Source organism: Nicotiana sylvestris, chromosome 6 (genome assembly GCF_000393655.2).
Source record: "Nicotiana sylvestris chromosome 6, ASM39365v2, whole genome shotgun sequence".
In the NCBI taxonomy this organism is placed as follows: Eukaryota; Viridiplantae; Streptophyta; class Magnoliopsida; order Solanales; family Solanaceae; genus Nicotiana; species Nicotiana sylvestris.
This window is the reverse complement of record NC_091062.1, coordinates 177,165,242-177,237,330: the sequence shown is the minus strand read 5'-3', so window position 1 is coordinate 177,237,330 and position 72,089 is coordinate 177,165,242. Positions and strand designations below refer to the sequence as shown.

General features: G+C 37.5%; 1 protein-coding gene across 3 annotated transcripts; it reads left to right on the top strand.

Moving 5' to 3' along the window:
• Nucleotides 1–47,999: 47,999 nt before the first annotated feature.
• LOC104245862 (uncharacterized) lies at nucleotides 48,000–71,343 on the top strand. Of its 3 annotated transcripts, none has more exons than XM_009801556.2 (9): nucleotides 48,000–48,369; nucleotides 51,252–51,382; nucleotides 53,204–53,411; nucleotides 65,664–66,210; nucleotides 66,284–66,535; nucleotides 66,645–66,836; nucleotides 66,928–67,002; nucleotides 67,695–70,160; nucleotides 70,773–71,343. In XM_009801556.2, the coding sequence occupies exons 1-9, from the start codon at nucleotides 48,209–48,211 to the stop codon at nucleotides 71,067–71,069; spliced, it is 4,329 nt and encodes a 1,442-aa protein (XP_009799858.1). In that variant the 5' UTR covers nucleotides 48,000–48,208; the 3' UTR covers nucleotides 71,070–71,343. The 3 variants fall into 3 exon arrangements, with proteins under 3 accessions (XP_009799858.1, XP_009799860.1, XP_009799859.1); XM_009801557.2 differs by having other exon boundaries at nucleotides 48,001–48,369; nucleotides 51,252–51,373; XM_009801558.2 differs by lacking the exon at nucleotides 51,252–51,382.
• Nucleotides 71,344–72,089: the final 746 nt, after the last annotated feature.

Below are 72,089 nucleotides of genomic sequence, written 5' to 3'. Positions count from 1 at the left end.
ACGAACAAAACAACCTCACCGGACTGAAGCAACGGCTGAGCTACTCAGCAACGCAGCGACGCAGCAACAGCTGCTATATTTTTCGACGCAGCAACTGTTGCGTGAAGCTGCAACAAAGGGGTCATTGGACAGTTGACGACGAGGGGTGGTTGGACGACGCAGTAGCGATGGCTGCTGCTTGACGAGTCGTCGATGGATGCTGCTGGGGTTCGGACGGTGGTAAGGCGATGAGGAGTTGGGCTGCGGCGATGGGTTGTCGCTGTTGGTCAGGGTGCTGGGGTGACAGTGACGACGAGGGAGAAGACTGGTGGTTGACGGACACTCGGTCGTCGACTGGTGAGGCTAGTCGGAGGTGGGTTTTGGTAGGTGTTTGGACGTGGTTTTGCTGGTTTTCGTTGTGAGGGTGACGGAGGGAATGGTAACGGGCAGTAGGGTTTTGGGTGTTTGTTGACGGGGTCGAACGGTGGTGATGCTTGGTCGACGGGGGGAGCTCGCAACGGGTTGACGACGATGGTTATGGACTGGTTTGGGTAACCATGGTGGTTTGTCGAGAGTGATGGAGGAGGAGGGTGGTCGACGGACTGGGTGTGGGTAGGTTTGGTCATGGGTTTTTCAGACCTGCTTCTTCTTCTCTTTTAAGAAGGAAGAAGAACAGTCATCCCCTCCATTTTTTCCAAAAGTCCCTCTTTAAAATTCCCCCCGTCCCTTTTTAAAATTCCCCCCGTCCCTTTTTAAAAAATTCCCCCGTCCCTTTTTGTTCGTTCCGTGTTTTGTAATGCTTTGCCCATGAAAATGAGCCCCACGCGTGGTGGGGTTCGAGGCATATGTCCCCCACGTGTGGTGGGGTTCCCCACGTGTCCTGGACACAGTTTATTATGGGCTCGGTCCGAAAATTAGGCCTAAAACCGGGTAGTTTAAACCCGAATATTATTCTTTTGCCCGGACCCGAGAAATAGGAACACGTTGCTTAACTAGTCCTATGTAAGCAAAATAACTACCAAAAATAAGACTAGTATTTAAACAAAACTATATCTTTTTAAATATTTTTTCAAGATTTAAAATAGCTACAAAATATTAATAAAACTATTTTTTGTAATTTTCGTTTTTAAATATTAAGATAAAATATGAGGTAATATTTTTTGTATTTTTTCCAAATTAAAATGACTACAAAACCTTCATAGAATTATATATTTTTTTGTAATTTTCGAAATTATATAAAGTGCAAAAATAAAGTGCAATTTTTTTTGTATTTTTCAACTTTATGTGAGATACATAAACTAAAATTTATATATATATTTTTTGAAATTTTTCTTTTTGCAACGAAATAAAAGTAAAAATAGTTAAAATGGCTATACTAGTCCTAAATTAGATATTTAAGCTTAAGAACGTAAAAATTCCCGGGGAGGGTCAAAAATCACGTGCTTACAGCTGCCCCTCTTTGACTGGAAACACGAAGAGTTTTCCGACAAAGAACGACTAGACGTGTTTTTGACCCGACCATTACTTGGACGGACTACACTTAAGGAAAGGGAGGGAATGTGACCGAGCCCTGGTATCTGAGCTGCCTACATATCCTTGGTTATACAGGAATCAGGCCACGTGTAGTTCGGGAATGAGAGAGATAGTGAAGTGTACCGAGGTGGAGAGCCGATCGAGGTGCCGTTCCGTCGAGGTTCCGGTCCGCGGTCCTGTCATTACAACAAAAATGAAAACTGAAAAAGACTAACTAAGCCTATCAGCTACTAGTTACAAGGATTCCTATCTCTTAAGTCTTCTGAAACTTGGTCTTGAATCTTGAATGGTGCTTCATGCAGACTTTGGATCTGAACCTTGATACTTGCTAGTTGTAAGTGCTAGTTCTTGAGAAGACCACATTTGTTCTCCGCTTCCGTAATCTGGTTTTTTTTCTTTTTCTTTTTCTTTTTCTTTTTTTCTTCTTGTTTTTGTTTTTTTTGGTGACCAGCTTCTGTTGATCATCCCAGACTGTGGACTTGCATTCTTGGGGCGAGCTTCTTGTTGCTTTTGTCTTGGATTGAGTGCTGGGGATTTTTGTTGTAACCTTCTGCTTTCCAGTGGGTCACTGCTTGATCTTGAAAAATGTTTCCCCGTTCTACAAGCGGACTTCTGACTTCTTCTATCTTCGACACGCAACAACCTCCATTCTACAGGCGGGTCCCTGACAATCAAAACAAACAAAACAAACAAAATTTCCTAACCCAGTTTGTACTGGGAAGGTTTGTGAGTCGTTAGCAAAATCGTAACTTACTTACACTACTGATGCAATGATGAGAGTAAACTAAAGACTAGGCTAGGATGTGCATCTCCTATGAGTAAAACCAAAACTCTTGCTAGCAAATGTGTCTGCTAAAATAAAAACCTCAACGACTCAAACTAGAAAGTGTGTCTTCTATGGTTGAATCGGAATGAGCTAAACTAGGAAGTGCGTCTCCTAAGGGTGAAAACTTCAGTGACTAGAAACTAGGAAGTGCGTCTCCTATGAATAAAATCTCGATTAGGAAGTGCGTCTCCTACGGGTAAAACTAAACTTTGAGGAAGTGCGTCTCCTGGGGTACAATAAACTTAGGAAGTGTGTCTCCTATGGGTACAATAAACTTAGGAAGTGCGTCTCCTATTGGGAAAAACTGTTCTTAGGAAGTGCGTCTCCTACTGGGTGAAACTATTCTTAGGAAGTGCGTCTCCTATTGGTACAATGGATCTAGGAAGTGCATCTCCTATTGGTAAAACTTAGCTTAGGAAGTGTGTCTCCTATTGGTGAAATCAACTTAGGAAGTGCGTCTCCTATTGGTGAACCTATTCTTAGGAAGTGCGTCTCCTAATGGTAAAACTGAACTTAGGAAGTGCGTCTCCTATGGTGAAACTGAACTTTAGGAAGTGCGTCTCCTATGGTGAAACTGAACTTTAGGAAGTGCGTCTCCTATAGTGAAACATATCTTAGGAAGTGCGTCTCCTATTGGTGAAATTGAAACTTAGGAAGTGCGTCTCCTACTGGTGAAACTTATCTTAGGAAGTGCGTCTCCTACTGATAAAACTTGCTTAGGAAGTGCGTCTCCTACTGGTGAAACTTGCTTAGGAAGTGCGTCTCCTATTTGGTGCAATAAACTTAGGAAGTGCGTCTCCTACTGGTGAAACTTGCTTAGGAAGTGCGTCTCCTACTGGTGAAATATTTTTAGGAAGTGCGTCTCCTATTGGTGAAACTGAACTTAGGAAGTGCGTCTCCTATGGTAAAACTGAACTTAGGAAGTGCGTCTCCTATGGTGAAACTGAACTTTAGGAAGTGCGTCTCCTATGGTGAAACTGATCTTTAGGAAGTGCGTCTCCTATGGTGAAACATATCTTAGGAAGTGCGTCTCCTATTGGTGAAACTTGCTTTAGGAAGTGCGTCTCCTATGGTGGAAACTGACTTAGGAAGTGCGTCTCCTATTGATGAAACTTGCTTAGGAAGTGCGTCTCCTATTGGTGAAACTTGCTTTAGGAAGTGCGTCTCCTATGGTGAAACTGACTTAGGAAGTGCGTCTCCTATTGATGAAACTTGCTTAGGAAGTGCGTCTCCTATTGGGTGAAATAAACTTAGGAAGTGCGTCTCCTACTGGTGAAACTTTTTAGGAAGTGCGTCTCCTACTGGTACAATGGATTTAGGAAGTGCGTCTCCTACTGGTGAAAAACTAAAACAAACTTAGGAGGAAATGCATCTCCTATGGGCAAAGACGTGGAATGTATGCCTCTGTTATCTGGGCGGGCTCCCAATTTCAACACTTGAAAAGTAAAGACTGAATTTATGCCTCTGTTATCTGGGCGGGCTCCCAACTTCAACACTTGATAAGTAAAGACTGAATGTATGCCTCTATTATCTGGGCGGGCTCCCAATTTCAACACTTGAAAAGTAAAGACTGAATTTATGCCTCTGTTATCTGGGCGGGCTCCCAACTTCAACACTTGAAAAATAAAGACTGAATTTATGCCTCTGTTATCTGGGCGGGCTCCCAATTTCAACACTTGAAAAGTAAAGACTGAATTTATGCCTCTGTTATCTGGGCGGGCTCCCAACTTCAACACTTGAAAAATAAAGACTGAATTTATGCCTCCGTTATCTGGGCGGGCTCCCAAATTCAACACTTGAAAATAAAAACTGAATGTATGCCTCTATTATCTGGGCGGGCTCCCAATTTCAATACTTAAAAGTAAAGACTGAATGTATGCCTCTATTATCTGGGCGGGCTCCCAACTTCAACACTTGAAAAGTAAAGACTGAATGTATGCCTCTATTATCTGGGCGGGCTCCCAATTTCAACACTTGAAAAGTAAAGACTGAATTTATGCCTCTGTTATCTGGGCGGGCTCCCAATTTCAACACTTGAAAAGTAAAGACTGAATTTATGCCTCTGTTATCTGGGCGGGCTCCCAACTTCGACACTTAAAAAAAAAAAGACTGAATTTATGCCTCTGTTATCTGGGCGGGCTCCCAATTTCAACACTTGAAAGTAAAAAAATACTGAAATGTATTCCTCTCGTTATACAGGTGGGCGCTTGGTTTCAACAAAATGTATTCCTCTCGTTATACAGGTGGGCGCCTGGTTGTAAAGATATGAAAAATGATATGCCCGTATTATACTGGTGGGTGACGTAGAACAGAAATGAAAAGACAGAAATGTATTCCCGCATTATACTGGTGGGTGACCCAGAACTTAAATGTATTCCCGCATTATACTGGTGGGCGACCTAGAACTTAAATGTATTCCCGCATTATACTGGTGGGCGACCTAGAACTTAAATGTAAAAGACAGAAATGTATTCCTCTCATTATTCAGGTGGGCGCCTGTCTTTAAAACTTGAACTAAAAAGACTGAAACCAACATATCCTATTTGAGGGCGGATGAACCCAACATATCCTATTTGAGGGCGGATGATCCCAACAGATCCTATTTGAGGGCGGATGAACCCAACATATCCTATTTGAGGGCGGATGAACCCAACATATCCTATTTGAGGGCGGATGAACCCGACAGATCCTATTTGAGGGCGGATGAACCCAACATATCCTATTTGAGGGCGGATGAACCCGACATATCCTATTTGAGGGCGGATGAACCCGACAGATCCTATTTGAGGGCGGATGAACCCGACATATCCTATTTGAGGGCGGATGAACCCAACATATCCTATTTGAGGGCGGATGAACCCGACATATCCTATTTGAGGGCGGATGAACCCAACATATCCTATTTGAGGGCGGATGAACCCGACATATCCTATTTGAGGGCGGATGAATTTTCATTTTCTACCTTCCCCATTTTTTATTATTATTATTATTTTTATTTTTTATTTTTTTAATTCCCTTTTTTTTTTTTTTTTTGCATAGCTTCTTCCTTCAAAGACTACCTCCCTTGATTTACTTACCTGTTGGGTGGTAAAATGTTATCAGCTGAGGGTACCTGACTTCCAGAAAATTTTCTAAATGGAAGGAAAATTTTCTGCCCCAGTTTGATAATATCCCTTGTGGCATGCGCTTCTGCATCAATGCCATTTCCTTTACCTGTTTCAAATCAAACAAAATTTGTTAGTTTAAAACATGGTGGTTGGCTGTGATACTCCTGTTGGGATGGTGTTCCCTTTCTCCCTCCTTGCTCTGTGTTCCACAACTTGTTGGGGATGATATTATGTGCTGGGGATAATCCCTTCCTGCTGGGGATATCCATCTTCTTTTGTGGCATGGCTCGGAAACTGGCATTTTCCCGACCTTTTAGTCTAGTATGGATTTCGCCAAATCATGCTCACAACTCTCCTTGCTCTGTTCACGGGCCTTGTCTTTGAGGTTTATAACCTTGGTTTTGGCAAGGATATCTCTCTTGACGCTCGTCAATCCTTTTGTCAATTCCCTTTGCTGGGGATATCTTTTTGACACTGGCCTCGCGCTTGTTCCTCGCTGACTATACCATTTGGATATACTAGTCAGATCTCATCTTGGAAAGCTGATGGCATATTTTGAAGTCATTTCATACTTGTTCTGACCGGACAGACTCTATTGGGGAAATTTTTTATGAAAGGAGAAAGATAACAGAAACAAAATAAAAGACAAAGGAAACGATGACTCTTTTACAAAAGAAACTATAAATAAAAACCTATCAAACGCAGATACCGACTCTAATGGCCATGACATGCATATGGGGCCTATCCTTTACCGTCAATCATCTTTCAAGATCCTCAATTGGTGATTCCCCATCTGATTCTTAATCTTATTCGACTTGCAGTGCCCGAAGGGTTTTCACTATCAAGTCTCTCTCATTTTTGGCTTTTCTCTCAGCTTTCATCGCCTTATGGTGCCTGTGAAGGTTTTCACCGATAAGACTCTCTCATTTGTATCACTTTCCAGCTGGGGATTTGGAGTGTCGCCGGTATGACTCTTTCTGCTGGAGATTAGAGTCCTTTCTGCTGTGGAACAGAATGTTATGTTCGCCGGTAAGACTCTTCATTTGTCTGACTTGGCATCTTTTGAAGACTGGTCAGAAGGTCTTTCTTTGGACCGTAATGTGGGTTTTGGATAGGGCTAGAAAGAAAGGGTATAAAAGGCTCAAAAATGCATTAATTTTGGGTTATTAATTACAACCTTCGGAATTAGATTTATTTACAACAAACGTAACTTTTGCCCCAGTTTCTTGCTTGGGGATATTTTAATTGATTTGTTTTCATTTTTTTTCAAAACTATGACCGAGCCGTGAAGCGCCTACGTATCCTCTTTGAGGAATCAGGTCAAACGTAGTTCCCAATTCCTCTTTTTCATTTGACTTTCCCTTTTTGCTTTTCGTTATCATTTTTCTTTTCTCTTTTTCTTTTGTCGTTTTTTTTCTCTCTTTTTCTTTCATTCTTCTTTTCCCATTTTGTTGTTTTCTTTTCTTTCTTTTCTCTTACCCGCCATGCTTGCGTATTTTATTCGTTGCTACTAATTCCGAACGAGGGGTACGAAAGAAAAATAAATAAGGCTCAAAAGGGGTAACAAAGGATAAAGTGTTTAGGTAGCAGAACAAAATGCCTTCGTCATTCCAGTCTTCAAAACATGCCAAGTGCAAACAACACAATTTAAACTTGTAGTCCCTTCTGATGGTGCTGGACTTGACAATTATGTTAAACGTCTGTTTGTTCATTTGTCACTTCTAAAGCACCGTTGGGCGACACTCTCATTCTCATTATTATGAACGACCCTCATGTCAATTTAGGCGAATCTTTCTTTAACGGTTTTCTTTGTGTTTAACTTGCCCCAGTTCCATATGACTCGAGCTCTGAATAATCTCAACCGTCCTTATTTCCTTTAAATGGTCTGATCGCTTTTCCAGGGTTCTATGATTAACTTTAAAGACAAGGCCCAAACTGGGTGCGCATGTCATGTCCCTAGAATCGGCATTGAATAAAATGATAAAAGGACTAAACAAAAGACGACTGGAACTAACAAAAGACCGGATTTTTCCTTGGACTACCGGCGAAATGGTTTGAATAATAAAATAGACAAAACAACCAGAATAAAATCCTAACACCAACTGGAAAAAATTTAAACAAACTGCTATGACAAAAATGGAAAGATATGAAAGTTTGACACAGGACAAAATCCGAATTACAATCCTAATAATCCGAACAAAAGAAATGACAACAAAATAAGCCACCAAATGCCTCTTTCTTGTTAACCAAGGAACGGAGCGTCCTCCCACTTTATCAAACTTGGCATCTTAGCCACTAAGCTTTGCATTAGTATTGTCAAGACCATTGCCAACTTCAATATCATTACCCTTAGTCAACAAGTTTCCAATAGGACTGGAATGTTTCTATCATCAGGCCTGATCCCCGCAGAGTGTGCATCAGGAGGTGCAAGTAAAGGATTCTGGGTGTCATTGTCCGGCTTACCACAAACCAACCACCTTAACTTATTTGCAAAACAAACAGGTTAGAATGGACTCAGTCGGTCCTCATTATTGACAACATTTTTTTCTTTTTCTTTTCGATGTTTTTCTTTTTTTTTTCTTTTTTTCTTTTTGCTTTTTCTTTTTCATTCTTTTTTTTTCATTCTTTTTTCATTTTCTTTTTCTTTCGATTTTTCATTTTTTTTTCTCTTTTTTTCTCAATTTTTTTTTGTGTGGTCGAATCTTATGGAGATTGCCTACGTATCATGACCCCGCATGAATCAGACCTTGCGTAGTTCGGCCTCAATAAAAGATAAACAATAATGAACACTTTTTCTTTTCACTTTTCATATTAAAACAAACTGGGTTTCAAAGGTTTAAAGATGACCTACCAACTTGAAAATCAAACAACCTGCCTATTTTAATCAAAAGATTGGTAGACTTAAAAACAAAATTCCAGCTCCCTTTCTCTGTTCGACAAATGCAACCAAATGGTTATTTTTTGCAAATGTGGCCCCTTCCAATTTTCACATGAATTTTGAGGCCGGGGAGGATTATTTTGACACTTTAAAACTTGTCCATTCTTTTACGAAAATAACCTTTCGACAACTGAAAGATACTCTAAGGCTATTTCGGCAAGAACGGTTTAAGACGCGGCCGAAGCTGGCTCGGCTTATTATGACAAAAGACGGCATTCACATGACCGCTGACTCTTTGATTTTTTTCTTTCCAGATTACAGTAAAAGACTTGGCGTTGTAAACACGGCCCTTCATCGTCTCGGGGACGAAGCTTTCTTAAGGCTGTGTGGGTCCATATCTCAAAATGACCCAAAGGTGGCTGTTTATGCCAAGTCAGCCTTCCGGCGTCCCTTTCGGGAACATTCGGCTATTTATGACAAAACAGCATCACCTGACTTATTTATAACTCTTTTTATCATTTTTTCAAATTAGAAAACTCAATATTGCAAGCACGGCCTCTCAACGTCTCGGGGACGAAGATTTTTAAGGCTGTGTGGGCCAATTGGACCAAATCCAAAACATGACCCAAAAGGTGGCTGTTTATGCAAAGTCAGCCTTCCGGCGTCCCTTTCGGGAACATTCGGCTATGTCTTGATAAAACAGCGTCACCCGACTTCTTTATGATAAAATTAAAATTTGAAATGTATATTTTTTTTATTATTATTATTATTTGTTTTTTGGCTTTTTTAGCAAAAGGTGGGGTTGGACCCGATGAGGGTTGCCTACGTATCTCACATCCGGTGAGAATCAAACTCGCGTAGTTCGGGCGAATAAACTATTTTTGAGAGGACCCTTTTCCATTTTCTATATATTTTTTTTGTTTTATTATTTTTCCCACAACAATCAAATAGACTATTATTCTTCATTCATAACAAACAAACAAATTAACGAAAAACGTAAAACATTCCTTCTTTTTGAGAAGGTGGGGTTGGACCCGATGAGGGTTGCCTACGTATCTCACATCCGGTGAGAATCAAACCCGCGTAGTTCGGTCGAATAAACTATTTTTGAAAGGACCCTTTTCCATTTTCTATATATTTTTTTGTTTTATTATTTTTCCCACAACAATCAAATAGACTATTATTCTTCATTCATAACAAACAAACAAATTAACGAAAAACGTAAAACATTCCTTCTTTTTTGAGAAGGTGGGTTGGACCCGATGAGAGTTGCCTACGTATCTCACATCCGGTGAGAATCAAACCCGCGTAGTTCGGTCAAATAAGGATAAGTAGATGAACTAACCTTTTTTGAATTTGAAAGAACTACTTTAAAAGAAGAAAGGAAGTATTTATTTTTGATTGATTTTCTTTTTAAAAGAAACACTTCTAAGATATATTTTTGAATTTCATTTGCTTTTTTTTTATTCTAAAGAAGAAGAAGAAAATATTTTTTGGAATTTTACCTTTAATAAAAGAAATGCTTCTAAAATGTTTTTTTTTTCTGAATTTTCTAAAGAAGAATCAAAATATTTTCGGATTTTTATTTATCTATTTTATCTTTTTGAATTTTGAACTTTCTTTTGAATTTTTTTTTTTTGATTATATATATACTTATTTTTGGAACAAATAAAAACTCTTTTTATTTTTATTTCTGGCATTTTCATAGACAAACAAAATAAAATAAAATAAAACATTTTTTTTAAAAAAAACAAACTCTTTTTCATTTTCATTTAATGGCAAAACAAACTATTTTCTTTAATATTTTTTAAAAACAGACAGAACAATGGTGATTTTTTATTTATTTTTCCTTTGCTTTTAATATAACAAACTAACAAGACATTTTTTCATTTTTAAAATTTCGGCAGAGTTTCGACTCTACTCGGACTTCTATGCTGTTATTTTCTCCTTTTTTTCACGATTTATTTTTAATCTGTGGAAAATAATGAAAACATACAAAATCTTTTTGAATTTTCATGCTTTGTTTTATTTGTAATTGTTTTTTTTATTATTTATTATTTCTTTCAAAAATGTGGCATGGGAGACATAACGATTTCCAAGACTTCTTGGATTCCGCAAATGCTCCCCATGCGCTTTTCCCAACATATGAAGCGTGGGGGACATATGGGAATTCCAAGACTTCTTGGATTCCACAAATGTTCCCCATGTGTTTTCCCAAAAAGCAAGCGTGGGGGACATAGGGAATTCCAAGGCTTCTTGGATTCCACAAATGTTCCCCATGCTTTGATTAAAATAACATCATGCTGGAAATGACCCAATGACCCATACGCCCTTGACTAAATACAACATGTAGCACATAGGATGCCGAAAGATTGTCTATTATTTTCAGGTTGCTTGTCCTAGACGGACCCAACCCCTGTGTTGAGTCCCCTAAGTCAAATGCACATGATGCAAATAAACGTTCCTACTAGGGATCCGGCATGTGGCTTTGTTATACTAGGTTCAGACCTGGGTGTTTGTTCTAGACCTGGCTTACCCGAGCGGACAGCTCGAGCCGAGGGGGGGCAGCGTACCGGGAATACAGAAGCTTCGCCGGCTTAGCAACTTGTCCGAACCTCGTTCTAAATTGGGATTTGACACTATACAGAAAAGAAGTCGTACGAAGTACACCCTTCTTCATGATTTAGAAGACTCAGAAAGGATATGGGTTTCGGCACAGTTTATATACAGTTCACATAATATCAAAGCGGTAAAAGCAACATTTAGCACATTAGGCTCAAAACATGTAAAAAATCAGATAAAGCCAAATATAACAATTTATCTAAGCTCGAATTTCTAACCCTGAACCAGTGGTTCTGGACTAATCCCCAGCAGAGTCGCCAGAGCTGTCGCACCTCCTTTTTCCGCGCCCGCGGCGCAGGGGGAGTTTTTCCAATTAAAGGACAATCGAAACGGGATTGGTTTAATTATTTCAGAGTCGCCACTTGGGAGATTTAGGGTGTCCCAAGTCACCAATTTTAATCCCGAATCGAGGAAAATAATGACTCTATATTACAGTCTGCGTACCAGAAATCCGGATAAGGAATTCTGTTAACCCGGGAGAAGGTGTTAGGCATTCCCGAGTTCCGTGGTTCTAGCACGGTCGCTCAATTGTTATATTCGGCTTGATTATCTGATTTTATACAAGTATGAACTTATGTGCAAATTTTAACTTTTAACCGCTTTATTATTATTGTTTTTACAAGAATGTGAACATCGCTTAAAACACGTCTTTGGACTGCGTCACATGAAATGCACCCACAATCCGGAACGCATTTTATTTGATGTTTTGAGATTCGGATTTGGGTCGCATGAAATGCACACCCGATCTTAGGAAAATTAAATTATTAAAGGCGCGCCTAAAGCAACTAGCGCATTATTATTTTGCGGAGGCCGTGAAATTCGCTAAACGATCCTCCTGAATTCTAAGCAATTTTACACAAGTATTTACTGAGGGCCCCACGATTTGTGTTATTATTCGGCGAGGCTCATCTCATGCTTATCTTTAAAGGGAATTTGCAACGTCATGGAAATGCATATCGTACCGCGTCACAGTCAATGTACCCGTGATTAGAGACACATTTCGATTCCGTTGAGATTTGGATTTGGGTCACATAAATGTGCACCCGAGTTTAGGGAGATAACATTATTAACGGCGCGCCTAAAGCAACTAGCGCATTGTTATTTTTTGGTAGGGCCGTGAAATTTGCTAAACGCCCCGTCCCGGAATCTAAGTATTTAATACATATATTTTGTGAGGGCCCCGCAATCTGTACATTTTTTTCGACGAGGCTCGTCTCATTTTATTTATTTTTATTATTATTTTTTATTCATTTTTTTTGTAATTATTTATTTATTTTTAAAGGATGCCATTTCTACGCCTTTAACAATACTAAAACTTACGGCCTCCGTACAACTAAAATCTCATAACTTGTCAAGATTTAATAAAAGAAGTTAGGCGAATGAGTGTTTCGGGCGTAGTAACAACAGGTACTAATATTAATTTTGTCCAAATAAACTAAGACAATGAAGGGACGAGCGAATCAATGTCAAGCTGTGTCTTAGGACTGCTAATACAACTAAATCAAACGACATCAAGTAAACAATAATAACATAACCCAGAAATGAACTAAAATGCATACGGTGAAACATAGGCAGAAAATTATCATATCAATCGATATATTGCAACTTCGAACATTGAACGTAAAATTTCTTTATCTAATACAGTGAGGCTTACTAACCTGAACAGACAGAAATGAATAGAACCAGGGACCAAACCTCTACATCGACTTCAACGGACGGACTCGACGCGCCGGACCTCGACGAACAAAACAACCTCACCGGACTGAAGCAACGGCTGAGCTACTCAGCAACGCAGCGACGCAGCAACAGCTGCTGTATTTTTCGACGCAGCAACTGTTGCGTGAAGCTGCAACAAAGGGGTCATTGGACAGTTGACGACGAGGGGTGGTTGGACGACGCAGCAGCGATGGCTGCTGCTTGACGAGTCGTCGATGGATGCTGCTGGGGTTCGGACGGTGGTAAGGCGATGAGGAGTTGGGCTGCGGTGATGGGTTGTCGCTGTTGGTCGGGGTGCTGGGGTGACAGTGACGACGAGGGAGAAGACTGGTGGTTGACGGACACTCGGTCGTCGACTGGTGAGGCTAGTCGGAGGTGGGTTTTGGTAGGTGTTTGGACGTGGTTTTGCTGGTTTTCGTTGTGAGGGTGACGGAGGGAATGGTAACGGGCAGTAGGGTTTTGGGTGTTTGTTGACGGGGTCGAACGGTGGTGATGCTTGGTCGACGGGGGGAGCTCGCAACGGGTTGACGACGATGGTTATGGACTGGTTTGGGTAACCATGGTGGTTTGTCGAGAGTGATGGAGGAGGAGGGTGGTCGACGGACTGGGTGTGGGTAGGTTTGGTCGTGGGTTTTTCAGACCTGCTTCTTCTTCTCTTTTAAGAAGGAAGAAGAACAGTCATCCCCTCCATTTTTTCCAAAAGTCCCTCTTTAAAATTCCCCCCGTCCCTTTTTAAAATTCCCCCCGTCCCTTTTTAAAATTCCCCCCGTCCCTTTTTGTTCGTTCCGTGTTTTGTAATGTTTTGCCCATGAAAATGAGCCCCACGCGTGGTGGGGTTCGAGGCATATGTCCCCCATGCGTGGTGGGGTTCCCCACGTGTCCTGGACACGGTTTATTATGGGCTCGGTCCGAAAATTAGGCCTAAAACCGGGTAGTTTAAACCCGAATATTATTCTTTTGCCCGGACCCGAGAAATAGGAACACGTTGCTTAACTAGTCCTATGTAAGAAAAATAACTACCAAAAATAAGACTAGTATTTAAACAAAACTATATCTTTTTAAATATTTTTTCAAGATTTAAAATAGCTACAAAATATTAATAAAACTATTTTTTGTAATTTTCGTTTTTAAATATTAAGATAAAATATGAGGTAATATTTTTTGTATTTTTTCCAAATTAAAATGACTACAAAACCTTCATAGAATTATATATTTTTTTGTAATTTTCGAAATTATATAAAGTGCAAAAATAAAGTGCAATTTTTTTTGTATTTTTCAACTTTATGTGAGATACATAAACTAAAATTTATATATATATTTTTTGAAATTTTTCTTTTTGCAACGAAATAAAATAAAATAGTTAAAATAGTTATACTAGTCCTAAATTAGATATTTAAGCTTAAGAACGTAAAAATTCCCGGGGAGGGTCAAAAATCACGTGCTTACAATAATCATATATCAGAGATGCAATGCACCTAAGCAGTTAAACCGTTCTATCATGCATTCACTTCATTTACGTGCGTCGTTCCGGCTTCTTGTAATTGTGCCCCTTCGAAAATCTCCCGCACTTTCCTTTATTTTTCTTTCTCTTTTTTTTTCTATTATTCCTTTTTTTTCTTCAGTGGTGGTCGAATCTTATGGAGATTGCCTACGTATCATGACCCCGCATGAATCAGACCTTGCGTAGTTCGGACCAATGCAAGGTAAAAAAATAATAATAATAATAAAACATATTTTGGAACTTCCAATTTTTCACAGTAAAACACACTTTGATTACAATGATTTAAAAAAAAACTGACAAACTTAGACCGAACTAACAGACTCTGGTGAAAGACGAGATACAGACTTGAACATTAAACAACTCACATACTCTAATGAAAAGAAATTAAAAAACAGATTGACAGATTCCTTCCCCTATTTGCCACTTTCAACTAAATGGCTGCTTTTTGCAGACGTGGCCCCTGCCCAATTTTTTATGAATTTTGAGACCGGGGAGGATCTGTTTTATGATATTTTTACAAACTTGTCCGTTCTTTTACGAAAATAGTTTTTCAACAACTGAAAGATATTCTAAGGCTATCTCGGCAAGAACGGTTTAATACATTGCCGAAGCTGGCTCGGTTTATTTTGACCAACACATCCAAGCGGCATTCACTTGCCCACTGACAATTTTTTCTTCTTATTTTTTTTCTTTTAAATAAAACAAAAGACCTAGTATTGCAAACACGGCCTTTCGGCGCCTCGGGGACGAAGATTTTAAGGTTGTGTGGGTCAATCGGTCAAAATCTAAAAAAGACCCAAAGGTGGCTGTTTATACAAAGTCAGCCTTCCGGCATCCCTTTCGGGAACATTCGGCTATTTTTGACAAAAATAGCATCACCAGACTTATTTATGACTCTTTCACTTGTTTTTCAAAATAGGAAACTCGATATAGCAAACACGGCCTTTCAACGCCTCGGGGACGTAAATTTTAAAGGTTGTGTGGGTCAATCGGTCAAAATCTAAAAAAATGACCCAAAGGTGGCTATTTATGCAAAGTCAGCCTTCCGGCGTCCCTTTCGGGAATATTCGGCTATGTTTTGACAAAACAGCGTCACCCGACATATTTATGACCTTTTCTTGTTTTTCAAAATAGAAAACTCAATGTTGCAAACACGACCTTTCAGTGCCTCGGGGACGAAAATTTTTAAGGCTGTGTGGGTCAACTGGACCAAATCTAAAAAAATGACCAAAAGGTGGCTGTTTATGCAAGTCAGCCTTCCGGCGTCCCTTTCGGGAATATTCGACTATGTTTTGACAAAACAACGTCACCCGACTTTTTAATGATGAAATTAAAATTTGACATATTTTTTGGCTATTTTAGCAAAAGGGGAGGTTGGACCCGATTAGGGCTGCCTACATATCTCACATCCGGTGAGAATCAAACCAGTGTAGTTCGCCCAAATTAACTGAACTATTTTAAAACAGGACTTTTTTTTATTTTCATTTTTGGCAGCAAATAACAAAATCACTTTCAAAGCACGACTCTTTTCATTTTCATTTTTGGCATTTTCATAAAAAAAACTATTTTAAAAGTAAGACTCTTTTTCATTTTCATTTTTCATGGCAAGACAAACTATTTTCCTTTTCTATTTTTGAAAACAAGACAGAACAACGACTCTTTTTTTTCTATTTTTCCTTTGCTTTTAGTAAAACAAACTAATAAAATATTTTTTTTCATTTTCTCAAAATTTCGGCAGAGTTTCGACAGTATTCAGGCATTGGGGTTTTCAAAAATAAACAATTAACTACCTAACCGCTATTTTTTTTTCTTTTCCTCAATTTCATAATATTCCTGATATTCAAAAGTCGGTCAGCATGCGGGCGCGAGACAAATAAATGCACGGAAAACAAATAGGATGCATCAGGATGGTCTTTTCATTTCAGGTTGGTAGTCCTAGACGGACCCAACCCCTGTGTTGAGTCCCCTAAGTCAAATGCAACATGATGCAAATAAGCATTCCTACTAGGGATCCGGCATGAGGTTTTGTTATACTAGGTTTATCCTAGGTGTTTGTTCTAGACCTGGTTTACCCGAGCGGACAACTCGAGCCGAGGATGGGAACTGCGTACCGGTAACCAAAAGATCATCCGATTTTGCAACTCCTCCGAATCCTCGTTCTATTTTGGGATAGGACACTAACAGAAAGAAGTCACGGCCAGCGTGCACTCCTCAAGAGAGAGAAGGGAGGGATTTTGTAGCAGTTTATATATACAATTCAGATAATATCAAAGCGGTAAAAGTAACATTTTGCACATTTAGGCTAAAACATGTAATAAAATCAGATAATAAATGAAGCCAAATAATAACAAATATTCTAAGCTCGAATTTTTGAACCCTGAACCAAAGATTCTGGGTTACCTCCCCAGTAGATATTCAGTCCCCTGAGTCAAACGCAACATGATGCAAATAAACGTTCCTACTAGGGATCCGGCATGAAGTCAAGTTATTCTAGGTTCAACCTGGGTATATGTTCTAGACAGTGTACCCGAGCGGACAACTCGAGTTGAGGAAGGAGCTCCTTTCCGGGAACCAAAAGGCCAGCCGACTTAGAAACTTTCTGAGCCTCTTTTATTTCAGGGTATGACACTAACAGAATAGGGAGTCTCAATCAGTAAGCACATCCCCGGAGGTAAGAAGAGCAGGGTTTCGGCACAGTTTATATACAAACATTGGGCCCAAACATGTAACAAAATCAGATAAAATCAAATATAACAATTTATCTAAGCTCGAATTTCTAACCCTAAACCAGTGGTTCTGGGTTAACTCCCCAGCAGAGTCGCCAGAGCTATCACACCTCCTTTTTACCCTCGCCGCAAGGGCGTAGAGGGAGTTTTTCCAATTAAAGGACAATCGAAATGGGATTTGTTTATTTAGTTCAGAGTCGCCACTTGGGAGATTTATGGTGTCCCAAGTCACCGATTTAATCCCGAATCGAGGAAAAGAATGACTCTGTTAACAGTCCGCGAACCAGAAATCTGGATAAGGAATTCTGTTAACCTGGGAGAAGGTGTTAGGCATTCCCAAGTTCCGTGGTTCTAGCACGGTCGCTCCATTGTCATATTTGGCTTAAATATCTGGTTTTTATACGATTATGAACTTATGTGCAAATTTTAACTTTTAGCCGCTTTTATTATTATTATTTTTATTTTTATTTTTTTTTTTAAGAATGTGAACATCGTTTAAAACATGTCTTTGGATTACGTCACATGAAATGCACCCGCAATCCGGAACACATTTTATTTAATGTTTTGGGATTTGGATTTGGGTCGCATGAAATGCACACCCGAGTTTAAGAAGGTAAGATTATTAGAATGCGTGCCTAAAACGACTAGCGCGTGGTTATTTTTTGAAAAAGCCGTGAATTTCGCTAACCGGCCGATGCCGAGTTCTAAGTAATTAATACATACATTTGTGAGGGCCCCGCAATCTATACGTTTTACTAGGCGAGGCTCATCTCATTTATTTTTTAAATGGACAATCCTAAAATGACTACATTTTTCTATTAAAATTAATCTCTAAAATAAAGAAAGAAAATCCTAATTAATTAGGAGCTTTCAAAAAATTAAGAAAACGTAATATACTAATTGCTAGATCAAGACAAATATTAATGGAAAGGAATTTTACTAAAAAAAAAATCGAAATTATAAATAAAATAAGAAATTCGACAACTAATATTCAAAAGAAATCAAATATAGTTAGATTGAAGCTCGCATTGTTATATAAAAAAAACTATTGGAATTAATTATTCACAACCATTTGAAACTAGATTTAACCATAATTACTAAAGCTTATTAGAAAGTTTATTAAACTTAAACATTATCTAGTCTTGTTTGGCCTTAACTAAATTTAGCTACCCATTCATGATTAACCTACTGTTGACCATATTAAAACCTTCATAGCTAGTGAATTAACCCGTTTTGCCAAGCTGATTCACTAAAGACCAACTTATGTTATTTTCCTCTTATTCCAATTATTAAACAGTAATACATGAAATAGCCTAAATACAATCAGTAAAAGAAACGAAGAAAAAGCGAAATTAGAACTTCAAAGTTCCATTCTTCATATGTATTCATGCTTTCACATTTTCAGCTTACAATATCGACAAGGTTACAGTCATGTACCTGGTATTGAATACAAGAGAAGAGGAAGATGAGAATCAGCAGCAGTAGTAATAATTCAGCACAGCAACAACAGTCCAGCAACACAGGAATAGACCAGTAACAGAGTTTGCAAACCAGTGGAGTAGTAACCCAAGAAAGAAGCTTCAAGCTTCGATGAAACAATAGCAATTAATGTTGATTTCAACAATAAAGGAAAGTAGAAGATTTTTTTTTTCAGTTTTGTTCTCTCTCCCCCTGTTTTTTTTTTTTTTTAAGTGTCAAATGAGTCCTCTTATATCCAAAGCAAGACTCCCTTTTTCTTTTTACCTCTTTCCTTTTTTCCTTTAAACTATTCTTACTACCCCTTTTTACCTCTCTTTTTTCTTTAACCCCAATATTCTTCTACTATGTATAACTTTTAACCTTTTATTATTACCTATACTATTTCTGATTTTTACTTAAGTAAAAGCAGTCAACATGGACCCCATGGTTCCCCCTTTTTGAGTGGTCAAACAAGACCTCATCATTAACCCCCTCTTTTTACTTTACATCATTATGCCTTATCCCCCACTACCATATGTCTTGTTCCCCACTATAATATTTTAATATTATTAATGCCTAGTGGACGGAGCACTTCAAATTAAATAAATCTGCAATTGGTTAATTCTAGTATTGCCCCTAAAATTACTGTTGCTGCCCTGATTCAAAAATCTGTTCAAACTTCAAACATTATCTAAAAACTAAAATCAAATTAACAGCTACAACCAATTCACCTAATCAATTAACCAAAAAATAGTAGCTATAACCAATCCTTAATCAAATTCAATCAACAAATTCAAACTAAACGATGAACAACAAAGAAACAACCGGAATTATTTTGATTGAACAATATTTTTAAACAACATCCTATTTTCAGATTCAACAACAATAACAAACAAACATATTCAATTTTTTTTAAATTCAAATTAAGCTTAAACGGAACAAATAAACAGATTCAAATCACTAAACTAAATAACCAATTGATCCTCAAACTAGATCTAACAATATTACAGTCAAGACGAAGGATTCAAGTTATCAAACCGACATATTTCCATATTAAAACTAAATCCTTTTAAACGAATAAAAACAAACTGAAGAAATAATTAATTGAACTTCAACTTAAATCTAACGACATTATAATTAAACTAACAGTTTCTTTATTAAAAATAAACAATAACAAATGAAACAAACTGAAGAAATAATCACAAACGATAAACACGAACAAAAACAAGAATCAAACATCTACTGATTTCAGATCCGAGAATATCAAAACAAAATACGGACAGAAATGAAACTTAAACCCACTAACCGGATCGGAACGACGATGAACTCGAACGAAAGCAAATCTGCCCGGAAACAACTATCACACCAAAATAACTTGACACCGAAGACGACCACGAACAGACGATCGAAGAAGATGGTCATTTGGTGTCGTTTGAGGACGAAGCAGTGGCGGCGAGGAGGCGGTGAAGTAGTAGCAGCTGCTACTGCTGAACATGCTCGACGGAGGGCAACTTTGGTGGTCGTCCATGGCTGGATGTAGCAGAAGGCAGCAGAAGCGACGCTGCAGCTCGTCCATGGCTGGACGTAGCAGGAGCAGCAGTGGCGATGCTGCAGAAACTGGATGAAGCAGCAGCGGCAACGCGGGCAGCCATGGTCGTGCGTTGTGAATATGGTCGAGCTGCTGGTCGTTTGGGACGAGGAGGTGGAGCAGCAGCGACGATGAAGAAGAAAAATAGTCGTGGCTGGGGTGACAGTGTAGTTGGGTTGTTGGTCGACGGGATCGGAGAAGACGACGATGGAGATGAAAATGGTTGTTTGGACGAGCTGTTGGACGTGACAGTGGTGAAGCAACAGCGGTAGGGTGCTGGTTCGAAGGCAGTCGCGGGGGAGGCAGCCATAGTTGCCGGAGGTGAAGCTCGTTTTAGACTGGTTCGCTGCGTGCCGAAGAAGCTGACGAAGCAGCGGCAGCAGCAGGTAGTGACGATGGAGAAGACGACGCAGCAGGGGTAGGCAGCCATGGTTGCCGGAGGTAATGGTGACGATGAGGAGGCAGCCATGGCTGCTAGGGTTTGGAGGGATTTGGAGAAGAAGAAGAGGGAGGGGGCGGGTAGGTTCTTAGGTTTTTTGGGTTTGTTTTTTGTGAAATGAAAGATAGGGAGATAGGGGTGTTGGGTTTTTGGGTTATGGACTGGGTCGACCCGGTTTGAAATGGACCGGGTCGTAAAAGATGGTTGGGTATCTTTGGGCTTGTGACTTAAATTGAAGAAAAGGCCCAATCCGATCTCTTCTATTTTTGTCCTTTTCTATTTATTCAATTTCCTAAATAATAAAGCTAAAAATGCTAAGATTAAATTATAAAACCCAAAATTATCTGGAAATACTAATTAACTCTTAATAACAATTAACACACAATTAAATAGCGATTAACGATAAAATCACACAATTTGGACATTAAATGCTAAAAATGCAACGTACATTATTTTTATGATTTTTTCATTTTGTAAAACAAACTTAATTAAATATCAAATGCAGATGCGACATATTTTTATTTTTTATTAATTTAACTCATTAACATGCACAGGCAAAAATATAAATAATTATCAAAAATGGCAAAAATTGCACACAATGGAAAATTATTTTATTTTGAATTTTTTGGGAGTAATTCTCATATAGGGCAAAAATCACGTGCTCACAGCTGCCCCTCTTTGTCCGAAAGCACGAAGGGTTTTCGCGCAAAGATAAAGTGAGCGGATACGAGCGATTTTTTGCCCGTTGGAATACTCCGTGTGAAGCATTTTTTGAAAGATTTGAACGAACCTTTGCTTCAGAGGTTTCCTACATATCCTGGGCTAAACAGGATTCAAGTCAATGTAGTTCGGGAAGTTTTGGTAGCTGGGACTACCATGGGACTGCAATTTTGCTGTTACTACTGCTGCATGCTGTTACTACTACTTACCGATCTCCTTATTACACCGTACTAAAAATAAAAATCAAGAAGCTAGGCTAGACTACGGATTACAAGATCCCATCTATCTTCCATTTGTTCTTGATGCCTTGCTTTCTTGCCGGCTTGCGTCTATTCCGATGCTTCTTTCTTCCGAGAACTGACGGGGATGACACCGGCCTCTTGCTTTCCTGAACACCAGTTTGCATCATTTTGTTCTGTCTAAACTCAAACTAGATCTAACAATATTAAAGTCAAGACGAAGGATTCAAGTTATCAAACCGACATATTTCTATATTAAAACAAAATCCTTTTAAACGAATAAAAACAAACTGAAGAAATAATTAATTGAACTTCAACTTAAATCTAACGACATTATAATTAAACTAACAGTTTCTTTATTAAAAATAAACAATAACAAAATAAAACAAACTGAAGAAATAATCAAGAAACGATAAACACGAACAAAAACAAAAATCAAACATCTACTGATTTCAGATCCGAGAATATCAAAACAAAATAGGGATAGAAATGAAACTTAAACCCACTAACCGGATCAGAACGACGACGAACTCGAACGAAAACAAATCTGCCCGGAAACAATTATCGCACCAAAATAACTTGATGCCGAAGATGACCACGAATGGACGATCGAAGAAGATGGTCGTTTGGTGTCGTTTGAAGATGAAGCAGTGGCGGCGAGGAGGCAGTGAAGCAGTAGCATGCTCGACGGAGGGCAGCTTTGGTGGTCGTCCATGGCTGGACGTAGCAGAAGGCAGCAGAAGCGACGCTGCAGCTCGTCCATGGCTGGACGTAGCAGGAGCAGCAGTGGCGACGCTGCAGAAACTGGATGAAGCAGCAGCAGCAACGCGGGAAGCCATGGTCGTGCGTCGTGAATCTGGTCGAGTTGTTGGTCGTTTAAGACGAGGAGGTAAAGCCTGGCAGCTCGCGCAATGGCTGCTGGAGCTTGACGAAGAAGAAAAGGAAGCAACCATGGTGACACAGTAGGGTCGTTTGGTCGAAGACGAGGGCTGTGCGTGTGTGTGTGTGTTGCTGTGTGTGTGTGTGTGTGTGTTGCTGTGGGGGCAGCCATGGGAGGGGTTCTTGGTGAAGCTTGGAGAAGAAGAAGAGAGGGGGGATGGTTAGGGTTTTTTAGGTTAGGGAAATGAAAAAAAATGAGAAAATGAAGAAAGGGGTTGGGTCTTTGGGGTTATGGACTGGGTCGGGTCGACCCGATGAGGTTTTGGGTTGGGTAGAGGTGTTTTGGGCCTAAATTTAGAATTGAAGAGGATGCCCAATTCCGATTTTCTTCTATTTTTTGTTCTCTTTTCTTTTACTTATTAATAAAACTAAAATGCTAAAATTAAATTATAAAACCAAAATTATCTTAAAATACTAATTAACTCCTAATAATAATTATCACCAAAAATTAAACATCAATAAAAATAAAATCACACAATTTGGACATTAAATGCTAAAAATGCAAAAGATGCCTATTTTTGTAATTTTCATTCTTGTAAAACAAACTTAATTACTCATAATTGCAAACCTAAATCCTAAATGCAAATGCGACATATTTTTGTATTTTTTATTAATTTAGCAAATAAACATGCACAGACAAAATGCAAACAATACAAGAAAAATAACACACAATTCACAACAATTTCAAACAATTAAAAAATTGTTTTATTTTTGGAATTTTTCTGGAGTAATTCTCATATAGGGCAAAAATCACGTGCTTACAGGGACAAGACATATGGTAGTGGGGGACAAGGCATAATGATGTAAAATAAAAAAAAAAGAGGGGTTAATGATAATGTCTTCTTTGACCGTTCAAAAAGAGGGGAACCGTGGGGTCCGTGTTGACTACTTTACTTAAGTAAAAATCAGAAATAGTATAGGTAATAATAAAAAGTTAAAAGTTATACATAGTAGAAGAATATTGGGGAAAAAAGTAAAGAGGTAAAAAGAAAAGGTAGTCTTGCTTTGGGTATAAGAGGACTCATTTAACACTTAGGGGAAAAAGGAGAAAAAAGAAGAAAGGGACTGAATTTGGAGATAGAAATTTCAGAACCAAAAAAGAGATAAAAACAGACTTTTAATCTTGAGAGTGTTGGACTTCGAATCTTAAAAGAACAAAAAATCAGAATTATCCCGGAGCCTCTTCTGTCTTTTTGGGTTCATTTTGTCTTGTCTGATGGTAAGCAACCCCCACTTCCAACCGAGAGGTTGTGAGTTCGAGTCTCCCCAAGAGCAAGGTGGGAAGTTATTGGAGGGAAGGATGTCGGGGGTCTATTTGGAAACAGTCTCTCTACCCTAGGGTAGGGGTAAGGTCTGCGTACACAGTACCCTCCCCAGACCCCACTAAATGGGATTATACTGGGTTGTTATTGTTGTTGTCTGTCTTGTCTGTGAAAGTTATTGAGATTTTCGGGTCTTTGCTTGGTTTTCCTAAGTCTGGTTGGTTTTTGGGTTACTGCTCCACCGATTTGCACACTCTGTTCCTGGGCTATTACTGTTGTTGTTGTGCTGTTACTACTGCTGCTGATTCTCATCTTCATCTTCTCTTATTTCCAATACCAGGTACACGACTGTAATACTAGCTATTGCAAGCTGAAAATGTGAAAGCATGAATACATATGAAGAATGGAACTTTGAAGTTTTAATTTAGCTTTTTCCTTGTTACTTTTACTGATTGTATTTAGGCTATTTCAGGTATTATTATTTTATAAATTTCTATCGCTTTGCATAAATAGGTATCTAATAGTGATGTACCAAATAGTACTCTGTTTTAGTTCGGTTCTTAGGAAGTATATGTTTAAGCATGCTCTTTACCATCAAACTGTTTAATAATTGGAATAAGAGGAAAATAACATAAGTTGGGCTTTAGCGAATCGGCTTGGCAAAACGGGTTAATTCACTAGCTATGAAGGTTTTAATATTGTCAACAGTAGGTTAATCGTGAACGGGTAGCTAAATTTATTTAAGGCGTGATTTGAGTTCAAATAAGACTAGATAATGTCTAAGTTTAATAAACTTTCTAATAAGCTTTAGTAATTATGGTTAAATCTAGTTTCAAATGGTTGTGAATAATTAATTCCAATAGTTTTTTTTATATAACAATGCGAGCTTCAATCTAGCTATATTTGATTTCTTTTGAATATTAGTTGTCGAATTTCTTATTTTATTTATAATTTCGAATTTTCTTTTTTTTTTAGTAAAATTCATTTCCATTAATATTTGTCTTAATCTAGCAATTAGTATGTTACGTTTTCTTAATTTTTTGAAAGCTCCTAATTAATTAGGATTTTCTTTCTTTATTTTAGAGACTAATTTTAATAGAAAAATGTAGTCATTTTAGGATTGTCCATTAAAAAAAATAAATGAGATGAGCCTCGCCTAGTAAAACGTATAGATTGTGGGGCCCTCACAAATGTATGTATTAATTACTTAGAACTCGGAATCGGCCGCTTAGCGAAATTCACGGCTTTTTCCAAAATAACCATGCGCTAGTCGTTTTAGGCACACATTTTAGTAATCTTACCTTCTTAAACTCGGGTGTGCATTTCATGCGACCCAAATCCAAATTTCAAAACATTGAATAAAATGTATTCCGGATTGAGGGTGCATTTCATGTGACGCAATCCAAAGACATGTTTTAAACGATGTTCACATTCTTAAAAAAAAATAAAAAAAAATTAATAATAATAAAAGCGGCTAAAAGTTAAAATTTGCACATAAGTTCATAATCGTATAAAAACCAGATATTTAAGCCAAATATGACAGTGGAGCGACCGTGCTAGAACCACGGAACTTGGGAATGCCTAACACCTTCTCCCAGGTTAACAGAATTCTTTATCCGAATTTCTGGTTCGCGGACTGTTAACAGAGTCATTCTTTTCCTCGATTCGGGATTAAATCGGTGACTTGGGACACCATAAATCTCCCAAGTGGCGACTCTGAATTAAATAAACAAATCCCGTTTCGATTGTCCTTTAATTGGAAAAACTCCCTCTGCGCCCTTGCGGGCGCGGGTAAAAAGGAGGTGTGACAGCTCTGACGACTCTGCTGGGGATCTTCCTGAACCACTGGTTCATGGTTAGAAATCGAGCTTAGAATAAATTGTTGTGTTTAGCTTTATCTGATTTTGTTACATGATCTGTGCTTAATGTGCTAACTAACTGCTTTTTCCGCTTTGATATTTTGTGAACTGTATATAAACTGTTCCGAAACCCATCTCCTCTCTGAGTCTTCTAAATCATGAAGAAGGGTGCACTTCGTGTGACTTCTTTTCTGTTTAGAGTCAATCCCATTTTTGGAACGAGGTTCGGATAAGTTGCAAAGCCGGGTTGAGCTTCTGTATCCCCGGTACGCTGCCTCCCCTCGGCTCGAGCTGTCCTCTCAGGTAAGCCAGGTCTAAAACAAACACCCAGGTTCTGAACCTAGAATAACTCAACTTCATGTCGGATCCCTAGTAGGAACGCTTATCTGCATCATGTGCATTTTTGACTTAGGGGACTCAACACAGGGGTTGGGTCCGTCTAGGAATAGCAACCTGAAACAGAAAAGACCATCATGATGCATCCTACTTACGCTCTGTGCATTTATTTGTTTCGAACCCGCATGTTGATCGGCTTCTGAATCTAAGGGAATGTTAGAAAAATTTGGAAAAAATTGAGAAAAAGAGAAAAATAGCAAGGGGAGAGATAGATGATTAATTTAGAAAGAAAAAAAAAACCAGTGTCCAAGTACTGTCGGAACTCTGCTGAAATTTTAAAAAAAATATATTTTATTTTTAAAAGTTGTTTGTTTACCCAAAAAACAGAAAGTGTGTAGGAAAGAGTCCTTTATTTTAGTTTGCTTTATTTTTTTTTAAAAAAGAAAAAAAAAACGGAAAGGAAAAATATTTTCTTTTGCTATAAAAGAAATACGTTTGTTTTCAAAAATTAGTTAGTTTATTTGCCGAAATACGTTGGTTTGATTCTCACCGAATGTGAGATACGTAGGCAGCCCTAATCGGGTCCAACCTCCCCTTTTGCTAAAATAGCCACAAAAAAAAATATGTCAAGATTTTAATTTTTGTCATAAATAAGTCTGATGTCCAACCTCCCCTTTTGCTAAAATAGCCAAAAAAAAAACATGTGAAGATTTTAATTTTTGTCATAAATAAGTCTGATGTCCAACCTCCCCTTTTGCTAAAATAGCCAAAAAAAACATGTCAAGATTTTAATTTTTGTCATAAATAAGTCTGATGTCCAACCTCTCCTTTGCAAAAATTGCCAAAAAATATCGAATTTTTGTCATAAATAAGTCGGGTAATGCCGCTCATGTCAAATATAGCCAAGTGTCCCCAAAAGGGACGCCGGAAGGCTGACTTTGCATAAACGGCCATATTTGGTCATTCTTTTAGAATTTTGACCGGTTATCCACACAGCCTTAAACTCTTCGTCCCCGAGGCGCTAAAAAGGCTGTGTTTACCGGATCTTTCATTTTGATTTGAAAAACAGAAAAAAAGAGTCATAAATAAGTTGGGTCACGCTGTTTTGTCAAAATTAGCCAAAATTTCCCAAACGGGACGCTGGAAGGTTGATTTTGCATAAACAACCACCTTTGGTTAAGTTTTGATTTTTGACCCTCACAGCCTTAAAATCTTCGTCCCTGAGGCGCTGAAAGGCCGTGTTAGCAATACCGGGTCTTTTATTCTAATTTGAAAAAAAAACAAAAACAAGAAAAGAGTCATAAAAAAAGTTGTCACGCCGTTTTGTAAAAAATAGCCGAATATTCTCGAAGGGGACACTGGAAGGCTGACTTTGCATAAATGACCATCTTTGGTCATTCTTTTGGGTTGTGACCAGTTATCCCGCACAACCTTAAAATCTTCGTCTCCGAAGTGCTGAAAGGTCGTGTTTGCAAAACCAGGTCTTTTATTATTTGAAAAACAAGAAAATAGTCAGTGGTCAAGTGAATACCGTTTGGTTTTTAGTTAAAATAAGCCGGCCCGGCTTCGGTGATATCTTAAAACCGTTCTTGCCGAGATAGCCTTAGAGTATCTTTCAGTTGTCGGAGGACTATTTTCGTAAAATAACGAACAAGTTTGTGAAAGGTTGTAAAATAATCCTTCCCGACCTTAAAATTCATGTGAAATTGAGAAGGGGCCACGTCTGAAAAACAACCATTTGGTTAAAATTGGCATATAGGGGAAGGAATCTGGCTGTTTGTTTTTGAGTTTGTAATTCTTTGATTAGAGTATGCGGGTTATTTGATTTTCGAGACCGTTTGTTGTCTTTTGTCAAAGTCTGTTAGTATGGTCAGTTTTTAAATTTTTGTAATCAAGTTTATTTTATTATGAAAATTGAAAATTCCAAAAAATGTTTTATTATTATTCATCTTTTATTGGGCACGAACTACGCCCGGTCTGATTCGTGCGGGGTCACGATACGTAGGCAATCTCTATAGGATTCGACCGTAATTGGAAAAAAAAAAGAGAAAAGAAGAAAAGAGAGGTCTCTAAAACACTCGAAAGAGGCACAAATAAAATAAGTCGGGATGATGCATGCGGTCAGAGCAAAAGTATATTAGAAATGGTTAACTGCCTAAGAACATTGCATCCCCCAACGTGCAATTACAATATCTGTTAAGATTCTAACACTGACAAGTTTGTTGTTTTTCCAATCTATACCAGTTAGTTTGTTAAAGTGTACTGGCATCATACCATTATCAAACAAGATCGAAAGGGCCCATACCAGAAAGCATGACTGGCTCAGACAACAGTGTTGAGTCGGAAAAGACGACAAATCAGATGCTGAAGGAGGTCATGGAAAAAATGGAAAAGATGAGGCTGGAAATGAATGAAATGCAGATAGCCTTAGCTAGATCCCAAAAGGGGCATGAACTACCCGTTACTCCTACTCTTCCCCCAGGACACACACCGGAATACCCCTCTCCCGGCCCTTCAACGAGTTTCCCAAGTCATCACTACTATCAGGGAGGAGAGACCTATGATCCCCAAGCTCCACCACCCAATTAGAATCCTCCTCCACCAAATATTCCCGTCTTTGTGGCGCCTCCCCCAGCTTCATTGCACAGATCTTCTAGTGAGCCATTGTTTCAAGCTCACAATGCGCAATATTACCCCCCTGAACTCACATTCAAACCACCCGAGCCCCATAACCATAATCCCCACTTTGAGGTCCCGACGGAGATTGAAAAGCAGGCTAAGAGCCAAGAGCAGGACGAGGTGATGCGGAAATTTTAAAGCCTGGAGCAGTCCTTCAGGAACATGCACAGGTTAGGCAACCAGGTCAGCGTGGCCTACAAGGATCTATGCCTTTTCCCTAACGTCCAATTACCAGCAGGGTTCAAGATGCCCAAGTTCGATTTATACAAAGGGCATGGCGATCCTATAGCACATCTACGGGGCTTTTGTAGCAAGATGAGAGGAGCGGGGGGCAAAGATGAGCTACTGATAGCTTACTTTGGCCAGAGTTTGAGCGGGTCGGCACTGGAGTGGTATACAAGACAAGATCCAAGCAGGTGGTACACTTGGGACGATCTAGCACAGGCTTTCGCAGGTCACTTCCAGTACAACCTTGAGATAGTCCCTGGCCGTCTCACATTGCTAAAGTTTGAGAAAAAGCCCGGGGAGAGCTTCCAGGAATTTGGATTCCATTGGAGAGAACAAGCGGCAAGAGTCGATCCGCCAATGAGGGAAGGTGAAATGGTGGACTACTTCTTACAAACGTTGGAACCAACTTACTTTGGTCACCTGGTGACATCAGTTGGTAAATCTTTCAATGAAGTAGTAAAAATAGGCGGCATGGTTGAAGAGGGACTTAAGTCCAATAAGATCCTGAGTTACTCGGCAATCAAGGCAACGACTCGGGCCATTCAGAACGGCACGGGAGGTGCGCTTGGAAAGAAAAAGAGAGAAGAGGTCACGACAATAGAGGCAGGCAACTGGTCCAGATCGAGAGGTCCTTCCCCTCGCTACCAACCCCGACCCCATCACCCAAACTACCCTCACACTCCAAATTACCCTCCACAACCCTACTACCCGCCACAAGAACCACACTTCTCCATACACCAAGCCCAGACATACACTTAGCCTCCGGCTCGCCCGCAATGGCGCGCGCCGGTTCCACAAAATACATACCTACCTCCACAAAACACCTATCCGCCGCCAAGAGCCTACAGGAACCCTCCAGGGGCAGGTTTCCGGGGAAATCAGGCTTTCAGAAATGAAAGAATACAGAGAACATTCACTGAGTTGGGAGAAACCTATACTGTCGTGTTCCACAAATTGAGGCAGTTAGGCTTGTTGAGTCCTGTTGAGCCTAGGTTGCCAAATCCCTTACCCCAAAATATGGATCACTCGGTAAGATGTGAATATTGTTCGGGAGCTCCCGGACATGATACCGAGAAATGTTGGAGGCTGAAACATGCGATACAAGATCTTATTGATACCAACAAGATCGAGGTACAGGCACCGGAGGCACCTAACATTAACCAGAACCCATTGCCAAAGCACCCTGAAGCCCACATGATCGAGCTTGTGCACGAAGTAGGGGAGCCGAAGAAACCCCCACAGACAGTGATGATGATCCGTGCCACTCCAAAAGAAAAATCGATCAATGAGGAAGCAGGGGTACAGTTGAAGGGGGAAGATGTCAAGCCAGTGGTGATATTGGGGAAGAATCCATCTGCCGCTACAAGGAAACCAGAACCAGCCAAGTTGGTAATAACGGGAGCATCATCTGCACCCGTGGTTGTTGTGAAAGGGGTCTGTAGTCTTTCTTATTGTCTGGATCATTCCAGGTTTCTAATCCAGATTTCTTTTGTGCTCGCCAAAGTGTGAAACCTTGTTATCCCGTATTTTAATAAAGTGAAAGTTTTTTTTCTTCATTCCTTATTTTGTTTTAATTTTTCTTCTTCTTTTTCTGAACAGTTCTCTTTACACTGGTTCTAATGACATGGCATGCATGACAGATCTTCAACCTAGTCTAAAAAAATCAATCTGATTTCGAACTTATAGTACAAGATTGTGATGATGAGTCGGAATACAATGAGGATGAAGCCTTCGAAGAAATTAACAGAGAGTTGAGCCAATTTGAAAAAAAAAACAACTCAAATGACATGGAAGTCGTCAATCTAGGGGATGCGGATGATATCAGGGAAGCTAAGATAAGCGTCCACATTGAACCAAACATCAGGGAAGAACTAATCAAAGCACTTATTGAATTCAAAAACATTTTTGCATAGTCATACGATGACATGCCGGGTTTAAGCACCAATCTAGTGGTTCACAAATTGCCCACTGACCCGACATTCCCTCCCGTCGAGAAAAATTGAGGAAGTTCAAAACCAACAGGAGTGTGAAGATTAAGGAAGAGGGCCAAAAAAGATAGAAAAATCAAGGTGTGTATTGATTATCGCAATCTGAACAAAGCAAGCCCAATGACGCTATATGTTTAACAGATATCGAAGGGAAATGCATCGACATGGCTGTCAATTCTGATGTAGTCAAGAGATATTATGTGTAATTTCTTTTGTTGTTTATTTGTTTGTTTGTACTTGGTGCTTATCGGATAATGAAATGACGGAGGCAATTCTCTCTTCTATCCAAACACTTTTAACCTTTGCTTTACCCCTTTGAGCCTTACTTATTCTTTTATACCCCTCCATTGGAATCATTAATGAAAAAGAAAAAAAATGAAAAAGAGAAAAGAAGGAGAATAATAACAAAAAAAAGGGGAAGGTCGCAAGAAAAACAAAGGAATCAAGTGAACTACGTTCGACCTGATTCCTCAAAGAGGATACGTAGGCGCCTCACGGCTCGGTCATAATGTAACAAAAAATCAAAAATTCCCCAAGCAAGAAACTAGGGCAGAAGTTATGTTTTTAAATTTTGAAAAAAGGGGTTTGATTCCAAGAGTTGTAATGTTTTACCCATCAAAGTTATTTTGAATTTTTATATCCTTTTCTTTTAAGCCCCATATAAAACCCATATTGATGTCCAAAAAAGACCTCTCGATCAGTATCCGAGAGGTGCCAAGACAGGCAAATGAAAGCCGAGAATAACACGCTGGTCCCCGACTGAATGAGGATCATGAGCTGAAAGAATTGATAGCCATAAGAATTCCCAACAAAGAGAATCTTACCGGAAACACTCCAATCCCCAGCTGAGAAAATAAGATGAGAGAGTCTTATCGGTGAAAACCTTCACAGGCACCATAAGGCGGCGTAAGCTGAGAGAAGCAAAATGAGAGAGTCTTATCGGTGAAAACCTTCACAGGCGCTATAAGACGACGTAAGCTGAGAGAAGCAAAATGAGAGAGTCTTATCGGTGAAAACCTTCACAGGCACCATAAGGCGACGGGAACTGAAAGAAATGAGAGAGTCTTATTAGTGAAAACCCTACGAAGGGCACTATGAGGCTACAAGATAGATTGGCGGAAAGGATCCGCATTTTGCGAAGAGGTGGGCACCTATTTATCCCCAGCAAGTGAAGACATCAGAAAGATTGGTCGACACAAATAGACTGGGTTGATTAATCCGGAATGCACGACATGATCGTTGGAATCGGTTATACCACCCAGATAAGTTCATTTCTTTTCTTTTCCCCAGCATTTGTTCAGAAAGATTTTCTCTTTTTCTATCTTTTCATTTCTTTGTTTAAAAGACTTTTTCCAGAAATTTATTTTTTTGAGAAAGGTCTTTCAGAGCTTACTACCAGTTGCCAAAATGGTACAACGCAAAATGTAAAGAGGATAGGCCAGAGACAAGGCAATAAGACAAAAGACGTTGGTTGCAAGGCCGAATAATATTGATCTAAAATGGCAAGGAAAGTACGGGGAAGAACCGGAAAAACAACATGTTGAGGAAATTGTGGGCCAAGCTCCAAGAGGATCCCCAGCAGAACTCCGAGCGATTATCGACCAAGTTCCGAGGTGGTCGGACAACACAGAGTGGGAAAGGAAGAAAGAAAAATCCATCTTCAGCAAAATAACCCCCAGCAAGTTTTGAGACACAGAACGGGGAAAGGATAAATGGAAAAACCATCCCCAGCAGAATGTTATCCCCAACAAATAACGTCATCCCCAACAAGTTTTGGGAACGCCAAACAGGAATAAGGGGAAGGGAACAATCATCCCCCATCAGGAGTGACATGACCACTCGCCATATTCTAAAACTAACTAAATTTTCTTTGATTTGAACAGGAAAATAAAGTGTTGATGATGGCCGAAAGACACGCCATAAGAAAGATCGCCAGAACTGGGGCAGAAAATTTTCTGCCACAGTTGAAAATTTTCTCGGAGAATCGAGGAAACAAATTCAAGTTATTATCTAGCAATTAGGCGCCCACCTGTATAACAAGGGAATACATTTCATGTCTTTACCAATTAGGCGCTCACCTATATAACAAGGGAATACTTTTCATGTCTTTAGCATTAGGCGTTCACCTGTATAACAAGGGAATACTTTTCATGTCTTTAGCATTAGGCGCTCACCTGTATAACAAGGGAATACATTTCATGTCTTTACCAATTAGTCGCCCACCTGTATAACAAGGGAATACATTTCATGTCTTTAGCATTAGGCGCCCACCTGTATAACAAGGGAATACATTTCATGTCTTTACCAATTAGGCGCCCACCTGTATAACAAGGGAATACATTTCATGTCTTTAACATTAGGCGCCCACCTGTATAACAAGGGAATACATTTCATGTCTTTACCAATTAGGCGCCCACCTGTATAACAAGGGAATACATTTTATGTCTTTACCAATTAGGCGCCCACCTGTATAACAAGGGAATACTTTTCATGTTTTTAGCATTAGGCGCCCACCTGTATAACAAGGGAATACATTTCATGTCTTTAGCATTAGGCGTCCACCTGTATAACAAGGGAATATATTTTATGTCTTTACCAATTAGGCGCCCACCTGTATAACAAGGGAATACATTTCATGTCTTTAGCATTAGGCGCCCACCTGTATAACAAGGGAATACATTTTATGTCTTTACCAATTAGGCGCCCACCTGTATAACAAGGGAATACATTTTATATCTTTAGCATTAGACGCCCACCTGTATAACAAGGGAATACATTTCATGTCTTTACCAATTAGGCGCCCACCTATATAACAAGGGAATACATTTCATGTCTTTACCAATTAGGCGCCCACCTGTATAACAAGGGAATAATTTTCATATCTTTAGCATTAGGCACCCACCTGTATAACAAGGGAATACATTTCATGTCTTTAGCATTATGCACCCACGTGTATAACAAGGGAATACATTTCATGTCTTTACCAATTAGGCGCCCACCTGTATAACAAAGGAATACTTTTCATGTCTTTAGCATTAGGCGCCCACCTGTATAACAAGGGAATACATTTCATGTCTTCACCAATTAGGCGCCCACCTGTATAACAAGGGAATACATTTTATGTCTTTACCATTAGGCGCTCACCTGTATAACAAGGAAATACTTTTCATGTCTTTACCAATTAGGCACCCACCTGTATAACAAGGGAATATATTTCATGTCTTTAGCAATTAGGCGCCCACCTGTATAACAAGGGAATACTTTTCATGTCTTTAGCAATTAGGCGCCCACCTGTATAACAAAGGAATACTTTTCTTTTCTGTAGCAATTAGGCGCCCACCAGTGTAACAAGGGAATACTTTTCATGTCTTTAGCATTAGGCGCCCACCTGTATAACAAGGGAATACTTTCATGTCTTAGCATTAGGCGCCCACCTGTATAACGAGGGAATATTTTTCAGTCTTTACATTTCAGGTCTTGAAATCCGTAACCCACCGAAAGGCAGAAGGTTACAACAAAAGATCCACAGCATAATGCAGGAAGCCGCATCCTCAAGCGGATAGAACAAAATGATGCAAACTGGTGTTCAGGAAAGCAAGAGGCCGGTGTCATCCCCGTCAATTCTCGGAAGAAAGAAGCATCGGAATAGACGCAAGCCGACGAGAAAGCAAGGCATCAAGAACAAATGGAAGATAGATGGGATCTTGTAATCCATAGTCTAGCCTAGCTTCTTGATTTTTATTTTTAGCACGGTGTAATAAGGAGATCGGTAAGTAGTAGTAACAGCATGCAGCAGTAGTAACATCAAAATTGTAGTCCCATGGTAGTCCCAGCTACCAAGACTTCCCGAACTACATTGACCTGATTCCTGTTTAGCCCAGGATATGTAGGAAACCTCTGAAGCAAAGGTTCGGTCAAATCTTTCAAAAAATGCTTCACACGGAGTATTCCAACGGGCAAAAAATCGCTCGTATCCGCTCACTTTATCTTTGCGCGAAAACCCTTCGTGCTTCCGGACAAAGAGGGGCAGCTGTGAGCACGTGATTTTTGCCCTATATGAGAATTACTCCCAAAAAATTCAAAATAAAATAATTTTCCATTGTGTGCAATTTTTGCCATTTTTGATAATTATTTGTATTTTTGCCTGTGCATGTTAATGAGTTAAATTAATAAAAAATATAAAAATATGTCGCATCTGCATTTGATATTTAATTAAGTTTGTTTTACAAAATGAAAAAATCATAAAAATAATGTACGTTGCATTTTTAGCATTTAATGTCCAAATTGTGTGATTTTATCGTTAATCGCTATTTAATTGTGTGTTAATTGTTATTAAGAGTTAATTAGTATTTCCAGATAATTTTGGGTTTTATAATTTAATCTTAGCATTTTTAGCTTTATTATTTAGAAAATTGAATAAATAGAAAAGGACAAAAATAGAAGAGATCGGATTGAGCCTTTTCTTCAATTTTAAGTCACAAGCCCAAAGATACCCAACCATCTTTTACGACCCGGTCCATTTCAAACCGGGTCGACCCAGTCCATAACCCAAAAAACCCAACACCCCTATCTCCCTATCTTTCATTTCACAAAAAAACAAACCCAAAAAACCTAAGAACCTACCCGCCCCCTCCCTCTTCTTCTTCTCCAAATCCCTCCAAACCCTAGCAGCCATGGTTGCCTCCTCATCGTTACCATTACCTCCGGCAACCATGGCTGCCTACCCCTGCTGCGTCGTCTTCTCCATCGTCACTACCTGCTGCTGCCGCTGCTTCATCATCTTCTTCGGCACGCAGCGAACCAGTCCAAAACGAGCTTCACCTCCGGCAACTATGGTTGCCTCCCCCGCGACTGCCTTCGAACCAGCACCCTACCGCTGCTGCTTCACCACTGTCACGTCCAACAGCTCGTCCAAACAACCGGTTTCATCTCCATCGTCGTCTTCTCCGATCCCGTAGACCAACAGCCCAACTACACTGTCACCCCAGCCACGGCTATTTTTCTTCTTCATCGTCGCTGCTGCTCCACCTCCTCGTCCCAAACGACCAACAGCTCGACCAGATTCACGACGCATGACCATGGCTGCCCGCGTTGCCGCTGCTGCTTCATCCAGTTTCTGTAGCATCGCCACTGCTGCTCCTGCTACGTCCAGCCATGGACGAGCTGCAGCGTCGCTTCTGCTGCCTTCTGCTACGTCCAGCCATGGACGACCACCAAAGCTGCCCTCCGTCGAGCATGTTCAGCAGTAGCAGCTGCTACTGCTTCACCGCCTCCTCGCCGCCACTGCTTCGTCCTCAAACGACATCAAACGACCATCTTCTTCGATCGTCTGTTCGTGGTCGTCTTCGGCGTCAAGTTATTTTGGTGCGATAGTTGTTTCCGGGCAGATTTGCTTTCGTTCGAGTTCGTCGTCGTTCCGATCCGGTTAGTGGGTTTAAGTTTCATTTCTGTCCGTATTTTGTTTTGATATTCTCGGATCTGAAATCAGTAGATGTTTGATTCTTGTTTTTGTTCGTGTTTATCGTTTGTGATTATTTCTTCAATTTGTTTCATTTGTTATTGTTTATTTTTAATAAAGAAACTGTTAGTTTAATTATAATGTCGTTAAATTTAAGTTGAAGTTCAATTAATTATTTCTTCAGTTTGTTTTTATTCATTTAAAAGGATTTAGTTTTAATATGGAAATATGTCGGTTTGATAACTTGAATCCTTCGTCTTGACTGTAATATTGTTAGATCTAGTTTGAGGATCAATTGGTTATTTAGTTTAGTGATTTGAATCTGTTTATTTGTTCCGTTTAAGCTTAATTTGAATTTAAAAAAATTGAATATGTTTGTTTGTTATTGTTGTTGAATTTGAAAATAGGATGTTGTTTAAAAATATTGTTCAGTCAAAATAATTCCGGTTGTTTCTTTGTTGTTCATCGTTTAGTTTGAATTTGTTGATTGAATTTGATTAAGGATTGGTTATAGCTGCTATTTTTTGGTTAATTGATCAGGTAAATTGGTTGTAGCTGTTAATTTGATTTTAGTTTTTAGATAATGTTTGAAGTTTGAACAGATTTTGAATCTGGGCAGTAACAATAGTTTTAGGGGTAATACGGGAATTAATCAATTGCAGATTTATTTAATTTTAAGTGCTCTATCCACTAAGCATTAATAATATTAAAATATTATAGTGGGGGACAAGACATATGGTAGTGGGGGACAAGGCATAATGATGTAAAGTAAAAAGAGGGGGTTAATGATGAGGTCTTCTTTGACCACTCAAAAAGGAGAACCATGGGGTCCGTGTTGACTACTTTTACTTAAGTAAAAATCAAAAATAGTATAGGTAATAATAAAAAGTTAAAAAGTTATACATAGTAGAAGAATATTGGGGAAAAAGTAAAAAAAAAAAAAAGGTAAAAGGGGTAGTAAGAATAGTTTAAAGTAAAAAAGAAGGGGGTAAAAAGAAAAAAGGGAGTCTTGCTTTGGATATAAGAGGACTCATTTGACACTTAGAAGAGAGAAAAAAAAAGAAAAAAAAAGGACTGAATTTGGAAATAGAAATTTCAGAACCAAAAAAGAGATAAAAAAGACTTTTAATCTTGAGAGTGTTCGACTTCGAATCTTAAAAGAACAAAAATCAGAATTATCCCAGAGCCTCTTCTGTCTTTTTGGGTTCATTCTGTCATGTCTGTGAAAGTTATTGAGGTTTTCGTGTCTTTGCTTGGTTTTCCTAAGTCTGGTTGGTTTTTGGGTTACTGCTCCACCGGTTTGCAAACTCTGTTCCTGGGCAATTACTGTTGCTAGATTGTTGTTGTTGTATTGTATTGTTACTACTGCTGCTGATTCTCATCTTCCTCTTCTCTTGTATTCAATACCAGGTACATGGCTGTAACCTTGTCGATATTGTAAGCTGAAAATGTGAAAGCATGAATACATATGAAGAATAGAACTTTGAAGTTTTAATTTCGCTTTTTCTTCGTTTCTTTTACTGATTGTATTTAGCCTATTTCATGTATTACTGTTTAATAATTGGAATAAGAGGAAAATAACATAAGTTGGTCTTTAGTGAATCAGCTTGGCAAAACGGGTTAATTCACTAGCTATGAAGGTTTTAATATGGTCAACAGTAGGTTAATCATGAATGGGTAGCTAAATTTAGTTAAGGCCAAACAAGACTAGATAATGTTTAAGTTTAATAAACTTTCTAATAAGCTTTAGTAATTATGGTTAAATCTAGTTTCAAATGGTTGTGAATAATTAATTCCAATAGTTTTTTTTATATAACAATGCAAGCTTCAATCTAGCTATATTTGATTCCTTTTGAATATTAGTTGTCGAATTTCTTATTTTATTTACAATTTCGAATTTTCTTTTTTTTAGTAAAATTTCCTTCCATTAATATTTGTCTTAATCTAGCGATTAGTATGTTACGTTTTCTTAATTTTTTGAAAGCTCCTAATTAATTAGGATTTTCTTTCTTTATTTTAGAGACTAATTTTAATAGAAAAATGTAGTCATTTTAGGATTGTCCATTTAAAAAATAAATGAGATGAGCCTCGCCTAGTAAAACGTATAGATTGCGGGGCCCTCACAAATGTATGTATTAATTACTTAGAACTCGGGATCGGCCGCTTAGCGAAATTCACGGCTTTTTCCAAAAATAACCACGTGCTAGTCGTTTTAGGCACGCATTCTAATAATCTTACCTTCTTAAACTCGGGTGTGCATTTCATGCGACCCAAATCCAAATCCCAAAACATTGAATAAAATGTGTTCCGGATTGCGGGTGCATTTCATGTGACGCAATCCAAAGACATGTTTTAAACGATGTTCACATTCTTAAAAAATAATAATAATAATAATAATAATAATAATAATAATAATAATAATAATAATAATAATAATAATAAAAGCGGCTAAAAGTTAAAATTTGCACATAAGTTCATAATCGTATAAAAACCAGATATTTAAGCCAAATATGACAGTGGAGCGACCGTGCTAGAACCACAGAACCTGGGAATGTCTAACACCTTCTCCCAGGTTAACAGAATTCCTTATCCGGATTTCTGGTTCGCGGATTGTTAACAGAGTCATTCTTTTCCTCGATTCGGTATTAAATCGGTGACTTGGGACACCATAAATCTTCCAAGTGGCGACTCTGAACTAAATAAACAAATCCCATTTCGATTGTCCTTTAATTGGAAAAACTCCCTCTGCGCCCTTGCGGCGCGGGTAAAAATGAGGTGTGACACACATATTTTCAAAAATTCATACAAAGAGGATTTATATGGTCCAAATGCAATAGGTTTGATGTCTTTTGGACTATGAACCAAACTTAGACCAATAGAACTTAACTTACAGAATTACTGCTGAAATATAATATTTCTATGAACCACTAATTCTTATTGTAAGTCAGAGATTTTATCATCACATTTCGACCCTCATAATTTTGCTGTTCAGCGTGGTTTTGTGCCACTAGGCCATGTGCGTTCCTGGTTATTCATGAGAGCTCTAGAGACTAGGTCAAAATCTCATAGGAGCGGCCCCACTCTACTCTCATATAGGTGAATTCATCAAGTGTATACTGCTTTTAAATACACCATCCATAAGGACTATGAATTTCATTAAGATTTATAACTCATCCTCTCAATTAGTAGCAGTTAAGCACTATCTTTTATTGCTTCAGTGCCAATATCGACTTGTTATTACCCATATGAACCTACTTCATGAGATCTCTAATCATATAGGTTGGGTGACCATCTCTATTGGCAACATGTCGGCCTTAACCCCATCTCTTTTGAGGTTTGAATAATTAATTTTCTTCCCTGGTTTAGTCAGAGGATCGGCCAAATTAATTTCTCACTTTACATAATCAATGAAAATTATTCTATCTCTCAGCAACTGCTTTATGATATCATGTCTCAATTTTATGTGTCTACTTTTACAATTATAAGATTTATTCTTTGCTATAGCTAATACCGGTTGGCAATCACAATGTATAGACACATGAGGCAATACATCCTTTATTAAAGGGATAGTATTAGCTAAGAAATTTCTTAGCTACTCAGCCTCAGAACCAGCTAACTCCAAAGCTACAAACTCTGATTCTATAGTTGATCTAGCAATGATCGTCTGTTTAGCTGATTTCCATGATATTGCACCACCACCAAGGGTGAGTACATAGTGGATTTTATCTCATCTGAATCAGAGATCCATTTGCATCACTATACCCTTCTAAAATAGAAGGAAATCCACTATATAGGATACCATAATTCATGGTTCCTTTCAAATATTTCATTAGTCTAGCTAATGCAGACCAATGCTCTCTATTGGGATTATGAGTATATCTACTCAGTCTACATACAACATAGGCTATATCAGGCCTGGTAAAATTCATTAAATGCATCAGACTCTCAATAATCTGAGCATATTTAGACTGAGCAACTGGGTTACCATTATTTTTTTCAACTAAGAGTTAGCATCAAAAGGAGTGCTCACAGATGTGACATTAAAATATTTCAAATTTCTTAAGAAGTCTCTCAACACAATGTTCTTGTGACAACATTATTCCATCTTCACTCTTTATAATTTTAACTCCCAATATTGTATTTACTTCACCCAGATCTTTCATATCAAAATTAGCAGACAAAAATAATTTGATACTTTGCACAATATTTAAACTTGTACCAAATGTTGACACCTAATTTTTGACCATATTTGAATTTATTCCCACTTTTCCCACTTATCTCGTCAATACCTCACTTTCACTTTCTCTCGCCCCCACACCGGTCCCTCATCCCACTATTCCCATATTCCCATCCCACCTTCTTTTGTCCCCCATTTTTCCTTGTCCCCTCTCACTTTATCCCTTTCCAACTCACCCATGTTACACTCCAACAACAAGACAACTTTTACCTCTCCCCCTTTTCCTCATTTATTATGCTTCTTCAACATACCCACGGTCATAGGCAGCAAGGGGAGCTCCCCAACTCTCTCTTCTACCCATTTTTTTTTCCAAATACACTCACCCTCCCAAAAATGCGGAGAGAGTATACCTTCGATATACATTCGATATACCATGGGTATACACGGGCAGAACACCCCCTCCCCAACGGATCTCCTTCTTTCTTTCTTCTCAAACCAGAAAATAATGACCTTTTCACCATCAAGACCAGCCTTGAAGCTCCAGTAATTCAGCCATCAAAAATCTGTTCAAAACACATCAAAACAAGCTTGAAAATAGCTCCGTTTATTTAGTCAAAACGACCTCTAAAATAGCAGCAAAAACCTATTGCAAACAGCCATAAAATCCACCCCTAACACCACCCAAAATGAGCCAAAAGATCTGCTGAAATCGGCTAAATGAAATCGGAACAGATGCGTTTGGATTTTCATCGCCGGTCGAAGTCGCTAGTCCGGGTTTCCGTTTGAGTCTCCTTCTAGTCCGTATAGTTTTGCTTGGCTTTATTTCGTTTTGGAGTAACAATTGTTGAGCTGTATCCATTTCATGAAGAAGGTTGTCTTCTCAGTCTATTGATAGAATATTCATATCAAAAGTTCATTTCCTCTAAATTCTTGTTTGCATTAGATGAATGTTTCAGTTTTGATTTAGATCTGTTTAAATGTTTCATTATTATTTCTTTTATTTCTGTTTTGATTTATGTGTGTTTGATTAGAATTAGTTTCTCAAGTCACTAAATAATTAGCTTCTCACATATGTTGTTAGATTAATATGATTTGAGAAATCCATGTTAGACTTGAACGTAAATAAGTCATTATTTTAAAGGAAGTTCTTTTTTAAAAAAACAATTTTTATGTTAGCATTTTATTCCTTAGTTGATGTTATGTTTCTAGTGTTCAATTATTTTAATTTCTTGTTTCATGAAACAATATATGGCTTTAAGTTCAAAATTATTATAGTTATCTAATAAAAACTAAAAAATGGAGCCTTACGCTAAAGAAACTATGGTATATTAGAGCCATTGGATCTTTTAAATTTAAAGTGAGATGAATGAGATTTTGGGCTTTTAGATTTAATAAGTCATAGCAAGGATTATGATCCGGGCTCAAATACAAACTGGGTAAAGAATAAAAATCTACACTATATCACTTTTACCACAATAATTCCATAACTCTCGGCTTTGCAATAATTTCAAAGTAGTTTAGAAAAAATAATTGTATATTCGTAGTTTGCTTTAGGCGCGATTAATAAATTATCGTGGCTATGGGAACGGTTCCCGTGGCATAGTTGCGATACCAAATCTCCTAAATTTGGGTGTGCATTTATGTGACCCAAATCCAAATCTCAACGGAGTCGGAATGTATTAACAACCACGGGTGCATTGATTGCGACGTGGTTCGAGATGCATTTTCACGACGTTGCAATTCTATTAAAATAATAATAATAATAATAAAAGCGGTTTAAAGTTGATAAAAGCACATAAATTATAATATGTATTAAAATCAAATATTTAGCCATTACAACAATTTAAGCGACCGTGCTAGAACCACGGGATTCGGGGGTGCCTAACACCTTCCCTCGGGTCAACAGAATTCCTTACTTAGAATTTCTGGTTCGCAGACTTCATTTGGAAAGTCGAATATTTTCCTCGAATTGGGATTCAAGATAAACCGGTGACTTGGGACACCAAAAGCCAAACATTTCCCAAGTGGCGACTCTGAATTAAATAAACAATCCCATTTCGAATATTGTCACTTAAATTGGAAAAGTTCCCTCACGCATTTTATCTTTCAGGGTAGGTGCGCAAAAAGGAGGTGTGACACCAAATATAAGCATGTCATCAACAAATAGACATATTATCACATAATCATTGTCTACCACTTTAGTATAACCACATTTATCCACCTCAACTGAGGAAAAACCGTCTCTTAGTAAGACTTGTTCAAATTGCTCATACCTCTGCTAAGGAGCTTGTTTAAGGCCATAAAGAGATTTAATTAATTTACCAGCTTTATTTTCTTGTCCAGGAATGACACAGCCTTCAGGCTGAACCATATAAATTTCTTCTTTTAATTTACCAATTAGAAAAGCAGTTTTGACATCCATTGGTAGATAAAAAGCTTATGGATTGAAGCTAAGGTAATTAAAACTCGAACAGAAGAAATTCTAGTCACCGGTGCAAATGTATAAAAATACTCGATATTTTGTTTTTGAGATTTTTTTTTGTTACTAATCGAGCTTTATATTTATCTAAAGATCCATCAGGATTAAATTTCATTTTGAAATTCATTGACAACCAATAGGCTTTGTGCCAAGAGGTAAATCAGTTAAAATCCATGTATTATATTTCAAAATAGAATTGATTTCAACTTTTATTGCCTCTTTCCAATAATTAACTTCTAAAGAAGATATTGCTTCAAAATAACTCGATGGTTCATTATCAACAAAAAAAGATTGAAAATCATTTTCATAAGAAAAATATCTTTCCTAGGCCTTTTGCTCCTTCTTAGTTCCTCGTTAGAGGTAATTTCATTATTTGTTTCAACAGGTTTATGAGAGATTTTATCAGACAATGGATAAATATATTCAAAGAACTCAGCATTCTTTGTTTCAATTATAGTATTGCAATCAAGCACATCACTTTTTAAAATAAGAAATCTATATGCAACACTATGTTCGGCATATCCAATAAGCATGCATCGGCAGTTGTAGAACCTATTTTTCTCTTGTTAGGTTCAGGCAAGAGAACTTTAGTAAAGTACCCTCACACTTTTAAATATTTCAAGTTAGATTTATAACCCCTCTACAATTCATATGGAGTTTTGCCAGTTCTTCTATGTGGTATTCTATTTTGCAAGTGACATGCAGATAAAATAGCTTCAACTCATAATTATCAGGAGCATTAGAACTAACTAACATAGAGTTCATCATCTCTTTTAATGTTCTATTTTTTCTTTCAGCTACTCTATTTGACTCGGGTGAATAAGGCGGAGTTACTTCATGAATGATTTCATTTTTTTCACAAAAATCATTTAAAGATAAATATTCTCCACCTCTATCAAATCTAATTCTCTTGTTTTCTACTAAGTTGATTTTCAACACCAGTCTTATAAGAAATAAAGCATTAAAGGCATCATCTTTATTTCTAAGCAAATACAATTTAGTATATCTAGAAAAATCATCAATAAATGTCACATAATACGTTTTACCACCTCTAGCCATAGTATGCTTCAAATCGCCTAAATCAGTGTGAATCAAGGATACCAATTTAATTTTTCTATTTACAGAAAAATAAGTCTTTCTAGTACTTTTAGCTTTAACGCATATTTCACACTTGTCCATATTTTTTGAGTCTAAACCAGATATTAATCCTAGTGACTGCATTTTTTATATACGCGATATTAACATGTCCTAGTCTAGCATGCCATAAAGAAATAGACTCAACCATATAAGCATAAGCAGATGCGTTTCTATTGGTAACATCAGAAATATTAAGTATAAAGAGTCATTGGTTACAATAGCCTTTTCCCATAAATACATTATTTTTGGTCTTTATAATCTTATCAGATTCAAATGACATTTTCACTCTGGCTCTTCCCAATAAGGATACAGAGATCAAGTTTGCCCTCAAAGTAGGAACATGCAGTACATCAACAAGGCTAAAAAAATTTCCGAAGTGAGTTTCGAGAGAACTTTACCCTTACCCAAGACTTTGGTAGTACTTGAGTCTCCAAGGTAGACCTCTTCTCTATCATCCTCTACATGAGTATAAGAGGAAAATGCTTCTCGATTTGCACATATGTGCCGAGTAGCCCCAGAGTCTACCACCCATTCTTTTGCATGTGCTACAGTGTTTACTTGAGAAATGACAGTTGCAATAATATCACTTTCTACAAGTTAGCCTTATGAGTATTAGTTTTTCCTTTGTCATTTCCTGCTCTGTACCTGCACTATGAGGCATGATGGCCTGGTTTTCCACAAGCAAAACAAGAGCCTTTTTTTTTAAGGTTAGAATTTTTAGGCTTGTAACCTTGAGACTTATTTTCGTACCTTTTGCGGTTGTTGTTGCTGCTTTGCACTAAGTTTTCTTTAAGAGTTGTCATCCTATTTTTGGAAGATTCTTTTCTGTTGGAATCTTCAATTAGGATGTGAGTCCCAATTTCCTCAATGGTGAAATTTTTCTGTTTGTGTTTTAAGTTATTTTTGTAGCCACTCCTTGAGTTAGGCAGCTTCTCAATTACCACTTCAGCAACAAACTTTTCTGGTAAAGACAATCCTTCAGCCTTCAAGTCTTCTAGCAATTTTTGATACTCGTTGATTTGCACGTTCATCTCTTTATCATCTCTCATCTGCCACTCATAAAATTTTCCTACTACAATTTTTTTTTCTGTAGCGTCTTCAGCAGTGATTTTTTTAATTAAGTTTTCCCAAATAGCTTTTGCTTTCTTATAATTGCAATACACGTCAAGCAGTTCATTAGAAATGATTTGCAATGTAGTATGACGTCATACCTTGTTAACGTGTTGCCATGATTTTACTATTTTATTATCCGCGTCTTGACTAGGTTGTGTATGCAGTAGTGCATGTGCAACACCATGGACATCAAGCAGTGAGAAAATACGTTATTGACAACGCTTGAAATTTTCATTGGCAAAAATTTTAATAGAGAAAATGCATAAGTACCCCCTGACCTATACCCGTATTCCCAACTACACACTTTTTCTTTGCGGAAATTCTATTACCCCCCTAAACTTATTTTAAATGGAATTATTTGCACCCTTAACGCTGACGTGGCATAGTGTGTGTATTTCACTCTCCTAAAGGAGAGTGAGAAGCAAGAAAAAATGATTTTCAGATTATTTTTTACCATTTTTTCTTACTTTTTTTCCTTTTCCTTTTTCTTATTCTTTTTTCTTTTACTTTTTTTTTTCGTTTCTTCTCTAATTCCGGCGGATATTCATTCACCGACGACTTTGTCTAACCGTTTTTCTTCCATTTTTTTTTTCACACACAAATTAAACTCTCAAAAAGATCTATTAATAAGCAAAGCAAAATACACTAAGATTTGGGGGCAAAAATTCATCATCGGAAAACCTTCCCACGCCGGAAAAAAAATGATGTATTAAAATTTTAACTGGAAAAAGTTTTCTCAGCTTATATTCGTTTTTATTTCTTTTGCTCTTCCTCCCATACATAAATTACACTTTCAAGAAAAATTATATATATAAAAAATAAAACACACTTAGATCGAGATAAAAGTTTGTTCCGGAAAAAAAAATTCGCCGAAAAAAATAGTGTTTGTGAAATTCCGACGACCACCATTTTATGCCACCGGTGACCAAAACAAAAAGAAAGAGAATGAAATAACCAAAAAAAAAGAGAATAATAAGAAATAACAAAAAGGATAAGAAAAAGAAGAAAGAATAAAAAAAATACTAAAAATACATGTGGGGGAGCGTGTAGCTCACCACTTACCAAGAGTTTGGTTGTTAGTGTTAATGGTGCAAATAATTCCATTTAAAATAAGTTTAGAGGAGTAATAAGATTCCCGCAAAAAAAAGTGTGTAGTTGGAAATCCGGGTATAGGTCAGGGGGTACTTATGCATTTTCCCATTTTAATATTTGACACATCTGGAAATGGCCTGGCATATGGCTGTACAACTGGGGCTGGGGTAGCGGAGGAAGCACCAATATTGGTGGTATTGGTAGTATTTTCAGTATCAGTGTTATTTGCCATAGTTTCTTAGATTGTAGGAAATTGAGAGCAAGAATTTCAATAATAACACTGCAATATTAATATAAATAAATACACGGATTGGCTTGAGTCGTGCTGGGCATTGTCCTAAGAAACTATTTCAGTAGTGTGACATGTCTCTCTAAGATTAAACAAGTCTACCTCTATTTAGGAGGATACAGGAATCAACAAAATATTAAATTACAAATCCAGCTATTTAAAAGAGGGGAACAAATAAAACAGACTACAAAAGTTTAAGGAGGAAAGAAAAAGAAGCCAAAGAGGAACGAAAAAGGCAAAGGAAAATGTTGATGATTGATGGCTATTTTGAAGGCCTATTTATAGCCTTTAAGTGAAGCTTAGAGCATAACAAGTATACAACACTCTCTTTAATTTCTTAAGCAAGAATGCCATTTGTCCAATTCTTGAAAATAACACAACAAATTGGAGCAAGGGTTTTGACTTTTCAGCCAAAATAATACATTGGCGTCAAAAACGCGAAACTTTAATGGCCTATTATGTTTGAACAGCTCAGTAAGAAAAAATTTAGAGTAGCTTTTATTGGAAAATGTTTTTTGGAAAAGGGAAAAAAAACGTATTTAGATAGATTGTTGTTTTAGAAAATATTTGTTATAATAACAAAAAAAGCTTTTGCTTAATCAATCCCAACACTCTTCTTAAACAAATGCTTTTATGAAAGTTTTCTTCTTCCTGTTTTTCCACACCCAAAAAAAAAAGGAAAAAAAAGGATTTTTGAGATAAGCTTGACTTCTACATTAATTGGGTCCTTAAAGTAATTCAACTGATGAAAACTAGATGGGCCAAAAAGTAAAGTATTCAAAAAGCTGGGCTTGAAGTAGAAATGGCACGAGGTAGCTGATTTTAAGGGCACTGTGTTTAAAACATGAAGAATTAACCTAAATAATGGTTCACCCAACTGCTTAAACTAAGTAGTCATAAGACGTATAATAAACATATAATTCATATATAATATGTGTATAATCTATGTCTACTAACTAAAAAAAAGATTCCAAAGCATATTGAGTTTCTTTAAATTATTTAAAGTTTGGTTAGATTTCGCAAACTACTGGCCGCCCATCCTCTTCCTCCTTCTCCTTATTCAGACCTTAGGGATCTGAAAATTGGACCACTAGAGCCTAACTTTAGTTACAAAGGTCTGAAATTTGATTTCGTTATAAACTTTGAAACTTCATACCATTGAGGTGGCAAAATTTAAAATACTTTGTAAATTTAGATTATATTTAAATAGCGATTCTAAAAGCGGCTATTTGTGCACTTTGCCCCTATAAGAGAGGTACTTCATGGTACATTGTATCACCTCGAATGTTATCCTAGTAAAACATAATGCACCTTACTTGAATGTACGATAGAAAAATATATAATTTTCTTCTTCTTCTTCCTCTTAGCATCGTGGTATAAAATATTAAGAACCTCACTTGAATATACATTCACTTGAAAATAAATTCACTAACAAATATTTTAATATTTCATTGAAGTTCAATTATTAAAACTTTAGTGTTTGTAAATACTTTCAGCTTTATTAGCAGTAGCAGATATTTTTAATGTAAATATTAAAAACAATAGTGAAGAGTGATTTATGTCTAAACGAGTTACTATTAGTTCTATAGGTTCTTTGTAAAGGTAAAAATCAAAATTTCTCTTCTTTTTTGTTTTTTTCGTCAAATCATTTCTTCTCTACTGAAAATCAACTAGTGGCGTTGCTTCTGCCCAATAACCTCCTAATTATTTACATGACTAGCTCTATTTCTTCTTGTTTCCATTCGAATCTTCTGGAACATAAACTCACAGCACAATCTGATCATCTTCCACTAACGTCAGAACCAAGATCGAAGAAACCCTAGCTTCTTCTTTATTATCTATGGAGAAGCAGGCGTCAAGCTCCCGAGAGTTACAGTGTGTAGGAAGACTCGAAATTGCACGCCCTAAACCTGTTGGCTTTCTCTGTGGTTCCATTCCTGTTCCTACAGATAAAGCATTCCATGATTTCAACGCTTCTGCCCTTGTACCCTCCGCTGAAAGGTACGCACGTACCTTCCTTCTGTTTAGCTTCAAATTGTATTTATTTGGTCCTTTTTTTTTCCTTTTGCAGATTAGCATTTAGTTTGTGCTCTTTGATTCCATATGATGGTATCCATAGGCGTATCCAAGTTGAGGGATATGGGTTCACGTGAACCCATACTACTCTTACTAAATCATGTTTAACAATGTTATATTTCTTCAAAATTACTTAAATATATGTGCGTGAACCCATGCTCAAAGACTATTATGGTGCAGTTATTATTGGATGCACCTCTACAAGTGAAGTTGGCATTTCAAATCTCACTCTAAATGGTCTTGTTTCCGGCACAGAGTATAGATATATATGTGAAAATTACTAAATTTTCAAAAAAATATAATTTTGAACCTATAATTTTATAAGTATAGTCGATCATGGTAAGAGACTAAAGTTAAACCAGTCAAATATATTTCTAGATTCACCTCTTCACAATAGTGCACTCATCTCTTGAAATTCTAGATCCGCCTCTGAATTTGGTATCAGATTCAACACGATGTAGTCACTTATAATTATATTAGCGATATTGTACGAAAGAATTGAGGTAATAGTTGATAAGTTAAGTGAATAGAGTTACCGAGTATCTGTGCTGGTGAGAGGTAGCATGTAACTTTGGAATTAGTTGAGGTGCGTGCAAGCTGGCCCAAAGACTAAAGTTATTAAAAAATAAGTTAGTCTGATAGAGAAAGCCCCTAGGGCTTAGTTCTAAGTGGTAAAGGTTGAGGTACTTAGCAGTGCAAACTAAGCCTTGTATTTAAGTAGAGAACAGTAGAGGGGCGGGCCCATTATCCCCGAGTTTTGGAGGTTGCCGTTGGTCCTAAGGGTTGGCCCAAGGCCAATTTCTCGGTCATAAAAAGAAGTTAAGTCTGATTGGGAAAATATTTGAATACTTTAGTGAGTTTGAGATGTTGAAATTTGTGAAAGCTGTATAGAAAAGGAACGACGTCAAACATTTTGAAGCATTCTAAAATAGGAGAAAATTCGGAAACAGCCTCTCTACTCCCTCGGGATAGGGGCAAGGTCTGTGTACTCACTATCCTCCTCAAACCCCATTTGTGGGATTACACTGGGTTGTTGTTAACTCAATATTTATGCATATTTGCTTTTGATACTCGGAAATTTTTTAAGCGTATTCTTGAATCTCGATAAGCTATATATTTTTATATGTTTCAAATTTTTTATTTTTCAAAAATATTGAATTAAAAATTCATTGGGTACGCCCACTATGCCTGGGGACTGACATGCCTTGTCCTTTGATAGGTACACTTTGCTCCTTTGCCTTGTAAAACACTGACCAGATTAAAGCACATAAAATTTGCAATGTTGAATAATACCAGAAAAAATGACTGAATTTAACTATGATAAGGAGTTGTGCATCATTGCTCTTGATAATCATCTCTTTGAATCCAAGTACCCAACCTTTCACTTCCTTTTGTTTCCAAGTTTTCATTTGCAGATGACCAAATATGTTCACCTTTTTTTTTTTAAATTCGCCTGTGGGGAACGAACCCACATAAATTTTTTTTAGAGGATTATATTTGTTCAGTGCTATATAAGAAGGATGGAAATGGACTAAACTCATAACTTAAGGTTAGGTTTCCATTAGGCTAGAGTAACATGCTCCCATTTTATAAACGTGAAAGACTATTTTTTTGGTGTTATATAATATAAGAAAGATGTCATTGGACCAACAGCCAAACTTAAGGGACCATGTGCGGTCAATCTCATTGACTTTTATTGAATCTGTTAGGGGTCTGTTAAACTGGACCAAAAGTGCTCCCTGTTTTATGTTGACTTGAAGGAATGTTAGATAAACATTATATAAGTAGGATGGAAATAGAGCAACCCTCTACTTAAGGGATCATTTGAGTTAAAAACTCTTCAAAATGTGATGTTAACTTTTAGTTGTATTATTTGAAAAGTCTTACGTGTGCCCAAGTGCTGTGTGCCCAAGTGCTCCCTAATTAGTGTGGGCATATAGCCTGCACAGCCTTCCCCTTGTATTCATGCTAAGGGGCTTTTTGTAACGAGGTAGATCTCACATCTTGAACCCATGATTGACAAGTTACAATAATCAATAAGATCAACTCTATGTTGCACCAGTGTCTATGTTTTTTTTTTGTTTTTTTGTTTTTGGATAAGGCAGTGTCTTTCTTGTTGTATTGTACTTATTATGTAACTTCAGTTCTGGTTGAGAGGTTGGCAATGTCGAAGCAGTTTTCTGATATTGAACTTTTCATGTGTTGTGGACAGTGTTTAGAAAAGCGATCGCTTCGTCGCTTAAAGCGCGAAGCGATAGTGTATCGCTTCTGGCTGCTCGAAGCGATGCGATCTTGAAAAGCGCGCGCTTCACTAGCTGAAGCGACGAAGCGAGAAAATCGACGAAGCGATCGCTTCTTTTACAAAAGCGCACTGGCCCTTTTTTAAAAAAAAAAACTTGGGGTCTGTTTTTTAATTATACAAAAAAGACCTCTAAATAGTCACAACAGACCACTGCTTCTCCCGTCAAAACAGAGACATTGACAAAGGGCTAGGGTTGACCCCTTCTCTCTCAAGCTCGAGCTCGACCACTTCTTCATTTCTTTCTCCTTTCTTCTTCATTTCTTCTTCTCCTTGACAGAGGTACGCTCGAGCTCGCGCTCTCAAAAACACTGGTTGTGGAGGTTGTGAATGACATTGATGAGATATCTTAAACTTGAAGCCTTTGTGGTAGTAGCCAATTGGTTTTGTGCATGTGATGATTTAGGTATTATTTGAATTTGAATTCCAAGTGTTCTCTGTGTCGGAGAGGGTGTTCGGATTACCTTGAATTGCTTTATTGAGTTCCTTTTTTGCTAAAAACTTTTAGGGTTAGAGCTCCCAGGTATCGGATGATTCCTATCGAGACTGATCTCAACACTTTGCCACTGCTTTCAAGTATTCCAGAGAAGGTACTCCCATTAATGGCCACCCAATCAAGGACCAGTGCAGGTAGTGACTGTTAGTTCTATTATCTCATTTAGAGGTAACTTTTTCTTTTAGTTTGTGTTGTACTGTTTTAACTGTTAATATGTTTCGTACTGTTAATATATAGTGGAAGGACTGATCGGATTACTTAAATCTGAGTTCACATAACTTAGGCAAACTTCATGAACAGAAGATTATGGTTTAATTTCTGCAACAAGTTGCAAGTCTTAGTGTCACCGTCACTTAGTCGTTCTTTTTGAACTGTTTGCTCAGAGGTGATGTTTTAGGGATTAGAAAGCTGTATACTGACATTAAAAAGTTTTACATACCCCCACCATCAAAAAGAAGATTTATTTGAAAAGAAAATGAAGAACTCTGGGGAAAGAACAGGAAAATATTTACAGAACTATGGAGTATGTAACCCATCGGAAGCTATTTTCTCTCCAGAGTTTGTTCACCCGTTAATCCACGTGTTAAGTTTCAGTGCCAGTTTTTCTCCATTCTTCACCTGCAGCTTGAACTCCTTAGGCTTGGAGGCACTGTTGTATTCCTTGAAAATCTATAAAAATAACATGCATGACCTTTCAACTTTAGCGATGCTTTGGGTGAAAATTAATATTTGAGCCTCCAAGGTAGGAGTGCCAGGTGGTTAAAGTGCATGTTTGGCCGCCTTTATTTTAAATGGGAAGTTTTTGACTTTGAAGTACAACTGTGTTTCAGTGGATAGTTGATTGTCCAAAGTAAAGACTATAAGGGAGCTTAATTGTTGAACCGTAAGAAGATGGTGGAAAGACTGAAACGTGGGCCCTAATGTTATAATGGGTTTTGGCAGTAAATGTCTTACCCTAAACAACCTATAGAAGAGAGGCATTTCACTTACAATAGATGCACACTTTGTGAAGAAGATGCTGAGAGTATCATTCCTTTGTTCCTCCGCTATAATGTTTCTTGTTAAATCTGATATTTCTTCTTTAATTCCTTGAGCATCTGAGAGGTTTCTCCTTGCTTACCAAGGAAAAAGCGGGCATGTCTAAAGCGTCCTACAAAAATTTGGAAGACTATCCCAGCAAGGATGAAAATGCTAAATCTTTGATGACATAAGTGTTAATATTCTTAATCTTAAACACAGATGTGTATGTTTGCTTAACTTTTGGTGCAACAAGCAACATGGCTGAGGTCAATGAGTCTACTGCCATTATAGATTTTCTCAGCTTTCTACCCTCTCTGCACAGTCACTTTTTTGGATGTACTTTCTCCAACCTTTGCTGGTATCAGTACTATACTTACTTTGTGGATCCCAAGAAAATAGTTTTGGGGTTTGGCTTGCTTTTTGAGCAGGGAACTAATCATTTCATTGTCTGAAGGCTATGAGGAGCTTAGATACAGAACCTTTACGGAATATGATTAATAAACTGAAACCCATGGAGCCCGCAGTGATATAGTTTGAATGAGGTGGCAACTCCCTTTAAATTGGAACTAGGGAGGGCCTACTATGAGATTGGTGATCCCTTGGAATCGGACAGTGTTCTTGTGTTCAATGTTCTATTTTTCGCTTGTATGCGTAGAGCTGTTCAATAGCCACACACAAAAAAAAGAGATTGTTTGCAATAGTGAAAAAGTCACATTTGCTTTTGCTCAAATACAAGTGCCCCTTTAACTTTTTGTTATGCTAGTTAGCATCTTTTAATGAGATCATTGGTTTCCTGGTTTTACAGGACGGTGTTTGTCCGTTTGGATATCGAACCCACAACTGCCTTTTTTTTTTGTTTAAATTTTTTAATTGTGTATAAAAGTTTTTATATGTAATCGTTGTTGTAGTGTGACAGAGGTATTAACTTCTCCTTTACCTTGCAGATTTACTATGGGAGAGTGGCACACACACATCAAATTTAGCGAGGAAAGGTGAAGCTCTTGCTGTATCAGGTGTGGTGGAGTATGGAGATGAGGTCGATGTCATTGCCCCAACTAATATTTTGAAGCAAATCTTTAAGATTCCATACTCCAAGGCTCGATTATCAGTTGCAGTACATCGTGTTGGCCAGACTCTAGTTTTAAACACGGGGTAATGTGCTCTTCTAACATGCAAGACATTTTCTGAATTTCAATCCAGTTGTCCCTCTATTAGTTGAACTTCTGAGTAGTAATTCTTCAGTTATGGCTCTTTTTTTTGAAAAAGGTAACAATTATATTCTTCAGCACCCAAAAAACGGGGTTGGTATCTAATATTTACAAGTACAGCCCCTGAAAATCTTGCAGAGAATCAAAAAGGTATAGTAATGATTCTACATCATCTATCAACTGTTCTTTACACCAAAAATGAAAAAGAGAAATACAAGAACTCTTTGTGTTGAACTGCTCTTGCCTTCAAACATCTTGCATTCCTCTCCTTCCAAACTGTCCACCATATGCAAGCCGGAACAATATTCCACCATTTAAGATTGTATTCTGGGCCGGGCCTGGGCCTAAATGGGCTAAACGGGTCGGGCCTAACGGTTCCGGGCTTTGGCGGGCCGGTCTCTGGCGGTCCCGGGCCAAATGGTCCTGGGCTTAACGGTCCTGATTGGTGGAACCGACCCACTGTGGGCCTAAGCCCACATGGTCCCGGGCTAAATGGGCCGGGCCCACGGGCCCAAACGTTTGGGGCTATCTTTTTTTTGATTTTTTTTTATCTAAGGCAATTTCTTGTAAACTATATATATACTATATAAATTGATTTACACCAAGATTGGGTCGGCCATCCACAGAGTTGAGTTGGCCATCCAGATCTAGCTGTTTAGTACCTTTAAAGGTTGGCGGTAGTCCGCACGACCAGTAAAGATTCGAAATATACGAGAATTTTATTATAGCTTTAATGACTGTATGGAAGGATCTATCCTTTTACCCAAGCAAGGGGCCTGTCTAGGTCTAATACATACTCTTATTGAGCCCATGTGTCTAGCGGTTCTAACTGTGAAGGAGAACGCCCTTTTAACAACTTCAACGGGCTTTAGTGTCACAACTGGCTAGACGGAGCCGCTAAGGCAAAGCCAATAAGAGTAGTACCAGAGTCGACTGTACCACCATCTTGGAACCAAGCCAAGAAACTATATTAAAATTCCTTTATATTTTGCTCAAGTTTGGATCTTTCATGGTTAATATGCAAGAGAAGTTAGATCTTCAACATAGATATGAATCGGTTTAGCCGGACATATTCACGGCTAGGGAGAGAAACGAAGTAATTAAAATACTATAAAATTAAAATAAACAAATACCATTAAGGCCGGGACGCAAGGCCTGAAGATGATGAACTGAAAATCTTTATTTACTTCAAAGGAATACTTACAATAGAAAGAGAAATTTACAGTAGAGGGATGGATTGAAGAGAGAGAGGGGTTTTTTTTGGCTTGCTTCTCCAAATGAGAGAACGCTAGTACTTATAGAAAAAATTAAAAACATAAAGAATCTATGCACAGTAAGGTGGGTCCCTTATGTGGGTCCCTTAACAGTGTATTTACTGTGTGTACAATGTATCTACTGTTGCTTTGGGGTAGCCTTTGTGTTAATCACAGTCCTCTTTCGTCCAAACCTTTCATTTGTTGGAGGAAATCTTCCACCTTGTCTATGGCTTTGCCAGATATTATTCTTTCTGGTTGCACAGGCTGGGAATCATCTTCTGCGATATCATCGCCGCTTGTTTCACTTCGCATCGAAGTGTCAGATCTCTCATATTGATTTAAAGATTGAAGCAAATTTCTTTTTACTTCTTCTAAATATTGATTTATCATTTCAGTTTTATCTTCTTCTTGCACTGAGATCCTCCTGGCGTTGTGTTTGACCGAGTTATCATCGATCATCTTGTTTTGAGGACTGATTGAATATTCTTGGATTTTTTCTTTAATGGAATCCAAGAGTTCTTGCCCATATAACACTTTAGTCTTGGGATTTGTCTTTATTAACTTGTCCCAGAAATTATTGTAAAATGTCTTGTATAAGCAAGGGATTTGTTCTTCTGTAAATCCTAGTTCTGGAATCCATTTGTGGATCCATGGGATAGAGAACTCAATAAAAAAATATATCTTGTCAATCTTTTCCAGGTGGCAGATATGATCAGTGTTGTATAGATTATTTAAATCTGGTGAAATCTTGGCCCATTCTTTATATAACTTAAGAAAAGAATCAGGCAAGATTTTTACTGTCGGACCGTGGTATAACCACCAGTTTAGGAACCAATTAGGAATCGGTTCTGCAAATATCTTTGCACATACCTTTATAAACCAAGTATGTTTATGTCTTTCATTATTATAGTAAAGCACTTTATCAAAGGCTTGGATATAATCCCAGTACGTAAAGCTCATCAAAGATTTGTTAAGGCTTATCTGCCTTTCTTTCATTGTGGAGGTTCCCCAATCTTCAACAGATATAATCTGTTTAATAATAATTTTTGAGAAGTTATAAACATTCTCATTGGTGTTGTAACCAGAAAAGTGCTGAAATTCTGCACTGCCTGTACTAATGAGAATAGTTTCATAGTACGAACGGGTTTTGTATGACTCCCCTAGATAATATAATCCATTGATCAAATATCTTTGGAATATCTTCCATGGCTCATTTTTTCTCTGAATCTCAGAGTTTTCTAAAAGAAATATCATTTCTTTGTTTACTAGCTTTTCGTAAGACCTGATATCATCAGTGTCCTCTTCTTTAGCAACTGAAGCAAATGTATCACTTTACTTTTTAGTGGCCCAATATGCCTGTAGATGACCGTATAACGGACTATTTTCTGGAATATCTTCTAGATGAATAGAAGGTGTTGAGGATGATTCTCCTTTAAGAGAAACCTTTGAGTTAATCAAGCTCCTCTTTCCCATTTGTATTACTGGGGAATTAGATGAGGATCCGTATGACGATCCTTGTGAGTATGACCTTCCCGAGGAGGAGGATGATCTTCCTCCTTTTCCTCTGCCTCTGGCCCACGAAGGGTCCATTCTGCACATATAACAGTTCAGTTTATTCAGAGAAGTAATAATCTTGCATATCATCCCTGATTTCTTCAGAATAATCATGAATTGAAAATTCATCCTCAGCCATACTATCAATGATCTTTTCAATTATGAGACCTTGCAAGTCTCTATTTAACTTAACCACCTTAAGAATAGTGATTAACAGGTCTTCATCGAGAAAAGTTGTGTAGAAATTCATAATTAATCTAAGTATTCACGGGATAAGAAATCCGGAAGAGAATTATCAATTCCTTTTTTGTACAGAATTTCAAAATCAAAAGGTGTTAGTTGGGCTTGCCATCTAGCAAATATTAATTTTGAAGCATCATGTTTGAAATCTTTGTCAAAAATATACTTAACGGATTGAGCATCAGTTTTTATCAAAAACTTTTGATTATATAAATCGTCTTGAAATTTCAAAACACATTTAACAATAGTCAACATTTCATGAGCCACAGTAGCATATTTCTTCTGGGCTTCAGTCCATTTTGCCGAGTGAAATCTTATCAGATATTCACAGTTATTGCTGGGATTCACTTGTTTCAAAATCCTACCATAGCCAATGTTGGACGTATCTGTCTCAATAATTTTTTACCATGCAGGATTAGCAAGAGTTAAGCAAGGTAAAAACTTAACATGTTGTTTAATGTTTTTGACTAACAATAGTGTGCTGGTCAGTCCAAGGCTGCTTATAATTCTTTTTCAGCCTGTCGTATAGAGGGGCTAAATCTCGAGATAAACTCTTATAAAAAGGAGATATGTAATTTAAACTTCCAAAAAATCTCTGTAATTGAGTCCTGTCAGTAATTACATCAGGAAATTTTGAAGCAAAATCAATCGATCTCTGTATAGGAGTAATCTTTTCTTGACAAATATTATGACCTAAAACCCGAACATCAGTTTGAAATAAACTCATTTTTTGTTTAGAAATAACTAAACCATTTTGTATAACAATTTTTTTAAAAATATCAAGATGCTTAATATGCATCTCAAAAGTTTTAGAAAATACTAATATATCATCAATGTAAACAATGATAAAATCCAAGTAAGGAATGATAATCATTCATTATTTTCTAAAATTCAGAAGGGGCGTTTTTCAAACCAAAGGGCATGACATTCCATTCATATTGACCGAATGGAACATTGAAACCAGTCCTATAAGTATGCTCTTTAAAAATTTGAATTTGCCAATATCCAGATTTTTAAATCAAAATTTGAAAATATATTGGCGTCATATAATTTAGATAGCAAATCCCTTTTATTGGGGATAAGATATCTAATCCATTTCAAATACTTATTCAAAGGTTTGTAATTTATAACCAATCTAGGAACGCCACGTTCCTTTTCTGCAACATTAATCCATTTCAAATACTTATTAAAAGGTTTGTAATTTATAACCAATCTAGGAACGCCACGTTCCTTTTCTGCAACATTATTCACGTAAAATGCCGAACAAGACCAAGGAGATTTTGAAGGTTTTATCAAACCCTTTTGTAACAAACTATCAATCTCTTTTTTACAGAATTCGACCAATTCAGCGTTCATCTGGCAAGGTCGAGATTTAGTAGGAATATCATCCTCGGAGAGGTTTTCTTCGTAAGGAAGAGTTACAATATGCCTTTTCCGATTCCAAAAGGCACTAGGATGATCGACACAAATATCAACAGCCATTTGTTCAACAATCAATTTAATCTTTTGCTGAACTTTAGCATATTGTAAAGTATCGAATATACTCATACTCAGTACTTCTAATTGCAAGGAATCAATATGTCTTTGCTTCATATTAATCAGAGTATTAATATCTCTAGTTATGGGATCTGTAACAAAAGGATAACTTATTCTTTTATCCTGATAAGTAGCAGTAAAACCATTCGAGTCTATGCTAGTAAAGGGATAAATCGCATTAATAAAAGGAGTTCCAAGAATAATTGGAGGGTATAACTTTTTTTTTTATTAAAAAGAAGTGAGGAATACATACCCTATTTTGGCAAATACGAGTATTCAGTAGTTTATACTCTATATCTAAAGCATGACCAGAAGCAGATTTTACCAAATGGGTGGTTTTCTGAAAATATTTAGTAGGAACAAGTCTTTTTTGTGTACAAACTCCTATAAGTTTGCCATAGGTATAATTCTTATACGAAATTTCACCGTAACTACCCCTTAATACCTTTCTGACTCTCAGCAAATAAGGAGGGAAGACCATCTATAAACTTAGCTTTCTAATGCTCATATTTATTTTCGGGTAATTCCATAACCCTACTCATAAAGGTATCTTTGTACCATCTGAATTCACTAAAGGTTTTACATCTAAGCCCATTTAGTAGAGTACGGACGGTCTCATGCTGACGGGTAAATCTACCATTGAAATGTTCTAGAATTGTAAGGACAAGGGTATAAACAACATCTTCTCTAATTTTTACTAAAGCCATGTCTAAGTTATCAACTCCCTCGTCAGTGGCTATAGCATTAATAACCACTGCTTTTTCTTCAACGGATAAATAGTTATCCCACCAGCCACGAAGTTGGCCAGTAAAGCCTGCAATAATTATTTTGCAAATAGTTCTATCAGTATTTTTAACACTTTTACAGATAGTCGCGTACATAAGCATTCTATGTACAAGAATAGTTAACTGTCTATCAGTTAAACCATCAAGATTTTCCATTCATAAATTTCGGAACCGCTGTAAGACGTATTAGTCTGATTCCAATCGCGTTCCTCTATCAACACATCTTGAGGAGTAGGACGGGAATAATAGTAAGTTTGCATTGTGGGTTTGTCAGCATACCTACTATTAGGTTTAATTAAACCCTTGAGTTTATTAAACTCTGACCACGTTTCATTTTTATAATCAGAAACAGTCTCAATTTTATCTGCAAATTTTTTTGATAAATCAATTGGTCTAATATTTAAACCAGAAAGCTTTTTATCAAGGAGTTCTGCTTAATCATCAAGAGATTTAAATTTGAAATTTTGAATCTCAGGAGGTCTTTGAACATGAGTAAGAACAACTTGATCATTTGATTTGCTTCCTGAAGTGGAGGCAATATCAATTGTTCCTTTGTTAGTACTCATTTCTTTTATCAAAACAGTCAAATCATCAAGTTTTTTATCAAGAGAACCAATATGTTCTCCCAAATAATTATTTTGAGAAATAATTTATTGATCTCCGCGATACTAACTGCTGCAACTTTATCATCAACAAATTTTTGGAAAGCAGCGAATGTGATACCAATATTATTAGGTAAAATAAAGGGTGCTTGAGGAGGGTAAATGACTTTAGTAATATTACCACTCCCATCTTTATAAGATCTTTCTAAAACCTTTATATAAAGTGACAAATAAGTTGTTATAAACCAGAGAACAAAATACATAATTTGATTATGCAAAGCATAAGTTTCGTAAAACTCTTGAGAAATATTATTTAAATCATCTTTGCTATAAGCATCGAAAAACCAAATTTTAAACTAGCTCCATTTATTACAAAAAAATTCTTTTTGAATATATTTTCTTGCCCGAGAACCTGGGCTAAAATCAATTTGGTGTGGAATCATTAAGTATCGTTGGGGTTGAAATCCATTTCGGATGCAGAAGGAATATCCTTATCAGAAACATTATCATTGTCCTGAACAATATTTGTTTGAGGGTTAACTTTAACCCTTTCGACAGGCTTATCACTAACTTTCGTAGTGATAGTGTGTAAAGAGGTTGCACGATTGCGAGCTGGACCATAGACTGGTTCAACAGGAGAAATATGTTGAATAACAGGTAAAAGTCTATGATTAGAAAATGAATGTCTATTATAAATAGTAGACTTATCATCAAATTGAATACAAATCCTACCATCTGGATTTTGAGTAACATGCGAAAACCCACTGTTTGACAAGTCATTAGTGATTTGACTTGAGGATATAACCGAATTTAAAGTCCAAGTAATTGGGAAATTAATTTCTTCCCACTTAATAGGTCTCCTAGTGGTGACCTTAGACCTTGCAAAATTAGTTTCTACCAATATAGTTTGATCCGATGTATCGTATAACTTACATCGAGGATTCAAAGTGAACAATAATTTGAAATAGATCCTATAAGATAAACATATAAGTTCAGAACCAGACGTACAGTTATAACCATGTGTTTTCACATTTAAAGTTAAGGCATCAAGAATATTGACATCAGAAAGAGATAATTGCAAATTGGGTTGAGTATTAAAATATACTGGACCATAGGCCATAGTAGATTCAATCGAACCCATTAGAGACTGTCTGAAATTCAGATTTCTAGCATCTCTAAGAGCTGCTAAAAATGTCTCTGGTAACCCTTTAAGAGTTAATGGTTTAAACGCAATTTGAACCATGCCAATATGCAAATAGTGAAAATGATGTTTATATAAATCAATATCGTGTTTGTTTAACAAACGAATGGTCTGTTCAGAAGAATTTAACGCGAAAGATTGTTCAGTCGTTTTTATCAATTGTTTTGAAGAAAGTTTATCAAACCAACCATAATCATAAATGGTTTTAATAGAAACTTTAGAAATCGTCCATTTGTGTAACAAATCAAGGTTTTGAGATATATATATATACCACTTAATGAATTTTAACATGAACTGAACTACTTCAAAGGTAAAATTTATATTAATATTTGCCTTTAATAGTCTATTTAAAGTGTCATCAGTTCATAGAAAAACACATGACATAACATCATAGTCTAATTTGACCAGTAGCTACATAACATCAAAGAACATCAAATACAACAAATGGTAACAAAATAAATAGACTTGAAGCAGTAATTAATAAAGAATACTCATTTTATAAAACATAAGACCACCGATTCAAACTTATGATACAAATTAACTAATTTTTTATGCATCACAAGATGCAAATATTCATTAGTAGAGTTCGACACCAGGCCATTGGCTATGAAATTGAGAAGCATGGAACGAACCCAACAAACACATGAAAAAGGAAAAAAATGAGTAAAAAAGGAGAAGAAAATTGGGAAGAGATTGAAAGAAAACCATGTTGCTATCATCGTACAAATACATCACTGCTTCCTATGTGCACCAGCACGCGCGCGCACGCGCACACATACACAGGTACTTGAATTTAGGACAAGATGAAGAGATTCAAAACAGTAAATGATCGGAGGAATCTACGATGGCTGAGATTGTAACAGAGACAGTAAACTGAGAAAGCGAAGAAAGAAACGGAGGCGAAGGAAGGCGCCGGAATATTTCTTGAAGAAGTTCATCACAGAGAAGCGTATCCATTCTTGTACTTTGCAGACACAAAAAAATCAACTGATTTCTATAGTTTAACAAACAGAATTTGTTTTATTATTTCAATTCATCTCCGAAAAAAAAATCCCAATTTCATCCAATCAAACCCTAACTCAAAAATCTGTAATTAATTCACTCTGTTCTAACGAATTTGAAACAAAAAAGGAGAAAGAGATAGAAAATAATAAAATTCATATTAAGTAATAAGAAAAGCACCTGCACAAGTTGAAGAGACGAGGAAGACGAAGATATCTAAAGCTCTGTAAATTGTGATGTACACAAATCGAATAAAACCCACCTCTGTAATAACGTAAACGCTACACGTAGTAGTTGGGTAGATATGGAAAAGGCACGTATACAGATAAGCTCAAAAGTCTAATATGCCCTCAAACAAAACTTAAATTACCCATAAGCAAGCATGTATATATATATATATGACTTAAATTTTCTAATTCAAATTTAAACACAAAATAAATTGCAAAGAAATATTCAAGGGAATGCCTTATAATTTTTATTATTACGATATTAACAAAAAATGACAATATCTTTCTTAGTCTTCCTCCCCCAATAGAATGAGCACAACAAGATACTAATACCACCATTAAAAGGAAAAAAATCTAATGAAGATGTGCCAAAATACAAGTTACATATTAGTCTATGTATTATCTCTAACAAATTTCATAAATCCTTCAAGGTCCGGAGGAATTTCCGTTGGTGGTGGCGGAAAAGAAGCTTGTTCATCACCGCTTCCGGGTGAAGCAGCATCCTGCGCAAGTTCCGCTAGCATTTTTTCATAAGCTTCGTCTATCTCCGGTTGTGATTCAGCAAGTCCAACATTTTTTCTTTCTGAACGGATCCAATCTCTGAAGAGTACTGATTTTTCCAAGCTCTCCCTCATTGACGCTCTATGATCACCGATTTGAAGTCTCGCTTGACTGAAAGCGCTCTCCGATGCTACTGTTGAAGCGTGAACACTTAAAATATCTTGAGCCATCCTTGAAAGAACCGGATAATATTTTTCTTTGTCCTTCCACCATTCCAAAACATCAAAGGAGCCGTCGGGATTCTTTGATTCAAGTCCCTGCGACAAATAAACTTAAAGCTCGTTTAGTTGTGAACTATCACCAATATTATCACCTTGAGAACCCCTGAACTCCGTCCAAGAACTAAGTGCTTTTAGGCCCACATTTCTTTTAGATAGACTGCGAACTAGACGAAGTAGGAGTTGGAACATTTGGTCTAGCATGATCTAAGGCAAGTTGATAAGCATTATAAGTTGTTTGAGCATTTATTTTAATTAAGGCTTTTGCATCTGCAAGTGTAGCAAATTCTTCATCTGAAAGTGATAAAGCCCTATAAATATTTGTATACGAAAAGTGAGGACCTCCTAATTTCATGGTAGGATTTAACAAGAACAAGAGATGTTTCGGGCCGTCTAGAAGGTTGTCTATTAAAAGTAGGGGGTACTACAAGAGGGTCAGGCGGGGCATCATTTGGATTATTATCAGTTGGGTTAACAACAGGACTAGTAGGTGTATCATCTAAATCCGGTTGCGTTTCATCTAAATCATCATTTTCATCGATAGTTTGATTACCATAAAGAGCATTCATAACTTCATCATTTAATTGTTGATATGGTGCAATATCATGGCAAAATTGACTATCGGAAAATTGAAAACAAGGGTTATCACTATCAAGAATAACAGGTGGAGGAGGACGGGTAATAGGTCTGGGTCGGGGAGCCGGGGGAGGAGTAGTAGCTTGGCGACTAGATTCACCAATTTTAGATTTTCCCTTACCCTTACCACCAAATATTTTTTTCAAAGAAAAGTCCATATTAATTATAATTATACAAACTAAAACAAACAAAACTATAATATTAAAACTTAAGAGTTGGAACAGTTTACCGAATTGACGAACAACTTCTTGAAAATTGTATATTGTTGAAGACTTGAATACTTCAATTCACCAACTTCACAATTTTTCACAAATTGCAATAATAAAGTAAGCAATTATAGAAGAAAATTAGAGAGAGATTGAGGATTTTGTGAGTAAAAATGAAAGAATGAGGGGGTATTTATAGTTGAGAATATGGAAAAAGTGTAATTATAAAAAGTTTGTGGGCCAAATGGCTATTTTTTGAAAAGCCAAACGGCTAAAATGGCAGGCCAACGGCTAGTTTTTAAACTTCCAATCGTTGGCCATTTTTAATTTTTTTTTTTAAAAAATAGCCGTTTTGCCCGGTTGAACCGGCCCAGGCCCGCCTGCCGGTCCGGGGCTAAACGGTCCCGGGCTCGCGGTCTCAACCTGGAGGACCGGCCCACAGGGGGCTCCAAGGACCGTTTGAACCGGCCCGTGGCCCCGGCCCACAATACAACCTTACCACCATTCCTTGTGACAGGTTCTTCCCCTAATACTGTTCCAGCTGCATATCAGGCCAATGGTGTCTTTAGGCATTACCCAAACAATACCGGCTAATGCTATAAGAGCTACCAAAGTTGTCTAGTAATAACACAATGTAAGAAAAGATGCTCATTGGTTTCATCTTCCTGTTGACATAGAAAGCATGTAGAGCTGGTCTGAATACCTGCTCTTTGGAGAAATCTGGATGATAGATAGTTGTATGCTGCCTTAACTGTAAATTTAGAGCCCTTGCCTCCTTTCCATGTAAGAGAATCCTCCGCCTCACTTAATCCTGCAAAACCTTCTAGCATTCTTCAGTTATGGCTCTACCCCTGTTGAATTGTAATATTTTGCTTTGTGACCGTCACTTTCTGACCTTTGGGGTGAAATTAGACAAGCATGAATCTATCTTTTGAAAATAAAACTTAGAGATGTAAAAGTTTCATAAGAAGTACTATAAATTGGTTTTTTCCCCTTTTTAAAAATTCTTAGAAAATTATTCTTAATATTTAGTCCAATTTTGATGTAATTGATTCTTGGAAGCAAAAGTGGCAATTCTCCTTAGGACAAAGGATGTAACTTTTTATTATTAACAAAAAATTGCTGGGAATCAACCGAATTTCCAGGGCCCAATATTAACATTGTTGATGCATAATCTTTAAACTGTTCTGTTATGAAGCTAATTGTGATAGATGATGTTGTTTAGACAATAGAAATATCTAGTTTTCTCTTATATGAAACCCATGTATCTTGCCACATGAAACATGGTTTGGAACTACATGGACAGTAAGGAGTATATATTCATAATTATAGATGAATCTTAGGGCCAAGCAACTGATTGAGCTGAGGAAGAGGTCACACTATGGACCAAGCATTCTGCTCATAAAAGCGGATACTGAAGATTAAGAGTGTGATGTTGAAAGTAATCCATCAGTTAATTATTTGAATTTGCATAAATAGTTTTTTCGTTAAGCTTTCAAATGATAGTTATATGTACAAAGTTAATTGTTTTTAGAAGTTTGGATTCTAAATCTTGTTGATAGTGTATATTCCTTCCATTTTAAGTTGAGTATTCATTGTTCCTTTTAGTTCTTGCCAAATAATGTGTACTTGCCTAAAATGCTAATTTTGAATTGTGGTATGCTCTAAGAACAATTTCTCTGGAACCCGGATCTGCTCTTTCTAATACAACTATATCTATATTACTCCTCAAAAACCAAAGTCAATATATGATCTACATGCGCACTCAACAAGACAAACAATTCACGCTAACTCTAAAGGCAAAACCAATATACTCTATTGGAATTCGAAGGGAGTGATATCCAAGTAAAATGGATTGAAACAAATTGGGAAGAGATGGTGGAAGCTATGTGAAATAAACAATGGATAAAGGCAACAAATAAATATTTTGGTATTCGTAAGAAAACTTTAAAAAGATATAAAAATTTCCGAGGGTCCTTAGCAAGTCTATTATCGTTTAAGATGGAATAGTAGTTCTGTTTCAAGAACAGTTAAAGTAAACTTCTTACGGAGGGTGAAACTTTTCTTGATGTTGGTGTACAATTTGGCAATTATTATCTCTACTAGTAGAATCTTTTTGTGGTTTTACGAGAATATAGTTTACAAGAGATTCAACTGCAATGCCAAATGCAGGCCTGACATTGAAGAGGGGGAGAAATTGATCAGAAGAAATAATAACCCACCAAAATGTGCAGATCAGTCTTTGTTTCTAAATTTCGCTATGCACTCAGTTCGCATGGAGGCATGTGATTGTCCACCAACCCATACACCATCGAAGGAGCCGCAATTTGAATCAAGAGAAAGTTCACCTGAATCTTCTGATCGCCCAATTCAGGAAAGCACTTCCTATGAGCAAAGTGGAACCTCTACCCAGGAAGAACAATCTAACCCGCGGTGCACATATAACGAGCTCAAAAAGGGTGATTGTTTTTGGGGTAAAAAGAAGAACAGGAAAACTAAGGATCAGGGCGCTGGAAACAAGGTCTCACAAGTAAAAGAAAAGTCGAGGTACTCAGTGCAAGAGTCTGAAAAGTATAGAAGAGCTAGTAATGATGGCTTCCGGAGGGTTCTATTTTGGCAGTTTCACAATTTCCGTATGCTTCTAGGAAGTGATTTACTCATCTTCAGCAATGACAAATATGTTGCAGTTAGCTTGCATTTGTGGGATGTTTCACGACAGGTACACAGTAACCAACTTTCTCACTCTCATATCCTTGTCAACGTGTCTAACTGCCATCTGTACATTTTGACAGGTCACTCCTTTAACATGGCTAGATGCATGGCTAGATAATATCATGGCTAGTGTTCCTGAGTTGGCCATATGTTATCATCAAGACGGTGTTGTTCAGGGCTATGAACTCCTAAAAACAGATGATATATTTCTCTTGAAGGGCATATCTGATGATGGTACTCCTGCTTTTCATCCAAATGTTGTTCAGCAAAACGGGCTTTCAGTATTGAGATTCCTGCAGGAGAACTGCAAGCAAGATCCTGGTGCATATTGGGTATTGTGCTGCTTATTTGTTATATATATATATATATATACACACACACTGTATTTTAGCTCTTCATTGTTCATTGTCGCGTTAATTGTCATTACATTTATTTCTGTAGCTATACAAAAGTGCGGGCGAAGATGCTATCCAACTCTTTGATCTATCTGTCATACCTCAAAACCGACCTGACGATGATACTGATGATAGTTCTAGCTCTGTGCCATCTCTAATAAATAGAGGGAGAAGTGATCCCTTACTTTCACTTGGGACGATATTGTACCGGATTGCTCACAGGCTTTCACTTTCAATGGTCTGGGCTTTTACCATGTTAATTAGTAAAACTGCAATTCTGCGATACCCTCTGATTAGCTGTTGCTAATACTGCAATTTTTTAACTGCAGTCTCCTGAAAACAAGTCTAGATGTGCGAGTTTCTTCAGAAAATGTCTTGATTTTTTGGGCGAGCCTGATCATCTGGTATGTTGTCTCATAGTATTAGCAAAATATGTCTAGTCTATTTTCATTATCTCCTTGTGTAAACAAGAAAATGCTAAAAGCTGGTGTTATTTTCGAGTCTGTAACTTTACTACTTGTCCTCGGCAAAAAGGCGCCTCTCTATAGTTTGATGAACCTTTCCATTTTCCATCTTTGACAAGTACTTTGGAGAAATGACCTGCAATTCTCTTGATTTTTTACTTGTAATGTGGTTTGAAAGGACAAGAACAGCAACCTGTTGTAAAATGTAAGCCATGCAGTAAATAACTCATCTCAGTTTCTCTTCTCAAAGTTCATGAAAGTAAAAAAGAAGGAAATGCTAAATGGAACCTATGCATATTGTATCATACATATGATGGGTTTGACAGCTTTCTTTTTCTTCTGCTTTTATAAATAATCAATGTTGAGAGGTCAGTGGAGAGAAAGTTGCTTCCTTGCTTGCTTCCCCATAGTACTATAGTCTTTTAAATTTAAAGAAATTAGCTTCAAATTGCATATCTGAGCTTCCTTGCTGGCAGCAAAGGTGGTGAAAAGCTAGATTTTTGAGAAACTTAGTTTGTTTACAACTCTATCTTTTACTACATTGGGTAAAAGGCACTTCACCAAAACATAAGCTCTCTGTCTCTTCTATATTGTAGAATAGACAACTGATAGCATGAAATTATGGCAAATAGGTTGTACGTGCATGTGCTCATGAACAATTTGCAAGACTCCTTCTGACGTATGATGAAGAGTTAGATTTATCCTCTGAAGCACTTCATAGGGAGTCTGAAGTCACAGGTGCTGATGCTGAAGAAGAACCAGTTGAATCTCTGATTGCAGTTTCGGTATCAGGTGCCCATGATTCCCTTTTTCCTAAAGTTGAAGCAGATAACAATGTTGAAACATTGCGAGCTATCGAGTCTGATGATTCTGTGGGGGTAACATCTGATGTGCTTATATCTTCGCCAAGAGCAATTACAGCTCCAATGGGAAGAAATACAGTCAGTCCGGAAGATGCACCAAATAGCAGAGAGAAAAGCTTTGCAGTATGTGATTTATCAAAAATGTCACCTAAGGTTCAAACTGTTGCTGATCCAATCTCCACTAAATTGGCTGCTATACATCATGTTTCTCAAGCTATTAAGTCCCTTAGATGGAAACGTCAAATGCAAAGCAACAAAATGGATCTGCAGAACAGTGGCAAAAAGCAGGATGAGCCGTATTCAGCACCAAGTTTCTCTGTTTGTGCATGTGGGGATGCTGACTGTATTGAAGTTTGTGACATTCGGGAATGGCTTCCAACTTCAAAATTGGATGATAAGTTGTGGAAACTAGTTCTATTGCTTGGAGAATCGTACTTGGCTCTTGGACAAGCTTATAAAGAAGATGGACAATTGGGTCAAGCCTTGAAGGTGATAGAGTTGGCATGTCTGGTTTATGGATCAATGCCTCAACATCGGGAAGATTCAAAATTTGTTTCTTCCATGGTCTTGTGTTCATCAACCGGGGTTGAAATTGATGATAAGAGTGAAAAGCCTGGGTCCTCACTATGTGATGATTGTTTCACGTATGATCAATTATCTGACGGTTACCTCTTCTGGGCTAAGGCTTGGACACTAGTTGGGGACTTGTATGTTGAATTACATTTGACAGATGGTGATAAGATTCCAATGCAATCAGAGCAAAAATCTTTATCAAAAGGGTTGAAGATGTCATCTGAAGTTTTGAGGGAGGTTGAAAGGCTCAAGAAGAAGCTTGGACAGTCTATTCAAAACTGCAGCTCATGTTCTTTGTTAAACTGCAGCTGCCAGAGTGATAGGGCCAGCAGTGGCAGCAGTGCTAGCAGTAGTAGTGGAGATTCACGTTCAAAAAGTTATGGCAGAAAGCAGAATAAAAAATCACATACCAAAGCAAACTCCATTGCACATTCTGGAAGTTCTGTGAAGATTCATCAGAAGGACGAAAGTAGCACATCCGAGAGTAAGCTCCGGATGCATAACACAAATATTACCAGAATGGAAATCTCTGATAAATTGACAGATGTCTCACAAGCAAAAAAATCAGGAGCTACCAACTGTTATGATAATGATGGTGTTGTGGGAGTGAGAATTGAAGGAACTTCAGTGCATACATGTTCAGAAACATCAAAAGAAGAAACTGACCAGAAAATTGGGGGTATATTTAAATACATTAGAGGTACTGTAGTTGGAGATGCTGATTTCAATCTCTCTGTTGCCTTGAACTGTTATGAAGAAGCCAGAAATGCAATGGTGGGACATCTTTCTAATTCAGCAGACTTACAATCTTTACTTAAAAAGAAAGGATGGGTATGTAACGAGCTAGGCCGTAAGAGGCTGGAAAGAAAGGAGCTGGATAAAGCTGAAGTTGCTTTTGCTGATGCAATCAATGCATTTAAAGAAGTAGCTGACCACACCAACATTATATTGATAAACTGTAATTTAGGTCATGGCAGGAGAGCACTAGCAGAAGAGATGGTAGCAAAGATTGAAAATCTTAAGGGACATGCAATCTTCCATGATGCATACAGGCAAGTACTCCAGGCTGCCAAGCAGGAATACAGGGAATCTTTGAAGTTCTATGGAGCAGCAAAAACAGTCGTAAATAATGTTACTGAAGAATCAGATTTGGATTCAAGCAACTTGAGAAATGAAGTATATACTCAGTTTGCTCATACATATCTAAGGCTTGGGATGCTACTTGCCAGAGAAGATACATTAGCTGAGGTTTACGAGAACTGTGTCCTTGAGGATTCTTTCAGCTCCTGTGTTAGTAAACCTAAGAGGGACCGAAGAAAGCATGAGATTTCAGCTAATGATGCCATTAGAGAGGCTTTATCTGTCTATGAGTCACTGGGTGAGTTACGGAAACAGGAGACTGCATATGCGTACTTTCAGCTGGCTTGCTACCAAAGGGATTGCTGCTTGAAATTTTTGGAGCAAGACCAGGAAAACAGTTCTTCCAAGGGCGGAAATAGCTTTCTTCATAGAGTAAAGCAATATGCTTCTTTGGCGGAGAGGAACTGGCAGAAATCCATGGATTTCTACGGACCAAAGACACACCCTGTGATGTACTTGGCTATTTTGATAGAGCGAGCTGCACTACTGCTGAATCTGTCGAATTTTCTTCATTCTAACATGGTATGATCATACAGTCTTGTGCTTTGTAGAATCTTTTCGAAGTTCGTCTCTTTTTCTTTTTTGAATCTCTAGCTTGAATTTTTCTTTGATCTTGCCATTTGAGGATAAAAAGCTTGCTTTTTTTTTTTTTTTTACTAGAGATGTTCTTTTTTTTCCAACTATAGCAGCGGTTTTTCTGTGCTTTATAGAATCTTTTCAATCTTCATCTTCTTTTGTTTCCGGTGTTGGTTGATTAATTAATTTTTTGAGCTTACACTTGATTTTCTTGACTATATCCGTGCATTCTTTTCCAACATGGCTTTCTAAACCTATTGAACCTTACCTAAAGTTGTAATACTTGTATACTTCTTTATAAGGGATGAAAAGGTGGATGATGTCCCAATTTAGTTTTGATAAGAATCCTAGCTAGAATCCTTTTTTAAGCTTTTGTTAGGATGGGGAAAGATGTTTTTGTTAGGATGTTATGCCAAAATATTTTCAAGTACATTTAAGCAGATATTTCTGTCATGATTGTCTGAACTCTTAAAAATATAATTTTCAAGTTTCAAGGTACATTGGTGAAATAATATATCCTTTAAACTGTAAATGACTGATTAAGTACTACTGTAACAGCTTCTGGAGTCTGCTCTGACTTGTATGTTTGAAGCTCGCCATGTATCTGGAAACGCATCACTGAGGAATGACAATCTTGAGATTTGTGATAAATATTGGAGCCAGCTGCAGATGCTGTTGAAGAAGATGTTGTCTGTCTCACTCTGTCCAACGACGAATAGATCTTCAGCCAACTCTCAGCCCAGCGCCTCAAATAAGTCTGCTGATGCCTGTAAGCTGAGAGAGCTTTACAAGATGTCTCTGAAGTACACAGACTTCAATCAACTGCAAGCCATGCATGGTTTGTGGATATCTTGAAGTACATGTTCTCTAAAGTTTCAGATCGCTTGAGAGACTGGATTGAATCATACACTTTCTTAACACCTGAGCATTAACAAGCTATTCCATTTGTGATAACAGTGTGTTGAAACTATTGGATGTATTAGAGGTTGTACATGTAATGAGTGGTTTATAGTTAATAGTTGAATTTACCTGGGAATGTAGTAGTTTACCTCGGAGTGTCCATATAGTTATAGTCTTACAGATTACTGTATTATGGTTCTTTCATCTCATGTTCTCATTTCAAGTGTCATTTTCTTGTATCTTGTTGTTTTATTAGTGTGCTTATTCATAGGTAACGAAAGAAGTACCTTGGTTTATGGATCGGTAACGCGTGATCAATAATGCATCATTTTCCGTTTAACTTGAAAAATGATAAATCGGTTTTACATGCCAATATAATACTGTCATGTAAGACAAATGCCTACTTGCAGAAAAATCATGTAAGACAAATGATGAGTATATACAATAAATAGATGCACATATATTTATTCTAAATCAGAATTGACCTCTTTAACCGAGAGTCAAAAATTGATGTTTGCATCGAAAATTTGAGAAGCTTGTTTTTTAAAAAAATAAATAAAAATAAAACCAACCTTCACTGAGAAAGGCTTTTCGTTTTTCATTTTCTGTTATGGTCCATGCAAGGTATGGGACTTGAGTCCCACTTCGGTATTGCAATGTGCTGATGTGGGGTTTATATAGCTTTGGGCTCTCCCACCTTAATAGCTAGCTTTTGGGGTATGGTTCTCTCTGGGTTGTATCAATGGTATCAGAGCCAGGTTACTGAAGAGACCTCAAGTCTCAATTCATGCCATATCTGGAGCTCATGATTATAGAACTATGCGAGTTAGGGGATCTTGACACAGGTAGCACCCATAATTTCATGGATCTTGATGCTGCAAAGAGGTTAGGATGTACTAATACGGTACAAGGGGATATGATGTAGTTTTGGGAATACAATAGTTGGTTACATTGGGTGATATCAAATGGAATTCC

What these genes read in the sequence shown, in the direction of transcription:
- LOC104245862 (XM_009801556.2), top strand. Translation starts at nt 48,209, where the DNA reads ATGGAGAAGCAGGCGTCAAGCTCCCGAGAGTTACAGTGTGTAGGAAGA. An exon ending in GACCAGTGCAGGTAGTGACT is followed by an intron (nt 51,383 to 53,203) that starts GTTAGTTCTATT and finishes TTTACCTTGCAG; the next exon opens with ATTTACTATGGGAGAGTGGC. An exon ending in AAGATCCTGGTGCATATTGG is followed by an intron (nt 66,536 to 66,644) that starts GTATTGTGCTGC and finishes TTATTTCTGTAG; the next exon opens with CTATACAAAAGTGCGGGCGA.